We start from the raw sequence: 72,089 nt of genomic DNA, 5'->3' as shown, positions 1-72,089 counted from the left end.
TTTTCTCACCACATGCTCTCATCCCTTGCCCAGGTGTCTCTGGCTGTTTTACAGGGACATGAGCAGCACCTGGTATTTTCCATTGCAACAAGACAGAGGCACCAGAAAGAAAACAATTTGTGGAGAGGAAAGTCTCAGTTGAAAGAACCCAGCTAAAAAAGCTCACTGTGAGTTCTCACACAGGATGTGGGAAGACTTCAATGGTCACTTTCAGCTGAATCGAAGCCCAAGCTGGCTGAGCTCAGGGGTGCAGTCACAGAGCTGTCAGCTGGTACCTTCTCTCTTGGGGGCACAGAACGATGCACATGTCATCTGCAGATGTTTGCATGGATCAAGGACCTGCAAACTGTCAAATGCAAATAGAAGATGTTTGCAGTGCTGCTGCACAAACATGATTGCAGTGCTCCTCCCTCTCCAGCCCTACAAGCACTGTGCTGCTGCCATCTTATCTGAGAAGAATACTCTGCTCTGGTGCAATCACATTTCTTTTCCAGCATTTTGCAAACCCAATAAACTCATTTCCTGACAGTTTTCAGCAGACCCCCAGTCTGGAAAATATTTTTGAAGAATCCTGTAAGAAATATGGTGTGACTAAGGTGGAATCTTAGTTTAAGCAGTCTGTTGTGTGATTGTTTTCAAGCATTTTTCAGCACAAAAGCACTCACCATCTGCCTGTAAGCTCCTGCTGAGTCTCAAAGGGCTGTGCTTTGAGGTGTCCTTCAGTAAGGAGCTGCTGTGTTAAAGCAAGGGTTAACTGTTCAAAAGATCAACCTAAGCAAGACAAAAGTCAAGGTAACCTAACGATCATGCCTGGGTCAAAACCATCATGTGTAGTAGGGCTGAAGCAGCAAAAGGAAGAGCAGAGTGTATGGAGATATTTATAACTCTTCTTTTTGACTGACATTAATTAACTTGCCAACTGGACTAACTCACAATGAATCAACATCCTGCAGAATTGCAATGTTCCACCCAAAGTGGGAATATACTTTGCTACTGAGCTGTCAAACACATATTTATAAAACACCATGATGCTGGAAAGTGGTTCTGCAGTCTGAAGCAGTGCAGATATGAGCTATACATCTCAGCTGCAGTATCATATTTTTTTTACTCATTTGGTTATTTTTACATAGACCACTTTTTGCCTTTGTATTTGTCTTTCAAAAAGTAGTAAGACACAACAAAAACACATATTAGAAAAAATTGTGAGGGATGTCTTGGTATATGTTTTTGTCACAGTAATGCTATTTGGTGCTACTGAAATCTATAGAGAATAAGTAATATTACTACTCAAATATGCTGGCTTAGGATACCATACTAGGGAATTAAAAGTTAATGGTTTGACCACAACACTCATTCTACATTTTCCTATTAAAACTACAGAAATGTTTTGAAAATTTTTAACAGGTTAATTTGAAAATTAAACATAGGCATTGTTCATTCTGTACTTTGCCCATTTTTTATTACCTACCATAATCTACATACATAGTTGTTTAATTGGAATGTCTATCTTAATCACCAGTATTTTGATTCCTGAAAGATAACAGTCAATTGTGTGTTATTAAGATTCAGATTATTTTGGAAGGAGCAATATAATTACAGGTCAGGCCTGTCTTCAGTTTCCTATCATTATTTAAAACTGATTTATGTCTGATTTCCACTGATGCAATGCAGTTAAAAAAATTTTGGAGAAAATACTTCTTAAATAGGAAAGATTCTTTCAGAGCAGATATATTTTACATAAAATATTTCTGATGAAAATTATTTTCCTGATCCTGAAAAACGGATGGAGTTTGAATCTCCTACTGAGTTAATGAAAGCTGATGGAAATTTTGTGCCTCTGTGAGTCTGTGACTCCGTGGATTAGGCCTCTAGCAGAATTAGAAGGGGAACAGAGGGTGTAGGAGCTTTTGGATGCTGTTCATCTTATCTACCTTGAATATTGCCAGTTTTCAAGATTTCATAAGAGGTATGATAAAAACAGAAGGATTAGAACGATGTTTTGGCTGCCAAAGTTATTGGTGAAACTTGATAAAAGACATTTGAAACGCATAAAAACTATTGCAGGTTATCAACAAAAAAGGCAAGAAACAGATAATGTCCATGTGCCATGTTCTTCATGTCTCAAAAGCTTCTAAGTGCTCTTCTCTCCTTCTTAGGGTAGCTTTCAGCTCTCTAGAGTATAAATGAAGCATTCTCCTTCTGAGAACAGTGTACTATTTTGTCAATTAATAACATCTGTAAACACCCACATTTAATGACAACTGCAATTCATTTTCAGCTTCAAAACAGAATTTGTGATTTTCACTGTGAGAACAATGACAAGAATGTGAAGACGATGAAAAATGCAATCTATTTTGCCCATACATTTTTAATAACTGAAGCACATATTACAGTGAGCTATTTTTAAAGCTTTTTCATCTGTGATGTTATAGTGTGTAGGTACAAAATCCATCAAGATAATACATTAATGTTTAACAGTTAGCACATCAAACTCTGCTCTGAATAAACAGAGATGCTCTTTTACCAACTTGATTCTATTCTCTCCAACATTTCTTTATACTGTCAGAACTTATTTACTTCACTCTATTTTTGAAGCACTAATGTAATCTTTTTTTAATGCACTAGAAAACTCAAAAGCCTTGCCATACTTTTAAGTTATCACAGCATACAAGTTTGGGATAATTTATTGTTATATGCTCATTAAGATCTGATACAGTACTAGACACAAATATAAACATCTAAAAGTTCTCACACTAAACAAAAAAAAGTATTGAGACCAATAGAGTAGCGGGCACATTTAGAACATTTCTAAATTAACCTGTTCTGGTTGAATAGTTAGTTTTTCCCTTCTTTCCAGTAGCTGTAGAAGTTGTGGCAATGTCATTCTGAACCCTGCTAAGGCTGACTGAATCGTGACTGGATGAGGAATCCTCAATGCATTGAGCTGAAACTGCTGTCATTGCTGGATAGCCCCAGAGAGGACACTTGAGGTACTTGAGAAACTTTGTGAGGGGTTGGTAGGCAGTTCTTCTTGGTTCTGCCCCTTCTGAAGAAAAGCCAAAGAGCTCAGGGAGAAGGCCTTGCAGGAGCTAATCTTTGAGGCTGCAGAAGCTCTTGGTGAGAAATGCATCAGCTGGCTCAGCTGACTCAGCTGCTCCTCCCACCATCTGGGAAGAACGAGAATACCTCAACAGCAAAGCTCCATGGAAAGTCTGGAGAGAGTTTACCTATCCAGCTGTCTATCCATATGTCTCTCTATCCCCAGCTCGTGGATGAAGTACTTATGTGCCAGTCTAGCTGGTTTATTATGGGAGGTAGAGGTTGCAATGGCAGTCATTCAGATGCCAACAAGCAGGCATATGAAGTCCACCAGATGACATCAAGTATGTAAGGCATATGTGTAGAAATGACAGTGAAGATGAAGGAAGATCTAGAAGAGGCTGGCACCTTCTGGAGGGACAGCTGGACACCATGCAGGCTGCCTGCAGTGTCAAAAATGTCTTAGTTTAGGCAAGATTCCTACCTCCTATGACTCACAACTTTCCATGAAGTTCTGTGTCATCAGGGAGAAATGCCACAATTTGCCAGTTCTCCCAACATGTATGGAACACAGTGTTCTCATCCATTTTTTAGGCCAAAAGCAGTCAATATGTTCTCAATGAAATGCAGCTTGTTTTGCTCCAAAATATACTGCAGAAAGACACAAGATGCCATGTTTCAATGGCCTATTAAAATGCACCTACTGTGCTTCAAAAAGCTCCAGATTGGGAAACTTCAGCTACTCAAAACTGTACTAATGGTCAAGTAATACATGCCTTATTGTGTGCTATCCCTGTAGTAATTTGGTTCTGTAATATTTATCAATAAACATGCATTTAAATGAAATCTATTTTAATGAATTTATACTCCTATTTATGGAAAAATAGATTTCTATAAAAGGAGAGGGCTTCTAGTGCACTCTATAATGATATTTTAAAGCTGTCATTTTAAAATAGTACCCTGGAAATGTGATAATCAGAAATCATATTTGCTGGGCTAAGATTTCTGTTAAATAGAAATCAAACTCAAGTGTTTAGTTTAGATGATTGCAAATTTGCACTTGGTGATTAATACAGCACTAAAAAGGTAGGATTTTCTCAGCATTCCTTTTCCCTTATGCAGAGGTAAAAAGGTCATGCCACAGAAGATAAATGTACAAAACCATATGCTCCCTTCTGCTTCTCTGAGTGGAAGAGACAAGACAGCTGCATATTGTGGCAACAGGGTGGATCCCCAGTAGGGACTGACAGCTCTGTGCTGGCTTTTGGTTCCAGACAGAAACACTTCTCTTACCCTGAAAGGGCTAATTTATGTCATACTCCCTATGATGATTTGACACTCCTTTCTTCCTAAAGTTGCTCCTACTCCTGGGGCTGCTGAAGGGCACAGAAAAGGGCTGTGTTTGCTCTAAGTGGCAGAGGTCAGCCTTCACCATTGGGGGAAGAATGTGAACCTTGGATGGACTCAAACTTCTAAGAATTTATTTCAATTTTTTTTAAGAGCTGATATCTGCATTTAGAGTTTGGCATTGTAAGCCTGATTTTGACATTGACTGCTTTGCATTTAATTAAATGCAATTAATTTCCAGCTTGAGGGATGAGAATTTTAGCTGTCTCACAACCTCAGCCACTGGCTTTGCCAGTAGTAGCGTGTGTAAACTCTTGTAAGCAATGGTACTGGTGATTTGAGAGTGGATGCATCTGTAGAATGGTTGTACCTGGTCTTGCTATGAGTCACTTTTGTCCTGCCTTTGAGCCTTGTCTTGCATTCTTCAGACACAGATAGGAATCTGGATGTGATAAAAATTCAGAAACCTGAAACAACAATCAGCTTGTGATTAGAAGAAATCACATGGCCTTGTGACCTGGCCAAATTCTGTGTACACCACCTTCAGCCTAGAGCTGAAAGCTGAATACTTTACTTCTTCTCTTAAATTTTTTTTTCTGAAACAGCTGTGCACTGTTGAGTATCAATGGCATGTCCTCTTTCCTTCCCCCCTCCAGATTCCAGTGTTTGACTAATAGACAAATAGTATCACTGCAAAACACGTATGAGAGTTCATAAAGTAATTAGGACCATAGAAGGTGGAAGTCCAATACACTACAAGGTTGCAGGCAGCTACCACTATTATTTACCTTTGTTTTGAGTAATCTTATGCCTGGGAAAGTACTGCTGCCAACTTCTAATTTTGATCGAAGGCTTATTTAATTTTTGTTTGCTTTGGGGTTTTTTCTTTAATGAGTAACCAGATAGGAAAAAATGCTATTAAAAATCTTAACCAGATTGGAAAAAGTGCTATTAAAAATCTGTGGCAGTCTGTTAATAGAAAAAATAAGGGATTTTTACCCTTATCTGATGGGACTAACTCAGTTCCATATTCGAGGCATTGCTGCTTCCAAATTTTGCTTTAAAAAACAATCCTGAACTTCACACCATTCAATTCTTAGTAAAATATTAAAGAAACAGAGAAGAAGCCCTGTGATATGTACACAGCTTTCAAAAGGCATAAAAATGCTCTAGAACACCTAGGAGGGGGTCTGCTAAAATCAAAAGTCAAAACAAAAATGAGAACTCTGTAGACAATGAGCAGAAAATCAATCCTGCCAGAAGCCTTTGTCCTGTGAGAAGCAAAAGTAACCAGGCCATACTTCCCCTTTGGCAGGTGCAGCCCCGTACTAGTCAGCTTGCTCTTATTTGCCTCCCCTGCCAGAAATTTGTCTGATGCAAAGGAAATGAGTTTTTTCTGTAGCTCCCACAGACAGATTTGTATTTTACAAATCCATACATCTGTATTCTAACCATCCCCATTCACCAAAGTAAATTGCACAAAGAGGTTCAGGAGGCCATATTTTCCCTTGGCTTTCCAAAATCCACTCCACAGCAAAAATGGTGTTTTGACTGGACATAAAACTCAGAACAAAAGGATGCCATTAGTCCTACAAGCCAACTTTTCTCAAATGCTAAGCAATTTTGTGAAAGAAATTAACTGCAGGAACAAAAAATACAAATCTAGGGTCCGTTTAGACCATGCAGTACAAGTAATTAGTCTTTAAATGGAGATATTGTGTTACATTTGCCTACAGTAAATTATTATTTTAAAAGCCTGGTTTGCTGTAGTGCCCATAATTAGATTTCTTTCAAATACTTTTAGGACTTTTAGGATTGGCTCAATTTCTTGAAATTACATATTATAGTCTTACAAGCATTTGAAAATTAAAGAGGAAATGGAAGTTATGTAAGATCAATACTGGCAGAACAATTCCTGAATTGCTCTTCCCATGGTATCATATTTGTCATAAGAATTTGATCTACAAATATGGTTCTAAGTAAAATGAGTCCTTTCTAAGAAGAAAAATACCCAATCAGCAGTTATTTTCTTCTTTGTTCTCCTTTCCAATCCATGTATCGTTATTCTCTCATTCAGACAGCAAAGTGTCTTCTGATGCTGCTGTCATCTTTGCCAGACTGACCTGCGGGTTCTGTGAAATGAATTTGCTATGGCAGATAGCAGGGAACAGGCAGCAGTGCTTCCTACTGACACTGTTTATCTTCTACTAGATTTTCACTGGAGACACAATTTTTTGCTGGCATCCCACTGAGCTGGAGACATGAATAACAGTGTATTTTGTCTTGAGAAGATTTGCAGCCAAAGAGTTTGGGGAAAGAGCTGTCTTTTGAGGCCAGAGCTACAGGTGCTTTTGTAGCTACAGAGAAACAACAATTTAGGGAAGAGGACCGTTCAGTAGAAGCTGCTAATTTAAAATTAATTTCTCTATTGTAAGGAATGGTTCCTTCTGTACTCAGCTGACTATTAATTTGGCCTTGAAGCATGAGCATACAGAGCCTCTCTGGCAACACTTTGTGTAAGGAGAACACTGTTAGGAAATGAGCTGAATCTACTCATGTAGGCTGCTGAGCTGTGGCTTTTCTGATATGGTTAGGTTCACAAATGATTTGATTCCCTGGAGTTTATTTGAAGTTTTTAATTAAAATCCTCTTCATTGGTACTCTGATTTTATTGAATGCGACAAAAATTTCTTGGGATTTGATTTTTCTTTAAACTACAGTCCCTTTACAGCTATCACATAGTGTAAAATAACTTTTAAGAGTGTGTAAAATGACATCATTTTAGCAATATAAAGGAAACCTTTGGGAAAATGAGAATGTCTGTATTCTGTTTTTCTGGAATTTCATCTTCGTGTGCCTGGACTGAAGACAAGATGGTGAAATAGGAGAATTTCTACATTCTTTCAAGAAATTATTTTCAGATATGAGTGTCTTGTCAAGACATCTCATAAGCATTATTTTCATAATCTGATCATTTTTCTCTTTAACTTTGGGGGCCTCCTTTCCTGGGAATGAAGCTATGGAAAGGGAAAAAACAAAGACATTTTCTCATGGCCAAAAAAGACTCCAAGTATGTAAGCTTTCTTCCTGAACCAGAAGTGCACAGTTGGTGAGGCCAGGAGGAGAGCAAACAGTGAGGGGTATGGAACTACAGCCAGCTTATTACTGCACAGCTGGGCAGCTGTGGCTTGGATTCTGGTCCACGGTCCCAGTATAATTTAAGATTTATCATTGTATTGAATAACCCATACATACCAGAACTTTATTCACTGTAGAAATAGTTTCTGTGAACTCATTGAGTCACTGGATCATTGAGTAATTCAGATAGGAAGGGAACCCAGGGAGTCTCCAGCTCAACCTGATGGTCCAAGAAAGCACAACTGTGAGAGCACACCATGTTACTCCAGGCTTTTATCCAGCTGAGTCTTTAAAACCTCCAGGGATGGAGAATGTATGACTTATTTTGGCAAACACTTCTACTGCTTCCTGCTGTGAAACAGGTTTTGTCTACTGACTGAATTTCTCTTGGTTTCATTTTATCTACTTTTTCTTATCCTTCAGTCATGCACCACTGACTGAAGGATCCATCTCCCCAGTAACCTCCTTGCAGACCCTGCCAGACTAGTGTCATGTCCCCCTCAAAGCTATCCCTTCTCCAGACTGAACAAGCCCAGCTCCTCAGCTTCTCCTCACTGTCCAAGTGCTCCAGCCTCCAATCATCTTGGTAGCCCTCTGCTGAACTTGATTCACTTCATTCCATGTCTTTCCTGTAGTGGGGGTCCCAAAGGCCCCCAAGTGGGTGCAGTATTTAAAGGTGCAAAGATAATGGGGCAATAATATACTGACTTTCATCCTATATTTATAAAGCCTTGGTTTCTGTTGATCTTTTTTGCTGCCAGAGGACACCGCTGGCTCATGTTCAGCTTGCTGTCTACCAACATCCCCTGGGCCTTTTCAGAACAGCTGCTATCCAACCATGCAGACACATTTCCCCCAGCCTGAATCAGTGCAAAGAGTTGGTCTACCTCTGATGCAGGACTCAGCTTTTGTCCTTGCTGAATTTTATGAGGTTTGTGTTGACCCATTCCTTCAGCATGCAGAGGTCTTCCTAGAGGGCAGCCCTCCCACTCAGCATTTTAATTGTACCCCAACCTGCTCTCATGTGTAAATCCACTGAGCAACCATCACTGACATTTCCTCCAGGTCATTGTTAATGATGTGAAACAGGAAATGTTCCAGAACAGACCCTTGTGGTGGTCCACTTGTTGTTCTTGCTACTGTCCTCACGGTCCACTAACCACTGCCCCCTTGGCCTGACCATCCAATCCATCTGGTTGTGCACTCATCCAGACCGAAACCTGTGAACTTGGGTAAAAGGACATTGTCAGAGTCAGTGTCAAAAATCTTGCTGTAGTCTATCAAGGTGTTTTCTGCCTTGCTTAGGTCTCCACAAATCTGGGCATTTTACCATAGAAATGTTTCAGGCTGGTTAGACATAATTTACTCTTTGTAAATCCATGCTGACTGTTTCTGGTCACCTTTTCCATGTATTTAGAAATGTGTTCTGAGAGGACTTGCTCCAGGACTTTACCAGTTACCTAAACGAGTCCAGCCCTCCAGTAGTTTCCCAAATCTTCCAGTTGAAGTTTTCTGAAGATGGGTGCAAATTTGTCTTTTTTTTTTTTTTGGTTGTCAAGGTCCTTCTTTGATCTCTATTACTTTTCAAACATTTCAGAGAGCAGCCTTGTAAAGACACCAGCCAGCCCACTCAGCTCTTTCAGGTTCAAACCATCTGGGTTGCATGAGCTGAGTTCTTGCAAGTAATCCCCGTCATGATTTTCATCTACTGCTGGTACTTCTCTTTTTCCTTGCACAGAAGCCTGGGAGACCTTGCTAGTGAAGAATGAAGGAAAAAAGGCATTGAGCACCTAAAACAGCTGTGTCTGCCATCACTAAATCACCCCAGTTATTCAGTAACAGAACACTGTCACGGTTCAGCTCCACGGATTATTTGTGCCTATGTTCAGGAGGATACTGTAGACAGTAGATCCTTTAGTGAACTCGTTACTGAGACTCAAGGAGGAAATAAATTTATTCTTGATTCAATTTCATTTAGCTGAGCCTTCTACAGCTCATAGCCACAAATCCTAGTGAAAGAAAGGGGTTGGATATTCTTTATATAAGAAAGGTAAGCACTTTTGCATCTGTGAAGAAGTCTTGAAAAGGTCTTTATGTAAGGTCTTCTTAGGTTTTTAGACTTTTTTCATCATTTAGCACAAATTTCAAGATGGGGATGAGGTTGTGTTTTGGGGGATTTTTTCCCTGCTCTGTACAGTGTGTGGGCTGAGAGTTGAGAATACATATAGGTAGTGCACAGGGAAAAAGTATAGGTCACCTGAAAATAATTAGCACTTCCAAAATAACTCTTTGTTTTTGAGGTATAGCTCATAAAGAGAGACTTGTTTTCATAACACGGGTTTTTAAAGAATGTTGTTCTGCTGTCATGCTTCCTCCACCTTGTGAGGAAAAAACCCCACCAACTCATAAAGAGTATCACATAAAGAAATAAATTTTGCAGAAAAAATAGCTAAATATTTTCAATTGCATCTAATATAATTTCTCGGATGCACACTGATGGGAAATAAAAATACAAGTATACACACAGAACACCTACTACAATATGTTCAGGCAATTAAAGAAAATGAAGGGTACTTCCCAAACTAAATATTCAAAAAATATGTCATTTCAGCTCCTAGCTAAAAACCCATCATCATTTGGGACTACGTCTTGCTGCCTACACTGCTGCAAAGATGCAAATTCTGTAACGTTACTGACCTAATGAGAGGGAAATGTGCACTTGCAACCTGCAACAGCGTAATCAATGCGATTCCCATGTCTAGTCAGTGACAACTATCTTTGAATTGGGCAAGCAGTCACAGGTGGAGGAGCTTTTGACAGATTCCAGACAGTAATGCACTTAGGTAATCATGTTCCAGGGATTAAAAAAGAAAAAACAAACCAAGAATTATAATTATAAAACTCTGTCAGTGTAGAGAAGCAGAAGTGGCACAAAAAAAATAATGCTTTTTTTCTGTTGGGTCAAGTACAGCCTCTGTTCTTTGATAATGGCAAAAGCTTGTTGCTTTAGAAGGCTGTACCTCTGCTCCCCAATAATAACCTTGCTAATTGTATAGTGTTGTATACAGTGGAAAGATTTTTCCTGACCCCGCAGGGAGCAAGTGCTGTGAAGCATGAGATTTGATTAGCCTTATTATCTTAGCCTGCCCAGTTACCAATGTTGTAAGCTGCCATGAAATTATCCACCCCTTTTAAAAATAAAGCCATACTATTTGTCTTCATTATCTCCTTCTATGGAGTTGAATTCCACATGCATACAGACCTCAGTGATCAAAATAGCACAGGAATTACACATGTAGCCTTTTAACTCTGTAGGTACTGTTTTCTTTTATTCTTTCATACCACCTTTCCATGTAAGTCAACATTCTCCTAAATATTGTCGGTTTGATCACTTGCTCCTGAAAGAAAACTGGCTTTATTTTACCATCAATACTTGTAATTACCTATGTGATCTTTTAATGAGTTACTCTGGAGCAACTCATAGCTTGGAAAATGGTGTCATTTCTTGGAAATTTTGCTGTATTTGCTGGATATTTTTTTCAAATGTTCTATGATGTCTTGCATACAAAAATGAAAACAAACTACACACAAAAAAATGAAATTAATAATGATAATTAAAAATTCCCTAGCTCGTTTCTTTGGCACAAAAAAACTTCGTAAAAAATATTTTGGATACATAAACAAGTTATCATCATAAGAACTCCAAATTTTGTGATAAATACAGCAAAGAAACTGACACTTCATTAGCTTAATTTTTTCAGATTATGAAGACAGCATATTTTGGTGGTTATCAAATAAAGAAGTAGTCTAAAGTTAGGTCTGTCTTTAGACTGATCATTATAAATGATTATCCAAATTAGACACAACTTAACGAAAGTGTGCAGAACACTGGACTTGCTGAGAATGCCAGCAATCAGCTTAAAACCTCCTTTAAAAAAAATACACCACCCCAAAGTCCTTCACTCAACACCAGTTTGCCACAATAAGTATGGACAGGGGAATGAACTCTAGGAAGTACCTCCTTTGTGGGTACAACTGTTCATTTTGTCACCAAAATAGTCATCAGAACAGTGGTAGAGAATTTGGAATTCAAACGCAGAGCTCTGCAGAGAATAAGACAAAGAAAATTTCGGCACAGTTGACACCACCCAGCAGATAACCTCTCCACTACAGTGGCAGTGTTGTGGTAATTACAGGGTTTTGGTTTTGTGTACATCCAGAACTATAATGGGACTGAAAACCACATCCTCCTTTCCACATTCTGTGTACTGGAATGTCTGCTCATCTAACTCCTCTAACATCAGGGTGAGAGCTCTAGCAAAACCAAAAGACCCTGGAGAAAGACCTCTACCTTGCTGCTTGTAGCATCAGCAGAGAACAGTCAGAATGTTAGCCACCCTAGTCCCTGCAGTTTTACAAAAAGGAGCAGAAGATTTCAGAGTGAAAGCGCTCAAGTGAGATCTGTATCATCAAAGGCTGAGTTCAAAGCTCTGAGGAGTCATAAACTCCAGTTCTAGTGAAGGCAAATCAATCAGCCCCAAAGTGTCAGGGCTGGGGCTGCCCTGCCATACAGTCCTTACGCTGCCTGAATCCTGTGGTTAGACAGAGACTGAGATAATCCCTGGCATAAAGAAACTCGGCTTTGGCACTCTTCTAACCTATGCCTGGCTGACCATGATCACTAGCCAGAAATTGCTGGGACATAAGTCAGCCCTCGCCAGGTCCTGTCTTTGCCACAAACTGGGAACAGGGTGAGGCTTGGCTGAATTGCAGTAATTGCCCATTAAATGTACAAAAGAGATTTACGGTCGTTTTTGCACTGCGGGAATGGTTCAAAGCTCTCCGATTGAGCAGCACCAGCAGGGTCCTAAGGACCATCCTTGTACGGGGGATTTCTGCGACGAGCAGCATGCAAATGCAAGCAGCAAAAAGCCCAAAGGATATGATAATTCCTGACAGAGGGTAAACATCAATTTCTAAGTTCTTCTCCAAAACAATACATCTCTATTTCTTCCTTGACCCTAATGGATCAAATGGATTAAATAGTGGGCAAAAAATGGTGTGTGAGCATTTGGGACGCATTCCCTGGAGGGCTTTAATAGCCAAATAGCAGCTGCAGAGGCCAGAATGGAGGACGCTCAAAAGACTGTAGAGCAGTCAAAATACTTCGTGTTTAGATATTTCTGTTGCAGCCAAAAATGGGCTCTTGTATTTCACAGGTTTGGATTCAAGCTCTTAGCTGAACTGTAGGAAGAAACCTCTAAGTTTTGCAGTGAAGCAATTTTCTTTCATTGACCACGAAGGTAAAGTCAGGATATCATGAAAGATGTCAGCATAAATTGCTACAAGCCTTTCTCTTTAATAGAATAATGTTCCGTTTTCACAGATGCAGAGACTGTGAGAGAAGAAGTCAACAAGATGTTGAGTTGTGAAACACAGGATGAGATGGCATTTGTGCATTTTGTGGCCCTGGTTCAATTAGAACATCACCAAAAAAATAAATTATAGGCAAAGGAGAGAAAACGACCTAAAGTTATTTTTTGGGGAATGAGGATTTTTTTATGCCTGTCACTGTTTCCCCCGTAGCTGCAGGGGTTCAAACACCGAAAGGGTGGTATAGGTCATTATGTTGCCTAGATTCCCTCATACCATTTTAAGTTTCCTTTCAGTTTAACAAGGAAAAGATAACTGTTTGTGAAGCAATTTACCAAAAATATGTTCAATTTGGACTTTTTACTGAGAAATTGCAGGAGGGCTGTAAGCTCTTTTGACCTGGGGATGTATAATTCCACACACCTATGAAGCTCTCAGCACAGGGTAGCTACTGTAATTTGAAGAGTAAGTAAAAATAATTCCTAAAGGAATTTTACACACTGTTTTCCTAAAATGAGGTGCACAGGATCTCATTTACTTGATGCAACTTTATTGGACAATCTGAGAGAGGTTTTTCACCTGCTGGCTGCTGTTCCACAGTTTCTGCAATTATGCCCATCATAAACATCAGCTGCTTTTTTTGATGTTGTTGGTGGCATAGAAATCAGTTCAGTCGTTATCTAGCAGGAAAGCAGAAACTGAACCCATTAAGATGAAAATGGGTTACTAGTGGATTTTCTGTTAGAACTCTGCCCCCTCATAGCTCTGGCTTTCCCTTTTCTCCAATGGGTCCCAAAGAAAAAGCCAGCATGAATTGCAGACAGCTCGTTATGAAGGTTTACCTTATGTCACACCGGGCTACCGGGTATTCTTAAAACAGCATAATTATACGGATTGCAATTGAAGTGTATGCTTGGATTCAAAAGTTTCCAGGAAAGTCGGTATGAGGAGGAATTAGTGAATGAAAACAAGTTGACGAATGACAGATTGTTTTGGATATGAGCATTTTGTTTCTGGAGCAAATTTTACCCTTAGGTGAAAACCAAAAAAAGTCCAGCTTTAGTTAGCAAGAATTCTGCATGCAGGACTGACCATGTCCAACCCAAATTTTCCTGAGTCCATGAGTGTCCAAAGGTGAGAGCCTGCCCTGGGAAAAAAAAAAAAAAAAAAAAAAAAAAAGGCAAAAAAAAAAAAAAAAAGCGCGAGAGCTGCTCTGTAATCATTGCTCAAAACAAACGAAATGTTTAAACAGTGACCAGAAGTGCGGGGAAATCGCTTCCCCAGTGTTATTTCCATTTAAATGGTCTTGCAGGTTATTGGCATCAGGGGAAACTCCCCACTTTCCCTTTCCCCTCTGAAATGTGAGATTTCTCTGCTCGCATTTCTCCCACTCAGCGACTGAGCAGGCAGCGCCACGTGTCCCCTCCCGGGACTCGGGACCGGGTCCCGGACACGAACCGGGGGGAGCCCGAATCCCGTCCGGGGGTGCCGGCGGGGTCGCGGCGAGAGGACAGGGGCACGCTCGCACACGGGCACGCTCGCACACGGGCACGCTCGCACACGGGCACGCTCGCTCGCACCCTCGCTCGCACCCGCGGCGGCGCTCACACGCGCGTGCTGTGACACGGACGCGCGCGTGTCCCCACGCGGCCCCGCGCCACCCCCCACCGCCGCCTCGCACACACGCACGCACACACGCGCGCTTGCACGCGCGCTGACACGCACAGTCACGCGCGGTCCCACACACTCGCGCTCGCTCTCTCGCACTCGCCGACCCCTCTCGCCCACTCACACTCACCCACACGCGCGCTCACTCACACTCTTACTCACACTCACACTCTCACGGAGGGAAGGGGGGGGCGAGGCAAAGGCGCGCGCGCTCCCTCCGGCTGGTGCGGGGGAGGCGCTCGCGCGCCACTGCCGCGGAGGCCGCGCGCGCGCGCTCGCTCGCCAGGGGTGGGCGGGGCAGAGGAGCGGCGGCGGGAGCGCGTGCTACAGCCACGCCGGTGGCGCGCGCCGAGGCGGGCGCAGAGCGGCGGCGGCGGCACCTCCGGCTCGCGCCGTCCCTCCGGCAGCCCCGCGCGCCCGGGATCGTCCATGGGGCCGAGCGGCGCCCGCTGAGGGAGGAGAGGACGGGGAGCAGCGGGTGTCGGTGCCGGCCGGTGAGTTCCCGTACCGGCGGGGAGGTCGCGTGTGCGGGGGGGAGGGAGCCCGCCCGCCTACTCGCTTCTCCCGTCCCTCCCAGCCGGCGGGGAAATGGTGGTGGGAGGCGGGGTCCCGCTGCCATCCCGGCCGAGCCCCTCGACCCAGCGGAGGGAGCGGGGACGCCGCGTGTGCGTGTGGCGTGAGGCGGGAAGAGCCGTCCGCAGGTAGCGGGGCCGGGCGGGCCTGCAGGGGAGCGAACATGGCAGCGCCGGAGTCCGGGAAGAGGGATTTTTGCCCCTAGAGCGGGGATTAACCCTCCTCCTCCCGCCTCCGGATGCGTCCCCGGGAGACTCGCGCTTCATCTGCCGCTCCGGATTATCCACCCGCCCACCCCCCTTTCCCCCACTCCCCACCCCCTTTCCCGGTATTTTCTCTCCTCCTGGAGATTATCAGGTTTCCCGCCCCTCCCTCTCCGGGATCCTCCACCTCCCCCCTCCGAGGAGATTATCTCCCCCCTTCTCTGCCGGATTATCCCTCCAGTTCGCTGTCCCTCCCTCCGCGTTTATGCTCCTCCGCAGCCTCGCCTCTCGGGGATTATCTCCGCTCCCTTTGGGGTGATTCTTCCTCTCCTGATCTCTGCCCCGGCCTTTCCCTGCCTATTTTCTACCTGAGGAAGTCAACCCTCCCCTTCCGTCTGCCTCTGACTGGGGAAAGGGGCGAAAATGTGGTTGTGATCAGGTGGGCAGGAGTTTCCAGCAGTGCTGTCATCTCCTGGGTCGCTGTACGAGTACTACAGGCAAGTGGATGTAGGTGTAGGAGAAAAGGCAGCAGGGATGGATGTGCGGAGCTTGGACCAGAGTTCAGCCTGTGGCGTTGTGGTCTGTATGCAGGAAAATATCTGCGCCCTTCCTGCGATGTTACATCTGGTGGAGATGAAGGAGAGCCGACCTGGATCAGTGCTTTAAAAAAACGTGCATGGATACTGGGTGGTAGAGGCTGCGCAGAAAAAAACCCAGCAGCCTCTGAGTTTCTTTGAGGAAGGTGCAATGTACAGTAGTAGCATTGTAGCCGGGAAGGTGCTTGGATGACATTGCTGCTGTCAGGGGTCAAAGCTGGCTTGGATAGTTTCTGTCTTGGCTTGAAAGGCAGCTGTTGCTTGGTGTTGAGAAGGAAGCAGGCTGGTATCTTTTGCTGAAGCTCTGATGCTGTTCTTTACTGTCAACTTGCTGGCTGAGGAAAAATGTGTGTGTTCCTAAAACAGAGAGGGAAGGTTTATCCCATGTATTTGCCTCCTGCGTGGGTTCAACCAGTCTCTCTCCCAACAGCTGGTCTCCCTGTGCATGGGTTTGCTGGAAGAGACTTGCAGATCTTCTGGCCATCTTGCGGCACAAGGCCCAGGATTATATCCATTAAACTTCTCCCACTTGGCTTTGAGAGGAGAAGAGGCTGCGAGAAATTGTACAGAGACTGGGAACCTATAAATAGATGTCGGACTAGAGGAGGCTTTGAAATCTTAGCATGCTGCTTCTGAACAGATAGTGTCTGTTAAACTGGCTGGGTTGACACTAGCATCATAATGTTTTCTTTTATTTCTGCTGAGGTGGTTGGCATTTAACACTTTGACCGGACCATACAACATCTGCCAATAAATTCTTCCTGAAAAGGACATAGAGAAAATTCTCATTTAAATGGAGTGCTGACAATTGGTGTCTAGTTTGAGCTCATTTAAATGGGACTTTTAAATGACCCTTCAGAGAAATCTTTAGTTTCCTCTTCCCTCCCTTGAAATGCTTGGAATGGATGATTTTATGTCCTTAATTTTTTCTCAAAGTATTGCACTAGATAGATTACCTGAAATCTATGTTCCTGTGAAAAATCTGCAGTACTGAGGTATAGCATCACAATGCTGATAGCACTGCTAGGGTTTTATTTTGTTTTTTAGGTTTTGGAGTTTTTTGTTTATTCATTTTTTTTAATGGAATCTTTGACATCTAACCAAAAGAGTGTATATTCAGCTTCCTTGAATCCAGGGTGCTTGCATTTATTTTAGATCTTATGGATCACTGCTCTTTCAGCTTGTCTTGTTGAGAACTAATTAATATGGAAATTATTGACAAATATACTGTACTAGCTCTGTGGAATGGTATCTGTTCTGCTGCTCTATTAGTGGGCCAATTGCATCCTCTAAGTCTCTAAAATGATTGAAAAGCTGTTGCAACATATGTGCAATTGGACCTTTTTTGAACAACCTCTTTCTTGTGCCCTTTTTTCCTTTAAAAAATAGTGGAAGCTATTAAATCATTATGGTTTCTTTTTTCTTCTTTTTAATAAAAGAAAAATAAGAAAGGAAGTCATGAAAATGTGCCTGAATAATACGAAAGAGTCTTAACAAACACCAATAGGATGAATATCTGCAAGAACCCTGACTTTTAGGACATTTCTTATTTAGAGCACAAAATTTTAATCTGATCTTTTTTTTTTTTTTTTTTTTTGGTAAAAAAAGGAAAAGAAAAGGAAGGGTTTGTAAACCTCAGGGAGGCAGAAAGGAACAGAAATCTTGGCAGTATGACTTACTAGTTTTGGCATTTTTAATTGCTATTTTACCATAGTAAAAGCAGGGAAACCAAGTAATTGATCCAATAATTTGGCTTTATTTTAAGTTGTTAAGGATGTGATCAGAGCATTATCCTCAAACTCTGGTTATCTTTGGTCAGCATCAAGATCCAGCTTGCTGTTAAGTCCATGTGTTTGATATTTCTGTGTGCAGAAACAGAGGTCAGTGATCTGCAGAAAACTTTATAGTACCAAAATGACAAGCAAAAGACTCTTCAGTATGAGTCTCTTTGTACAGTGACTCAGTTCTGAATTCTTGTGTTATTCTGAAGGTATTTGTTTGTAGAAATTGTAGTTAGAATGCCATTTTCTAGAAGTTCAGTGTGCTGCTTTAAACCCATACTTTCTGCTGAGTGATTTAAAGTTCTGACTGCGTGTGACTGTTCCAGGCTTGTGAATGCCCTTTGATCCTCTGTGCAGGACACTGATCAGTGAATCTTTTCTCATGCTGAAGAAGTGGGAGGAATTTCTTTTTGCTCAAGAGACAGGTATGCGTTTAGGATTGTGACACTCTCCATGCAGATGTGGAAGGAATAATACTCTCAAGATTGGAAAGGATGAAAAGCTCATGTATGTTAAAATAAAGTGCTCCATCATGTTGTGCGCTTAAACTAAAAATGGATAAAACCTGGAAGGGTTGGCCTTGCACATGCGGTAAAAACCTGAATTTTTAGAAGCATCCTGCAACTGGAGGGGTACAGACACTATGGAATATGCTGGCAGGGTTAAGAGCCAGTCTGTGAGAGGGAAAAGTGGTTTTACTGTCCCCCACAAGAGAAGGAGCTTGTAGAGGGTGCTGGAGAAGAGCGAGTTTAGTTGGGTGTGACATGCAAGAGACAGGCTGAAATGCAGATGTGCTGCTCACACATACTGCTAACAGGGCTTGTATGATTCCGTAGTCATTATAAGCATCTGCAGTTGGATCTCAGGTTATACTACAGCAATACTGTAGTGCAACAAAGCATGGTGATGGTAATGTGCTATCCTGGGGCTTGAAATTGCTTTTTTTCAGAATAAAGCATGCCTGAATTATGTAGTTATGGCTGATGTCAGTCTTACAGGAATAATAGAGACCAAAAAAAAAAGATAGGGTAGGGCAGGGATTCTTCCATATGTAAACATTTACATTCTTATTTTGGGTTAATTAGAGTCTTTGAAGTTAGAGTAATTTCACAGCCTTTGTTAAATTATAACAATAAGAATTGAAAAATGGGATGTTGTCTGCTCTTATCATAATGTTTTAATTATTTTCAATGTCTGTGGCTTAAAAGAAAAAGGTATTTCATACAGTGCATTGTAACATAACAGTATTTCATATTAGCAACTACTATTCCATGGGTTTTACACATCAGTTATTTAAAGAACTCATTATAGTGTCCAGGTCTCATGAAGCCATGGTGGGAATTAGAAAGATACTGAAATCAAATGACATTTCAGATTTACTAGGAACAAATGCTATTGAATAAATTACCTATACATGTTTTTTAAGAGTATTGACTTGTATTGCATTCTGACAAAGAACTGTTTGAGAGCAAGGACTCAGTGAAATCCATGCTTACTGCAGATAATGACTGTGGTTTCTATAAACTTGTTTTTGGGGGAGAGCAACACAAAACATGATGACACATGACACACACAAATTCTTGGTATCTTACACAAAAACATTGCTCCTCTTGGAGCTTCTGCTTACCCAAATCCCAAAGGATCAAATTACTGTTTCAGTTAAATTCCAGTAGGTGGAGACAATTGTTGATTTGAAATAAGTTTAAGCCTTTACATTTTGATTGCAAAGTATCTTTGATTTTATCAAGATACTATTGAAATAACGAAAATTAGGATGTAAGAAAAATCTTATTTTTTTATTTTAAGATAGTTTACTTAAGCTTCTTACTGAAAGAGCTGTGGCATTCAAATATTGCTTCTGTAGTAAGAGTGGCTACTCAAATACTTTGGGTTCAATTTTCTAATTACCTCCACCCACTGGTCAAATATGCATTGATGAAAAATTTAAGTGATACCTTTTAAAATATCCAAACACAGGATGGAGGAAAGTAGATTGAGGGTAAATAGACTGAGGGTAAAAAGATTGGATAAAGTTTTTTCTTAAGGCTAGTAACACAAGGTAGGGGAACCCTCAAGTAAATCAGGAGAAGAATAAAAGAAAGATGTATCAGTCATTCTGGCTGTGTTATTCCATTCCATGATAAATTTTTTAAAAATATTTTTTCCATGTTCATTCATTCATTGTTCAGAGATCTGACTGTAGGGATCATGTCAGAGGTTTTGCATGTAAAACATGTCAACAACTTTTTATGTGACGTTGATTTATTTTTTAACAACTCAGTGGGCCAGTTGGTAAGTCAGCCTTTACATATCTTATTAAAATTCCATCCCATTCCTTTCCTGATCCTCTGTTGAAGTTTACAGAGGTCTTTTTGGCAAGATGAAACTGCTTATGCAGCAGAAGTTCTCAGACTGGGAAGACAGACTATATTCTGGCAAATGAAGTGAGAGAAAAGTTAATTTCTCCTTTCCAAGCTATTCTGGTTTACTATATTGTGAGTTGTTGTGGTGTAGCAAAGGACAGGGTTGCTGCACAGAAATTGCTTGAATGTTAATAATTTTGCTGTAGTCATACTGCTGCTTATAGCTTCTCATGCATTCTTCAGATCATTAGAAGGAGCTGTAATTAACAAGTGAAAGTTCAGTTTACGCATTCTTTGGTAAAGAGCATGCAGGCAGGGAGAAGTTGGTAAGTGAAACTTAATGTTCATGGAGTGTATGACAGTAAGGCATTCAGTCATCTGAATTCAAATCAGATAGTCAGTCTGTCTTCTCAGATCTACTGGCACAGCTCTGCTTCTTACACTACATTTGGTGCGGAACAGCAGAATGGGATGAACAGTGCTTGATTCGGTCACTTCTGACCAGTGAAGTTCCTTGAAACAGATTTAATCTTTGTAGTATTTTAACAACTTCCAGGAACTTGTTGCAGTTGGCATTTGTCTTAAATGATCTTCCCTGAGGACAAACTCTGGGTGTACATTGCTATGTGTGGTATTTAAAGCAGTGTTCAACTGCAGCTTATTTGTCAAGTGAAACACTTGGTTTCGCTGTGAATTTTCTTTTATTCTTTCGTAGCTTTATGTGGGGTGGCCCACTTGCTGCATGGATAAAATTCAACCTTGGTGTGAGCCTGTTGTCTGAGAGGAGTTGTCCATCATTAGCTCTGCAATAATCTCAACGGTGTCTTGTCACAAGAGGGATCCGATGGACACACTACCTTTAAGTCATTGTGCTTTGGGAAGCAAGATAAACTGGTAACTTGTGTTGCTGGGTTTTAATCAGCTCTTCTGTAACATTACCTGGGCACAGGGCAGTAATGACCGTGCTTGAATTGCTCCCACTGATGGTTGAGAGCCCTCACACCTGTTTTATGTTCCTGTTGCTGGAGGGGAGAAACGTTTGGGCAGTTTTGAGGACGGGCTATAAATACACAAAGAGAAAGGGGTATGGAAGCACGGAAGAGTTTAATTGTGTCTTGAGTTTCACACATAATTTGATAGGAAAAAAAATCCATCCATCCTTGTGTGTGCCACACACACACCACTGGCTCCCAACGGGTGAGTCTTAGGGATCCAGACATTGTTAGAAACCGTGCTATTGGAATGGGAGGTTAACTGGATGTGGACATTGGTGAGAATGTAAGAGGCTTTGGCTGTTAAAAAGGGGCAGAAAAGGGTTTTGTATTTAATGATTTCCAAGTTGGAGCGCGGAGCCCGAACGCGCCGGGTCGGCTCGGAAAGGTGGCTCAAGCGCGCTCTCCAGTGGCCACACCGGGACAGCGGCGCTGGCATGGGCTCGGGGCGGCCGGGCCACCGCCCCGGCTGAGTGACAGAAGCCAGCTCCTGTCGTGCGGATGGCTGCTGGCTTAGCTGAGTACACTGATAAATGAACTGGTGCTTCTTAACAAATAAGTGGCTAAATTCGTTTAAAAAAAATAAATCTGCTGTTGCCAAAAATTGATTCAGTTAGGAATCTTGCTCTTGTAGTTGGGTCAAAAAAGGACTGTCCCATCCAGCAGTCTATTAGATGGGGAGATTGCTGCAGTCTCTGCTGGGACTTTTTGTGCTGACGTCTGGAAGCAAGCAGGTTTACTGCTGAATGGAATTTATTAGCTATGAATTGAAGCGTGCACATTTAACTGTGTCAAATCTTGGCAAATGGCTCTGCAAGCAGCACAGACTAACTACACAGCAGCAGAAAGAAATGTGTAGTTCTTAACAAGTTTAGTACACAGTTCTCAGTCTTACATCAGATTCCATGCTGTTCAGGAAAGCAGCAGGGGCCTTCAGAAGGAAGAACTTCATTGGCACTAATGAATAGGAAACAGAAAAGAGAAGGGTGGACTGTTCAGCAGGTGGACTCATCATAAAGGGGAAGGTCTCAAGGCACATTGTGTAATTTGAAATTTCTGAGATAACTGTTTCATAGATGATTTCAAGTTTCTGGTATTGTTTTACTTTGTCTCTCTTTAAGTGTTCAAACCATGAACTTCTGCCTCCTGGTGGAGTTCTCTTTTGTAGACAAGACCTCAGTTAGCCCTTGTTTGACTACACACCTTGCTTCTCCAAAAACCACAATGTTTTGAGAGTTTTATATGATAGTGTGACTGTCAGAATGGTACTGTTAGATCTTGCTATTAACTGGAGTTGTTAAACTAGGACACTTGAAGTAAGTTTGAACTTGTAAGAATGTAGTGTTTGGTTGGATTTTTCATAGTAATTTTATTTGTAAGGTACTAGCAAAAAAACTACATAGGATTCTTAATGGTTTCACTGAATGTTCCTCTTTCTTTAGAATTGTAAGAATTAGTCTAATTACAAATTTGGCAAAAAATGTGTGTGTAATAAGTTTCAGAACAGTCTGCTACTTAGTTTAGAATGTACGGCCCTATATGGAAAAGTGCAACTGTGTGTCTGTTCATATGTGACATCTGGTGTGATACAATCATAAACAGTTATCTGTGTACCATTTCTGATGAACACATTACACAAAATGTGTACTTTTGTGCACAAAGCACTTTTCTCACTATGGATGTCACTATAAAGCTTTTACACATTTAAAATAATAATAAAAAAATAAAATCCCTTGGGCTTCCCTACCCCAGGCATAAATGATTTTACTTTACAAATATAATTACTGTACTTCCAGGAGGTAATCTCTCTGGACAGCCATAGACTAGTTTGAATTAGATTACTCTGTTTTTTCCTCCAGGGTGAGTTAATACATTGAGTTTTATTTTTCTGTAATTACTTCAAAATTTAGATCACTTTTAATGCTTACTATTCTTCCTATAACTAGACTGGGAAAGTTAAGAATACTTGCGTTTGAGGGGATGACATTAACTTTTTTCACCTCTAACTTGATTTCCTTCAGGTAAGTATCTGTTCTGCTCCTCAACTTCATACAGCTCATGCTGTGTTCAGTTAGTCTCAATTGTAGAGTTTCTTAATTTGGAAATACTGGAAATATTTACTTAATAAGCAGAGAGTAAGCACACTAAATCATTCAACTGTGACATTTAACCAAGTCTAGCTAGAGCAATGTTTTTGTTAAATCTGTATTTCCAGAGTTCTGGGTTTGAAATCTTTCCAGTAGTTTGGCAGTAAGCTTCATGAATAAAGCAAGTTACTACTTTTACCTCTGTTACAGAATCTTTGGACAGAAAGCCAGTCAGTGTGAAATAAACAGAGGAGCAGAGTTAGTCAGGGGAGATAGTCAGGAAATATGTTTTTCCTGTTTTTTTTATGAACTTCAGCAGGAAGGGCAAATCTCTGGATAGATGATTGCAAACCACGATTAGATGCAAATGCTTTTATATAAATGACCTGTTTGTATTTGGATTTTACTTACTTTAAGAAGCAGCAATGCACTTAAGCAGTAGATGACAGAAGACTACAGAGATTAATTTGCAAATTAACCTTCTAATAATACAGTGCTGTTTTGAAATAGAAGGAAATCTTTGGTGTTTTGAGCTCGCAAAATATAACTTCCTGTTGGGTTGATTACAGGACTAGCCAGGATATCTGTAGATGCAGATTTTAGTTTGGTAGTTGGCATCTGGTATCGAAGTGCAGGACTATTATGTACTAATGCAAAAGTCATACAATGTTAAAGAGTAAAATTTGTTACTTGTGCTGTCAGTGAGGTCCTACAGCCTAGCTAAGTAACAGGTAAGTCCATTGGAAACCTGAAAGTGCTTGGGTCCCATTGAATAGAGTAGGTTTTCAAATAATAACTACTGTCATTGGGTCAGACTGAAGTTCCATCAAACTCCTTTTTCTAACATGCAGTGCAGCATCTAAAGCCATGCAGAATCTGTCAGGAGCTCCTATTAATGCTATCTCTGAGCAGATTTTCAAGAAGACAGAAGACATGGATGTGTCTTGATGAGAAGATGCTGGTGCCAGAAGAATTAGCGGCTGGATAGCCTTAAATTCAGCTTCCAGATAGGCATAAAGAAGCAAAGCATGGTCCCCAAGTGCCTAGACATCATTATCCAAAAACCGATGAAGAACTCATTGTGCTAATGCGCAACAGCAGCAGATTCCAAAATTTAGTGCGTTGTTCATGACTAAAATAACATCTTATGTAAGTGCCCTGGGCCTGCAAATTAGCAGCTTCCAAAAAGATCTTATAGCTTTGCAGAGGGGATTGAAAACTAAGACAGCAGAATGATTGATAATGCTAAAGGCGTAAGACATGAAGGTCTCCAGGAAGTCCATCTCTGAGTAGAGAACAGATGACGTACTTGCCACTCTTTTTTTTTTCTCTGCTCTCCTGCAAGTGATGAGGGAGCTGGTATAAATGCAGGAGGATGATCTGAAATACCAGGCACTTGTTAGCAGCTGTGGATGTGGCTACCTGTAAGAAGAAGCTTTCTATGCTGAAGAAAGTTCCTGATGCAGGGTCTTTGTCTTGTTTGATGTGATCTTACTGTATGTTAGGATATTACCCATTTGAACTGGACAGGGTTGATACCAGTGATAGATTGGAAGTTGCAGTCTGTCTTTTAAAAATACATATATTTTATTTATTTTGTATGCGTGCATGCAACTGCATGCATATATGGAAACATACAGAAGAAGAAGGAATTTTATATAAAATGCAGTATTTGATATATGTGTGTGTTAAGATGTATGTGGGCGTATATATACGCATACATATGTATCTTAAAAAAAAGAACACTTGTCTGTAAACAGAAAGCCTAACATCCATAAACTGTCTAGGAAAGCATAAATATAAAGTAAGCATACATGACATTTTCTCTAGGTAATCTCCCAGAATCTGGCTAACATTTAACCTGAAGATTTTTTAAATTACATTAGGTTGTGGATTATTTATGTAATTTGGGTTGGGTGCTTTTACCATTCAAGATGCTTCAGTTTTAAAACTGGTCTCAGCTTCTCAGTGGACTAGGATTCATACATAAATTGCTAGTGTGCACTGGAGATCTGTTTGATTAAACATGAGAAACTCTTCTCCTTGGATTGGATTACTGTTTAGTTTCCTTTAATAATTGACAATGGATTTTCACTGAAGTGCTTGATAACTGAGATGTGATACGTGCAGCATTGTAGCCTTCTGTGAAGATTGAACCAGTACTAGTTCTTGTTTTGGTAACAGAGCTGGTGGCAAGTTTGCAGCAGATTAATGATTACCTATCTTTTAGTTTAGGAAGCATGTCAGACTGACCAGGATACCCATAGATTTGTCTTTGGTGGGCCATTGCTCCATTCTGCCTAATGATGTGTCCAGGTGAAACAACAGAAATGGTTGTTTAGCCTCCAAACACTGGAGCTTGTAAGCCTGTTTACATATTTACCTGCTCTCTAGAAATCTGACTGCTGCAGTGTGACATGTTTCTTCTGATACTGGCTTCCACACAGGCACCTTGAATAAGGTGAACCTAGCCTTGGCAAATATCTTGGTGTGGCTTTAAAGTTTTTCTGCCTTTAGTGTGGGGTTTTAATAAATACAGGATGATAAAGTGTGTTGGGATTAAAGGAAGAACATTTTAATAGTTTGAATGTTGGGTTGTTTGGTCACTGAGTCCTTTGAACTTACATGTGTGAGCTGATAGAAGGTGTCATCTGAAGCTAAAGGGAAGACTTCTCAATTAGCAATAGAAATGCTCTTTCAAGTTAGTCTGACAGTATGGTATCCTGTGCCTGGAATCATGTTCCACTGATCTGTGGAACTGCATAGATAATAAGGAAATATCACTGTCTCAATTGCTGTGATTAAAAAACACCCTTCCTAACATCCCCCTTCACATTGTCCTATATCGATATGCAGAATTGGGAACAAGATGAAGCATCTGGCTCATCTTTCCCTCACTCACTTCAGTCATTCTACAGGTAGCTAGCAGTTTTTTAGATTTGGTATCACTTGGAAAGCATTTCCAGTTTTACAGCAATAAGCAATGGCTTTACTTCTAGGTTCAGTCTTGTGATGTGAGTAAGAGGAATGGAGTCAGGTGTTCTAGATCATCCTGTGTTAGCAGTGAACTGGAGATGTGTTTTCAAGTGAAATCAGCTTGATATAAGATCTTAGAATCCAAGCAGTGATTTCCATACAGACTAAAGGCTTAGTGTTATAGAAGTAGTTTCTACTACCTGCTGGAAATGTGGTGCCAAGGATTCAGAGAAATGTAAAGAGCTCTTACCCCTTTACTTTCCAGTGTAGCATCTTCTCACTCATTGGTGAAAGTCACAGTTCTCATGTTTAATCCTTACGTCGTTTAAAGAGGCAATAACAAAGCAATGTCCCAACACAGTTCTCTAGAAAGGTTTTAAAAAATACTTTTTCAAGGTGCCTTTCTTATTATCTTCTAATAGGAAGTGTAATCATTGACAAGCCCCAAGTTTGGCCTGAGTGGAATGTGGAAGCTCTCAGGCTTGACAGAAATTGAGAAGCGTATAAAAATAAGAACAGTTCCATTACCAAGAACTTGATCTAGGCTTTTATAGGTGCTCGCTCTTCTTTGGAGAAGAGATTTTGATAGTGGTAGGTAAAACAAATAATTATGTGAAGTTTTTTTCATTTATTTGGTTTAGGAATAATGCAACAGAAATGGAGAAGATATAACACAACTTATGTGGAGTTCAGAAAAATTGACTGACCTTTCTTATCCCGAGTTGCACCAAGAGGGCAGATCTTCCTCTAATTATTGGTACATCTTGCTCAGAGAAATGGCAAAGGTTTATCTAACTTCTACTGTCAAAACCAGCTATAACTTGATCATCTTAATATGTTGGAAGTGAGGCTTGACCAGACTTGTGTTTTCTCTTGCTGAAAAAATAGATCCTTTGGGGAAAAAAAAAAATGAGTAAGTGCAGCATGAATATGCTTCTTGTATAGAAATAGGAGAAAAAAGGAATAAAATTTACCAGCTGTAAATTGAATATTGTCTTTCCAAGTGATGCCCAAAAATACTCTTGTGCATCTGAAGATGTTGAATGCATCATAAATCTCAGCTAATATTATCTAGAATTGCTCTACTTAGTTATCTGTGACCAAAATTAGAATCCTGTAAAGCTTCTGTTACATAGTTTTTAGAGTTCATTGGCAGCTTCTGAGTGAATTAAAAGGATGAAGAAAGGCTAAAGAAGTGAAGACTCATAAGGAGACTCTTGAGATCTTGGCCATTCTATTTTACATTGGAATTGAAAAATGTTAGAAAGATCTCTGAATGTTTATAACACAGGTTGCTTTTATTCAAGCTATTCATTCTTTTTTTTTGCACTTAAGCTGCCATTTTGGTTTTAGTATCTACTCTGATTCTTAAGCATTTGGGTATACTTAGGAAACAGGAGGGGTACTTTTTTGTGTGAACAGAAATAGGCAGTGAATAAAAAGATAGTGGAAAAATCTTGAGTCTCTATGAACCTAATGGATTAATCGAGAGTTATACTGTGTGACATTTCACAGTTTGTACTTAAGGAAATATATGCAAATACCTCTTGTCAGCCTGTTTTGAGGAGATCTGAACATATAAACCTCTGAATAAGTCTTTCATTCAAGTAGGTCACTTCTTTTTTACTCTTTTTTTTTTTTTTTTTTTTATATAATTCCCAAACCAACTTTAACTGATGCCTTAACTTGGAAGTCACTGGGGCTGGTTACCTGCTTGCAGCCAAACTTGCACTTAAATCCTTTTCAGTAATATTTTTGCAAATTCTGTTTCTCTGGAATATTGTTTAACAAACTTTTTTAAAGGCAGCAGGCTGAAAGAGGGGCACAGTGAGGCACTCAGCACTGGGAACCTCCCTCTCTTTTGCATCAATGAAGAAGCGTCGTGTCATCTTCTAGGCAGAAGTGCCAGTTTGTGTATGTGAAGACAGGTGGAGCAGGTGACAGTTCCATTTAAACACTACCCCTTCCAGTGTGGTGTAAGCACCATGTGATAGTGCTAGGTTATGTACAGAAATGACAGATGAGTTGTGGTTTCCTGGGCCATTAGCTGGAATATATGAGACATTTCACATTTTTTTTTGTTTTTCCTACTGAGCTACTCCTTTTGGTCTGTCTAGTTTTTCTAAGTTCGTGATAATGTGTTGCCTACTTTCCAGCCATTTTTTTCCCTTTTATTAGATACATTTTCAAATAATTTACTATTAAATAGGTGTTCAGGACTTTTAGCTCTCAAAAAAAATTTACTTTTGTGGGAGAGCTGACCAACTTCTCTGTGTATGGGTAGGATATTTGGCTAAATGATTTGAACTCTGATGTCGGGGTATGTGCGCAGGCCTGTGTTCTGATGGCTGGTATGATGACTGCAAAAAACCCATGAGAGACAATCTGACACTAAGATGATCTTGAATTTGTGCATCTTGGTGGTGATTAAACTCACTGAAATATATTTTCTACCCCTCCAGAAATATAATCCAACAAAAGTCTTCAGAGGATTAAAGTCAGTGAGTTTTTATAGAGGATTATTTGTACATGGTGTTGGAAGTGCTGTGTCTGTGAATATGTTCAGGATGCTGTTATGTTATGTGCGTGTCTTTTATGGAATCTTGAAAATCATAGGACACTGTGTATTGTATGGCTTTGCTGTGCTGTTAGTGCAGTAGATTCAAGTAAAAATGTTTGGTGAAGCAAGAATGACTGGGATGCAGTTGCAGTGATATTTCCATGCTTCAAATTTATGGTGGAGTCTTGCAGCTCTGCTGCACGAAGCAGATTTGTGCTGTGCTAAAATTTCTCATTTCATCAGTCTTTGCATTGTTTTTCTGTATCTGTCATACGGAAAAATCTGTATCCACCTGTTTTTGGTAAGCCTTAGAACTGAAGAGTGAGACTGATAGAATTACTATACTGATTTATTCATTTTATTAAGTCTTGAACTTAAGATAATTTAAAATGAGAGATCTGATGTGTGCACATAAAGCACTGTGTGAATGTTCCTTTCTCACAAAAAGATACAGGGTATCTCTCTGCATTAAGAACTGCCTGCAGAGTGATGGACTTTATTTAAAGAATTATGGAAACTGATGAACAGTGTAAGGCTGGTAAAAATCTTTTAGAGGAAGGATTCTGCAGTATCGTGCTGGTATTTAGCATGGATGAGAATGTTTTTCTGTTCATGTTTAAGTTTCTGGTTGGCATACAAGACCAAGAAATTGCAGGTCTTCTTGGAATCCTCTGTTTTAACTTGTTTGACATGCTAACAATTTGTTAATTAAGCACAGGAAGATCACAGTTTTGAACACGTGTTAAATTTATGTAGCTGTATAGTGAATTTTAAGTACTTAGGGTGTATATAAAAAAATTACCATGAGACTATTTAATTCTCTACTCTTTCAGCTATAATTTAATCCTATGTTGAGCCAACATAATGCATGCCTGATTGAATCTTTATCCTTCATAGCTCTTGATGTCCATTGTTCTGGACAGAGGCATGGTAATTAATTTGTGAAAAGATTTTTTCAATACAGAGACTTGGCTTCTTTTTTGAACTACTGGCAGGAGCTGATTCAAAGCAGTCTCTCTGGTATTAAAAAACAAGTGTTGATTCCTTCTGCGTGAAAGTTGGCTTGTCTGGGTCTGAAAACTTACGCTGAGAAGTGATGTGGTATTTAAATCCTGACACCGTCTTTGGAAAAACAGAATATCTGCCAGATTTTCTGCAGCTGAGAAAGCTTCTTTCATGTTTCAAATGCTTCAGTCATTGAACACAAATTCCTTCTTACAGGATCAAATGGGATTGCTATAACGATGGCAAGTTAGTGTAGAGGAACACTCAGTGCCATCAGTAAGCTTGATTTATGGAAAGGATATTAATGAAGATAGAAAAGTCCCTTTCCAAGCAATATGGTGTTAGTACTGCTGAGGTTTTTTCAAACAGTATTCCAAAGGAAGTTTTGGCCCAATGATCTGATGTTTCTAAAGGATTTCTCAATGTACAAACTAATGCCAGTAGGCTGGATCAGCAATCCAGTAAGTGCTTACCAGGCTGCTGGGCTGGTGCGTTTTTTAGTGTGCCAGTGGATCTGTCCAGGGACGGGTGTTTGGAAGTCTATCAGCATGGAGACTCCCAAACACCTGTCCCTGGACAGGTGTTTACTTTATTAGAGCTGTTTCTTCAAGCTGTTTTCCCTTCCTGACTGGACCAAAAAGCAAGCTAAAGTCCAGCATGTGTTGTTGCAGTCCAGCAGTCTTTACAGCTTTGCACACATGTGTAACTGACTCTTAGGATGCATGTAGCTGAGGAATCGGGATCTGTTGTCTTAGGGAAGTGCAAGCCTGGGCTGCTTAAAATGATCAGCTGCTTTTTGAGTAGAGACAGTCAACCAGGTTCTGTCCTGAGTCTAGGGCTTTTCTTCTACCACATGACAAGTGGAATGTGTGCAGGTCTTCTGGAGGCTAGGGTTTCTGAGAAGGTGAAACAGAATCAAAATTCCATTTGGTGTTGGGCACGTCTTCAAGAAAAGTGTAGTGAAAAGTGAAAGAAATAGAGATGATTATTCAAAAGCTAAGTAAACTGATTGATTTTCTTTCTGCAAAGAGGAATTTGTACTTCTGAATTTATACTTCTGAAAATGCATCCCTAGACTATGTTGTTTCAGACCTTTCTAAATCCTGACAAGGAATGGGGCCATTTCACTTATGTGTCAAGTTTGTAGGAGACAATGACTACTCCATCTATTTCTTGCTACCTTGTGTGCTGTATAACCTGTCTGCTGAGATAGGACTTTTTTTTTTAATAACATTCATAAGTACTGGCAACAATGCGATTTTGACCTTGTAACATGCAGAAAGTTATGTAAAAAGACATCTTAGCCCTTTCAAGTTTTCTTGGGAACTTGAAGGTAATTTCATGTTAAATTATTCCACAATCTTAAAGCTAGTTGTATCCAAAGAACCAATTTATCCATAGGAGGTTACATTGCTCTGTTTTTATATTGTTCTTAGGCCCAGTACTCTTCAGGGGAAGAGGAATTAATTGGGGAGTAAGATAATCAGAAACAACCATGGATGGGACGGACTGCTCTAAGAACTCATTTGGTGTGATGAGACAGTTCTTTCAAGTGCCATGCTGAAGGTGGCTGGCAAAGCAATTACTTTTTTCCAGGTCAGGACCTGGACGTTGTAAAACCTTCTTGGGGAAAAGCTCTGACATGGAATTATTATCTATTGCAGTGAAATTCCAAGGCGGGGGACAAAGACTCGTGATCCCTAACCTACCATTTCTGATTGTACATGGGAGGACTTCAATAGGCTGTTCTGGGAATCCTCTCATTTTCTGTGGATGGCATTAGAAGTGGTTCTGACTGCTGCTACCCAGGTGACTGGGCCTTTAAATTTGTGCAGATCTGAGAGGTTTTATAGTCAGAACCCAACAAGGGTTGTACTAGTACTTGTTTGTACCAGTACCCTTCTCTCTTCTCCCAACCCCTTTCTCTGAGACCCCTAAGAAGTGTGGGAAACAACAGAACAAAGGACTTGAGTGAAAACTAAGATAACGTGGCTTTTATTGTTTCAGCATAAAGAGGTTTGAAGAGAGTTAGTGTATGAGGATGTGTATGAACTGCTTTTAAGAAACAGCAATTGCAGTTTGAAGTCGAGAAAGACATTATCTTACAATTTCCCCCCCCACACCCCCGTAGGCTTTCTCATGGCTCAGATGCAGTCAAAAAGCCAAATTCCGTCATGGTCTTATTTTTACAAGAGAAGCCATTATAAAAGATGATGTCATATCAGTAAAAGTTGTCATTTCAAACCTTGGAGATTTACAGCAATTTGACTGTCTCAGAAAATGATGAAAAGCCTTGACAGATATTATTCTTCACTAAGTCTTGCAGCGGTATGAACTGTTCAAGAAGAAAAGTTCAGCTGTCTTTGCATTTGCCAGTGATTCTTTTGAAAACAAACAAACAAGCCTTCCCCCAAAACAAAAAAAAAAAAAACTAAACTTAAACATTTGAACTGAAAAATGTGCAAAATTTTCTTAAAGATCTTTGGTTTTGCTTCAGTTTGAGTGGTGGGCTACGTGACTGAAAATTCAGAAGTTCTTGGCAAAACTTAATGAAACCCAACTTGGTATTCTGAGGAAATGGAGTAGAAAATTTCAAACATGTCAGTATGCATCACATACAGTTTTGAAGACACCCTTTGCTGTTTCACTGCCTGTGCCCACCTTCTACAAGGCAGAACACTGTCGTTCAGGGTTTACAGCAGTAACTTTGAAATTGACTTTAAAGTGAAAGTGGCAAACATTTAAAGAGAGCATTCAAAATGGCAGTTTCCTTAAAAACATGTAATTCTTAATCCAAGCTGCCCCAAGACCACTAGAAATAACTTTTTCCTGATGTTATTGTGCCTAGATATTCTTAAATTGAAATTAGATTTCCCATTTTTCATTAGACATTTGCAATTGTGAATAAATCCTGGTAACATAACGTGGAGAAGTAGTCCAGGAGGTACACATGACTAAGGGCAGTGTGATTTACTCCATAAAGTTTTTCAGTTCCCTTCAAAAGACAAGTATCAAGCTGATCTTTTTATTCCTTTTCCAGGGTTCTTGAACACAGCCTTCAAAGGACTAAAGGAACATAACTGTTGAGGGTAATGAATAGGCAATTGTGTAAATCTTGACTGCATTGAATTGAAAGAAAGGTTTAGAATGGAGTCTTTTCGCTAGGAGTGGCAGAGATGTATTTTGAGCATTTCGGAAGGTCAAGTAAACCTTTAACATGCCATATTTTGGCATTTCTTTTTATTAAAACGTAGAGGTTTTATGTGGTATTTTTCACTATTTAGAAAGATAAGCTGTGTTATTTGGCAAACAAATTTGGAAAAGCCATTTTCTATCCACTACATCACTACTAACATTCCAACTGTGTTTTGGAAATTTTCTTTGTGGGTAAAGCTTTAGCTGTGTCCTTAAAATGAGCAGGAACTGTGTCATATGACAAAGGTAGTGAAGTAAACGGGGTTTTTTTTGTTTTTCTGTTGCAAGTGACCCTGAACTAGAGCATTATTAATTTAGTGAATTGCTTTTACTGCTTCCTAATAAGTTTGTTTGGGCAGAAATGGGGGTGTGTCCACGAGAGAGAGTAGTTTAGTGGAAGTGGGAGCATTAGAGTTTAGGGATGAACTTGAAGTGAAATTTTTGGAAAATGTACTAGGTGATCGTGTAAAATTGAAAACTGAGGTCCTGGGATAGAGATAATTTCATTGAAATGTTATAAATTTTGCACATTCGCTCCTGTTTGCAGATTTACTCCTAAATTTTTTGTCTTCAGGCTGGGATGCAGTAGAAAATTGAGTGAAATAAGTGAACACTTCCCTATGGAAGCATTTCATGGTGGTTCTTTTCCTTCTGATAGAAAAATGGACTAGATAGAATAATAGTGTAATTAAATATCTTTTTCCTTTTTTATTAAAGAATATGTTGACGTAGTCTAAATATTTTCTAAAGTGCTTTAACTTATTTTGTGCTCCAAAAAGCTGTCCTGCATTTCTGTTTTCTGCATATAATTTTATTGAGTGATTTTCAAATGCTTGTGTAGCATCCAAAGTGGAACCTCAAAAATATTTTACACCTGCACTGGTACAGCTCTAATTTAAATACTCCAGTGTATTAGCTTGGAAGGCATAATTCAATAAATACTTCAAGTAGCAGAGGCCTGAAACAGTGCATACATGAAATGATAATATGTGGGTGTGACTGGTAAAAGGGCAGAGGTGTAGTTTTTTAAGCGGCTGCATCATAATAGAGCAATCAGATTTTGAAAATACTGAGTTTGGATGCTTTAATTTAAAAAAGATTTCTGCTGTTGTTATAAAATAACTCTGAGAATGTATTATGACAGCGTTATTTTGCTTGATATCAAAACTCTTCATTATAAAATTCTTATTTGTTAGAGTTCCTGAGTGTCTCCTATGCTTGAAGCTGTAAAAGGAAGTAGTGTTAAAAGCAACAGTAGTATCTGGATGATATGTGGTTTCTGGTGCATTTCCTTGTCTAAGCATTTCACTAAAGAAAAAGTGGACCAAAAACAAAGTACCAAAAACTAATTTGAAACCTAGAGTAATAGCAGTGGGACAAAGTGTAAGTGTAGTATTTTCACTGAAGAAAGAGGACATTTTGTTCAGTTATAGTTTTTAATTTTGGAGGAGAGTGGCGTTTAAAGTGTACCTTTGTACTCTTTTGTGACAGACCAGTAGACTGAACTGTCAGTATGATGTAACTGTAAGAAGGTCAAAATAGATCTCATTATCTCTCCCTAGCACTACAGAGGGAAGTATTAATGGTGTTGTGCAAGGCACTCAGGAGACTCTTGTCCAGTATATTTTCCACACTTCTGAGTGGCTATATGGAAAAAAGGTGCAGACTGGAAAAGGTACAGGGCAGTTAATGCCAGGTTTGCTTCTTTCCCAGTTGATATAGGAGAGGAGAAGCCTTCTGAAGGAGAGAAAACTGCCCTCTTAATGTTACAGTAATGAACACCGAGACATTGTTTCCTAGATATAAAAAAAATCGGATTAGGAACAGGGAGCAGAAAGAATTGTTTGATCTAGATTTTCTATTAACCAATATTAAGGAAATGCCCAGCTATCTGAAGTGTGGGTTGTTTTTAATGATATCCTCCTGATACTCTGTTGAGTGATCAGGTGCCTTCAGACACAAGGATGCAGACACCCTTGGGACAAAAACTGCAGTGAAACCAACATCATCTCTGTTAATGAGATTCATCACAGATCTCTGGAGGTGCAGTGTTGTTACTTTGCTACACAGTGGAGTATCTAGTTTTGTTTATTTGAATACCTTGTCTTTTTTGTAGACGTGCATAAAGCACGCTACAGAACAGCTGTGTAACTGATGTTCTGAACCGTTTCATTTACACTGACAGTAGAGTACGTTGCAAGCCTTGTGAATTTTAGCTTTCTTTGAAAAATGCCTATCCAGTGTTCCTAGATGAAAGTGCAAATGGTTGGAAAAAGATGCTGATGGCCGAGCTTGGGCCCATTGCTCCTGGGGTTCCTGGTCTCAGAAGTGGGACACAGCATGCAGCTTGCCTTTTCCGCTATGACAGTGTTGATTGGAGACCAACAACAAGATGAAAGCATATTCTTGGAGTGGAAGTCTGCTATCCCTTTGGAAGGGTGTTCATTATTTTCTCTTCAGGTCTAATTTTTTTACTTGTGTGAAGAAGATATATAATTGAAGAAGAAATCTTAATTGATTTCCAGCTGTCCTTAGGCTGAATTAGTGAATGGGATAAAACAATAGATGGTTCTGCATGGCTTTCCCTCAATTGTTTCACCATGAAAAGTGGTACAGTAAACTGATTCTTACATTTGTTTGAGTTTACTTGTTTGTTTATTACACATGAGTTCTTCCTTGCTATATAACTGTCCTCTTTACTTATGTTAGCATTTTTTCAGTCCTGTTTTCTTCAGGCTCTGTCGTACTGCAACGGATAAATAATACTGAGTACTGTGGCAGAAATGCAGACACAAAGCTTTTGATGCATTTGGAAGAGTGCGCATTAGAGAAAGCAATACTTCAAAAGCTGTACTTAGGTTGTTGTATCTCTTTTGCTGGCATTTTAGACTTCATAAAAACTGGCATTAATTACCAGAGGTACTGCAGAGAATGCAGGTTTCTTCATCCAGCTACTGTTTGCAAAATACCAGGGAGAATGATGGATGTGTTCAATAAACTCAGCCTGTTGTATAACTTGAGTGGAGTGCAGGATACATTCTTAAACTTTGTTGAATTTCTCCTCTAAGTTTTGACTACAAAGTAATATCTTAGACTGCCTATCCACTGAATGTTTTGCCTTAATTTAAAAATCTGTTCAAATATATTCTCCAGTACGTCAACTACTAAGGTAGTTGAAGAACTAAGGGTAGTAAAGTCTTTCTTCACCAAAATTGAAAATTCTCCTGGGGCATGTCCTAGTACTCATTTAAAGTACAGAAGTCTTTGCGTGACATCAGTGTATACTTTCCTAATACCTGTAGAGAAAAAGTAAAAAGACACAAAAAATTTAAATTAAATCTTTTAAAAAACTTCTAGTTGACTTGCTCATACATGCTCTGGATTGTGCTGTATGGTGCTTAAAGATTTTTTTTTCTGTATTCTTGTCTGTTATGTGCATGTGTGTCCTTCCTCAGTTAATAATTTCTGTGCCTGAAGCTTGCATCATACTTCCTCTAATTAAAAAAGGTCAGAAAACTTGGTAATACCTAACACCTCTGTAGGCATATCTTCAGAGTATCGAGTTTAGTTAGCATGAAGTTAATTTTATGAAATATTTTTCTTGGCAATCCTTTAAGAAAGAGAAGTCTGACATAATTTCCTTAAAACTAGATTTTAGTGTATCTGTCCTCGATATCTTGTTGTTGGTCATGATATATGTATTTGAATAAGACTTAAGCTTTTTATTCTGCTAGTTTTGGAGTTTTGATGTTTTGTTCCCTTTTTATCTTTGCTGAGATTACTTTTAAATAGTGCTTTTATTTTTTCCAAAAGATGCAGCTGTGAGGTCCATCTGTTCGTCAGAAAATTTGTGCTTCGTCTTTTTTTAGACAATCTTCGCAGCCTGAAAGAAGTATGTATGTAGTGTTCAAGCTGGGAAAGGGTTGTTGGCTCTTCCCTATAGCTTTTGTGACCTTCACAGTCATGAAAAATAGGCATGAAAGATATAGTTGAGCCAGGTTTGATAAGGGTAGGGACTGCTTGAGCTTCTGTTTATAGGTATGTTAAAATAGCTTCATCTTGGCTTGCCAGTAGACTTGGAGAAAATGAAGTAAAAAAATGAATAAACTTTTCTAAGCACTTAGGCTATTTCTTTTCAATGTGCAGAAATTTAGTAGGCAGAATTTGAATACCCAGAGGAACATTCATTCTTATCAATTAGACTTTTCCTTCTTCCTTTAAAAATTCATTGCCATATGTGATTCTGCAGTCAGTAAAGTGTTCATGCTGCAGACAACAGCTTTCTTCATTAATCAATTTTACTGTCTTTTTAGAGGAGCTCTGCTGTGTTTGCTGCCTGAGGAAGGGGTCCTGTTTAGAAGAGGTGCCTGAGTGATGTTACAATGGAATGCTGTGCAGGAATGTCTGAGTTAAGGTGGCTGTCCAGGGCTGGCCCAGCGCTCCCTGCTTGGCAATGTCTGTCAGATAGAGGTGCAGGGTGTGTGGGTGGGTGTTTGAAGGCCGAGTGTCATTGCACCCTGCTGCAGTCAGCAGCGTGTGCGGAGCAGGGGACTGATTTGTAGAGGAGTGTGGGACACAACTGCAGAGCTCCACCACTCCTCGAGTAGCACTTGCTGCTGTGGAACTGCTGCCGAGAGTGATCCTGCTCAGTGCATGCAGCTGCTGGCTGTCAAAACACAAACATAATGTTGTATGTGCTCAGTGCACAGTGCTTCCCCAGAGACTTTTATCTGAAAATACACCTGAAACTTACTCTAGTAGTAGTAAGAGACCTTTGTCAGCCTTTCATATATTCTTGGTTAATAGTCTGTTTGTGAATGAACCCGTGAAATATTCTCAGAATGTTAACTTGTTCATAGGTACTCCTTTTCTGTCTTCTAGACTGCCAAAAAGGCTATAATGTGTGACTGGAGAGAGAAGTGGCCAAGACAGAATAACTTTTTTTTTTTCCTTTGCCTTTTGTTTAAGCATAATGATCATTATTTTAAAACCTTAAACACAAATGGAAAAAAAGTTACCGAGTTGTCATTGGTTAAGTTAAAAATGAATCTTCTTTTGTCTGAGCTTATTGTGTGCCTTGTGAAACTTCAATATCCCTCTTGAAAAGGTTTTAAATCACACAAGAAACTATTTCTGAAGTTTATGTATGTGACAAGATTTTAATCTAACTTTCTAGACTTTGTGTTGAGTACCTGCCTCTCCAGTAGTCCTTGAGGTATTTATTATAACTTTCTATCCAGATGAGTAGGCCATGTGGAAATAAATATGCATGTTTATTTAAATATATTATACATAATTTTCTTTTCATTCCTGTTATTTTGTAAGCTTGGAGACTAATAAAATGAAGCTGAGCTAAGAAAAATTGTGCAAAATATTCATTCTGAAAAGCTTTAATTTTCCCCAGTGAGTGACACATTTGTCTTCTGTCTGCAAATCTGGAAAATTTATTTAAATGTATGCTTCCTCTTTCCTCTACATAGAATTAATGTAGACAAGAATTAGGCACTGAAAGAAAGAATAAAAATCAAATTTGGTAGAAGAATCACAGCTGAGTGCTTGGTGAAAACTTGCCTTTTACTTACAATTTCAAGAAGAAAGGAGCTATCAGGGTATCTTTTAAGTCTGTTTGATCTGAACTTACTATTGTAAGGTACAATGTGTAGATTAAACCTTTGAAGCATCCTTTGGTTGTCTGAAGAACTCTGTGGGAATTAGGAAGATTTAATTCTGGTTAGTAAATTTTGCATTAGGAGGTGGGATTTCTGTATTGCCACGCCTTGGGATGCATGCTGTTTGCCACAGAGATCAATTAACATCTCTTTGCCCCCGTTCCCTTTTTGAAATGGGGTTCAAATGACAAACTAGTTTCCCTGAATTTGGGGTCATATGTATAGTGGGAATAAATTGTTCAGTGCATGTGCACAGCAGACCAGTATGTTCCTGCTGAGTCTTGCTTGAGGCTTTAAACTTGCTGCGGTTATGAAGATGTTCTTTGAAAATTGACTGTGGAAATTAATTCTGTGTGCATTCCCTGTCACGAAAGCCGGGGGCTGGAGTTGTAATCTCATTTTTCTTAGGAGTCCCAGCTCAGACTCAGTTCTGTTGTCACTCTTTCCTAAGAATCCCTGTATTTCAGCACCTCGCCTCAACTGACAGTCTGTTTCTGCTACCCAGTTCCTCCTGGTGTGTCTGGAGGCTGTTGTCAGTGGATTTCTTGTAATACGTGTGCGTTCCTAGGTGGTTTTGTTAACCATTGTAGTCAGTCATGGCTGTCTCACGGTTTCCTTACAAAAACAAATGCTTATGTGTTGTGATGAGGGTTTAAAGTTTTCCCCAGATGGGTCTTTGAATATAGAAACAGGCTTGTCTTCAGAGAGTGGGAGGTGAATGGTAGAGCTCTCAAAGTCAATATATTCTTATTATTTTCCTGTAAAAGATGGGACAAGAGAGGGAAGAGAGACCCAATTAGTTTTCCACTGAAGGAAAAGCACACATTTCCTCTTTATTTTACACCAAAGTACCCAATAATAATAAGCACTTCTGACAACCTGGTTTATGCAATTTGTTCATGCAGTCCTTAGTTCTTCAGTATGCCTGACTTGAATGTAAGTTCTACAGGGCTTTCTACCCCCCAGTGAGTAACTTCTATCAACATTTCAAGGGCAGATTCACCACAAAAGAGATGTGTGGCTCAAAAGGCAATTCTTGATGGGATATTTAGATTTGGTAGTCTCAAAACTCCTCAGTTCCATCTGTTTCTTGCTTGGTAGGAGCTGATCTTCTAAGTAAAACTTTCCTACCTAAGTACTTTCATCCTCAGCTTTCATTCCTGCTGCTCAGGGATAAGATAAGATGTGTTTTTAAAAGTGCTAAGGTGGCTTTACCCTGGAAAGAAAAAAGGGAAATTGTTTAAATGAGGGCTACTTGAAATTCCATGTGAATCTACATTATTCTGAAAGATCATTTTAATTAAGCCTGGAAACAAAGTATTTTCTGTTGTTTGTTGTCTAATAGATCCTAGAAATGAGTAAACGAAAGCCTCTTGAATAGATACAGAAGAAACAGTTCCATAATACATTTCCCAAAGTGTCTTCCCCTCCTTCCACCTCTGCCCTTAGTCTTTAGATAAACCAAATTTTTTGAAAGTACGTGTATGAATATCTAAGGCATATGTAGTCAGTATATTGCTTAGACTTTCAAAGCTATTTTCATACATGAACAAATACCAGCTTTTCACATTAAACAGGAACTATATTTGAAAGTGACCCATGGCTTGTATAATACGCATAAAACACTGAGATTAAAATGCTTTGTCTAGTCCATCAAAAAGTGTCCATGTATTTGTGGTCTATTCTTTTTAAATAAACCAGCAGACATAATTCCTGTTGGAATATGCTCTTGATGATTATTTTTGGCAAATAACATTTGATCATGTTCTGAATGTTTTGCCAGGTGAGTGTAAAGCAGTGAAACATGGTGAAGCATATAAATGTTCCTCTGCCTACTATGTGCTAGGTAACAGGTGCAAAGACTGTTGAAGCTTAACCTTTCTCTCATGCTAAAATTTTTTTGCTTAACGTTGTAACTGATTAAAATAAAGGGATACTTAAAGGTATTATTTTTTTATTCAGCTACTTAGAAAGATCTTCCCTTTAAGATGGGGAACTATATACACTGAGGCAATATTGAGCCTCATATTGTGTTCAAACACAAACAATACAGCATGAGTAAAGGTGCCTTATCCTGCCTTTTTGGTTTGGTTTCTAATATTGAGACAACACTATTTATAGCTAAGAAAACTCTTGCCATGATGACTGTGCCATGAGGCAACCAACACACAACTGTAGGAAGCTGTTTCTGAGAACAGCTGGTTTTGGTTTTGATGACCTGGAATGCAAGTCTGCCTTCGTGAATTTTTTGAACTCTGCATGTTGATAAAGCTGGTTGGTCTTTTTAAAAAATTCTGAAATATACTTCAGTAGTTCTGATGCTAGATGTTTGTGAAACCTTTATTAAATAAAATATTAATTTGAAAATACCCTGACTATTTGCATGAAGCCATTCTTCTGAAGCTTAACATTGCTCTTAACATTTTCTTTTTGATCATGAAGTTTTTATGTTGGGACTGTTTATTAAAATTTGATCTAAGGCAGAATTCTGAAAGGCTTAAGTAAGAAACAGGATAATGTCATGGAGATAATATGAACAATGTGTTTATTATAGATGTTTTTGTCACCATCAAGTGCGGGAATTGCAGCTGGTAGTTGAGATGCATACTTCGACTTCAAGGAAGCTTTGCATTTTCTCTGATTATTTGTAGGAGAAAAAGTGCTAACCTGAAATCCCTTAAAAAGAATTTACATAACTGTTAAAAATGTAAAGAAAGCTTATTATTCTAACAGTTTCATTACTATGCAGCACCTATGACGTAAATTGGCCAGAAACATCTGCCCACTTCTGCAGATAGTACAGCTTGCGTGACTACATTGAAAGTCACGAGTCTGAAACTGGGAATTGAGAAAATGTGAAGAAGGCAGTTTCATATGCAGCTGAACTAGTCAGGAGGTAGGACATACCTGATCTGGGGAAGTTGTGGACTGTTTACATGGTAATTTTGTGACTTTATGTAATATGTGACTTTATGTTGCTGACAGGACTTTGTCTGTTACAAAGTAGAAATAATGCTGCTTCAAAATCTGAAAACATAAAGTGTTATTTTCCCTCCTACTTATGGTTTCACAGAAAAATCACTTTTTTTGAAACAAAAAGTGTACTTAAAACATTTAACATAATACAGGTCTTTTGACATGCACTGCTGTTGTTAAAATGTTGCACGTGAGTTGATTTGCTTGTTGAAAAGTTATTTCCACTTAACAGAAAGAATGGCCAGAAATTTTTTTCTTCACATGGAATTTTCTAGGAAGAATTGGAATCAGAAAGTAGGTGTTGAGAAATGCAGTTTGTTCTGTTACTGTGCATTTTCATAATAGCTTTCATTATAAAGCAGTGAGGAAATTTAAGGGTAAATTCCTGTGTGGGAGAAGGGGCATATAGGCTTTTCTAATTCTCTTGATATATACTACTGTGCAACATGCAGAGCATTGCAGAACGCAGTGGTTATTTCAAGGCTTCTGGGCTTGTTGGGGATCTCAACTGGAGATTTTGTTAGTATACCTGTGTGTGTGTCTATTTGAGCATGCATGTATAGCTTGGCAGGAGTTTAAAAGAGTAAAGTTAAGAACAAGAACAAATTCTCTTAACTCACCTCGATGACTTCAGGGGATCAGACAGCTGGGATGGTGGCATTTTCTGACATTTCTTTGGGCAGCATTGTTGACTCTCAGCCAAGAGTGGTTCTCTCAGCAAGTGTGAGGGTACCGGGCAGGCGCGATGCATTTCTCATTGTAGGGTGTACTTCCCATTGCAGTGTGTTGTGGGACCAGGCTGGTGTTAGCATCTGCACTGTGTGCACTTAGTGCCAGAGTGCAGTGGGTCAGGACTGGCTGTAAAGGGCTGCTGGGGTGACACAAGCGTTCCCACAGTAAAAGCTGCCTTGGAAACAAATTTTTGGTTTAAAAAAATTGATTTGGAACTACGCGTTCACTTTTACAACAGTGAATCTGCCTCTACAAGCATTGTAAAACTTGTTCATTCCTGTATGTATGAGGGCTGAAAAGTTCTGAAAAATATGAAATAATAAGAGTACTGAAGGAGTTGATTTTATTGTATTTGGAAGATTATGCATACCTTATACATAGTTTATACTTGTTTGTTTTTTCAATCCTTAGTAGCAAATCTTGGAAGGAATGTGCTGGGCCTGGATTCAGTTGGATGCAACCTTTATTTCATTTTTCAGACACACACACACAAAAAGTTTTTTCTGTTCTGTCCCCTTCTTAGTAGATGTATTTGACTGCTTATAATCTTTAAAGTTAATGTTGTGGTGTTTCCCAGAGCTCTTGCTCCTTATGGAAGCCTGTTTTGGTCAGTATTTACTTTTTGTTTTTGTTTTGTCAGCAGCCATGCAGCAGGTCTTAGACAACCTTACTGATCTGCCGACATCAACAGGAGCTGAAGAAATAGACCTGATTTTTCTTAAAGGAATTATGGAAAACCCTATCGTAAGATCGCTTGCTAAGGTATTTAAATTTGCTGCTTTGAGTAGAATCTGGAAATGTTCTAACTCTTACATTATTTTGTGAACATTGAGTGTGGATTGAGTTATCCACAGCACACTGGTGGTTTGTCTTATTAAAAGACTTGAAGGCCAGCTTGAAGGTGAAGAGTTCATTTAATTTCTGTGCATTCTGGTTAATAGTTATATAGAAAAATCTAGAGGAAGATGAAAAATTCAGACACTACAGAAAAAATGTGGTTACATTATTTATAAAGAGAAATCATAATATTTGAAATCAGAAGCAGTTGATTTTAATGTAGTCTTGTAGCTGCTGTTGTGTGCATAACCCATATGCCTTCTGACTTTCAGTGGTTTTGCCAGAGATGTAAACTGAGAGCACTCACCTTCATTATCCCATGGCATAAAAATGTTTTCTTTTCATCTTTAGCTCAAAACTACTTTCTGATATGCCAGGAAAATAATTTCTCCATGCCCTCAGACTAATCTCAGACTAATAATTTTATCTTTGATTGCCAGCTCTCTAGAACATGGATTATTCTAAGTTTTTGTTCTTGAATTACAAAAATCTTTTATGTGTGGGTGGTAGCAATCAATTATAAATATGTAATGTGATATTTGCAAAAAAATCTTTGGACTCTTTAATTAAAATGTATCTGGTCTTACCAGTAGGAAGTGCAGTCAAATACTGCACTTCACTCACATACGTTCTTAATCTTACTTCATAAAAATAAGCTCCTTTCATGAGGAAAACCCAGTTAACTTAAATACAGCAGTCTCTTTAGTAGGAATAGACATCTGAAAGCAGTCCCCTCTGGGTAGGTATGAAATCCTCTGTAAAGCTAAAGGATTGTTGCCCAGGGATTTTGTTCAGTATAAAAATCTGGAAAGGAAGACTTTGCATGAGAATTCATATAAGAATTTACTTCTGTTTGGCTGTTCAAAAAATTGGTTTAAGTTGAAGATATGGTGCAGTAATAAACTTAAAAGTAATGGAAGTGTCTTATCTGCTGGTGATATGACTGCAGAGAGAAAGATTTGTGTACTAAATTTGCTAGAGTAAGTAAAAGCGTTTTTTTACTGACGATGGGAACAACTTTTAAGTATCTGCTGCATAAGTCATCTTTAATATTTATCAAGAAGAAAATGTTAACTGCAAAGCCTTTTTTTCTTATAAAGAATTTGTGCTTTAATGGCCAGTAACAATTAGGTGGAATTTAATGACTAGCAGATGTAAAAAAAAGTGCTTGTAACAGAAAGAGATTCTTAACTGTACACATGCTTTATCTAGAATGCTTAAAGGTTTTAATTGTGTTCACATGGTGTGACTGCACTCATATTTTCTTAGTAATTATTTTGGAAAAATCCTCAGTCTTAACGAGCAGTGCTAAATAAGGATAAGATCAAAACACATTTGGTGAAGCATATGTAATTCACATTTTTGTCCCTAAAAATACATAAACTTGCTTCTCTATTAGAAGAGCTGGTTCTCAGTTCTCAGTCATCTCAGTTCTCTGAGATGGTTACATTGTGTAAGCAGAATCATTTCAAAGCAGGCCAGAAATGCAAAAGCTTTTTCAGTTTCCTTTATTAGCCAGTTATTAAGATGAATCATTATGTAAAGTACACCAAAGACAATAAGAAACTTGGGAAAATGTGCCACAAGCTATATACAAACTTATTTTCTCCTTTTGGTCCTTAAATAAATGAAGGCAAGCAATAAGTATAGTAGTCAGTTTATAGTATTTTGCAGTGCATTTTGGCTGATCTTTTAAAACTGGTTTACATTCATTTCACAGTTTTCCTGTATAGAATGAGGGTAATAAGTTAGAAATTACAGATTTTTTTGGGCATAGTGTTCTTTTGCTGAACCTTTCCACTTTTCAGTAGGTGGTAGAGGAAAGGAGAACTGTTATCATTGTAAAATGTTTTTTCCTGTCACTGATGTTTATAGAATCATAGAGTAGTTTTGGCTGGAGGTGGCCTTTAAAGGTCACCTTGTCTAACCCCTTTGCAATGAGCAGGGACATCTTCAACTAGATCAGGTTGCTCAGGGCCCAGTCCAGCCTGACCTTAATTTTTCCAGGGATGGAGTGTTTACAACCTTTCTGGGCAACCTATTGCAGTGTTTTAACCACACCCATCCTGAAACTTTTCTTCCTTATATCTAGTCTCAATCTACCTTCTTTTAGTTTAAAATCATGATGCTCTGTCCTATTGCTAAAGGCCCTACTAAAAATTTGTTCCCATCTTTCTTGTAAGCTCCCTTTAAGTATTGAAAGACTGCTATAAGGTCTTCACAGAGTCTTCTCTTTTCCAGACTTAACAACCCCAACTCCATATCTTTCTTATGCTGATGTTTGTGTTCAGCCCTAGGTAGTTTTTAGAATTAATATGCTTTTTGGAAAATAACTGTTGAGCTTTGAACAAGCATGAATTCTCCTCAGTTTTGCTACTGAACTATGGTATGAAAATTCTCTTCTCCTAGATTGTTAACTATTCTCTCAAACCTCAAAACTTTATTTTCTTTCTGCTGTTACACTACTGCTTTTAGCATTGTATCACAGCATACAGCGGACCAATGAATGCCCAGCCAGGCCAAGGAAACATCTTGGGAGTAATCTATAAGCATTAGTCCAGTATTTAAGATGTCAGATTGTTGGAGGTAAATGCCTTACTATTTGAGCATTTGGCGGGTATGATATATACTGAATGCACAGAAAGGCTCAATTCAGTATAAAGATTTCTGAAATGTTCTATTAAAATGAAAAAAAAATTGCAATATCCAAGTTAGATATTCCTATTTGTTTGTTTTTTAACTTACTCATACGATTCCATATCCTGTTACTCCTCAACATATTACAGGATCAGAGATTGTTTACTGATGAAACTTTGTTCCCCAATATATACATGGCCTTGATTTTGGAGTGAAGGGTGAGAATATTTGTATTTAGATTATATCACTCAGTGGTGTTTTTTTGAAAACAATGAGTGAGAAAAAAGGTAATTCATATTCTATAATCTTACAAAGGTTTTGGTGTTGGGTTATGTTTAAAAATCACTAGATTTGTGTTTTTACTTGCTGTAAAAGAACTAAAATTGTAAAAGAAGGATATTGTTTACTGTATGTGTTCTGTACAAAATAGCATTCCCTTATAAAGGAGAATGTGTGTAGGTGCCGAGCTTCCTATAACTTTGTAGTCACAGTTGTTTGGTTTGTGTGTGTTGGTGTTGGAGAATGTTTGAAATGCCTTTCTGTTAAGTTAACCTTTCCAGAGTTTGGCCATCAGGCCTGAAGAAATAGCATTTTATAGATATGAAGTACAATTTAATACTCATATTATTTCAGGAAGCAAAGTTCTCTGCTTTTAGCAAAATTTTATTTTATTGTCTGTATTAAAACAATAATAAGAGAGCAGAAGTGCTCACATACCTTCAAATTATATCTGTGGGAAGTATATATAGGTGACACTGAATTATTTCTATTATGTATTTGTTTTTTATATGCCAAAGTAATTGCTCCTTTGTAAATTTCTTGTTGCTGTAGTGTTGGAAATAACTTTAAATTGAGAATCTGAGTTATTTTTGGCCTCCTCTTATTCCCTAGTTCTATGATAGAGCACTGTCTGTAATAAATAAATTAAACATTCGGAGATGCTTCTCTTCCTGCTCAAAGCACCTACCTTTCAATGGATTTCAGTATCTGCAGAGTTCAGGAAATGATTATGTCTGCAGGAATAGCTCTAGAATTAGATGAAAGGTTATCAAAGAATCACAAGATGGTTGAGGCTGCAAGGGACCTCTGGAAGGCATTTGGTCCAACTCTCCCTACTCAAGCAGGGCCACCTGGAGATGTTGCCCAGGACCACATCCAGCTTTTGAGTATCCCCAAGGACGGCAACTGCCATCTTCTCTGGGCAACCTGTGCTAGTGCTCAGTCTCCCTTATGCTGGAAAAAGTGTTTCCTGATGTTCAGACAGAGCTTCTTGAGTTTCATTTTATGCCCACTGTCTGCTGTCCTGTCACCAGTCACCACTGGAAACAGGCTGTCCCTGTCCTCTTTGCATAGTATACTTCTTTTACACATTGATGAGATTTCCCTGAGCCTTCTCTTTTCCAGGCAGAACAGTACCAGTTTGATCAGCCTTTCCTCAAATGTGAGGTGCTCCATATCCTTCATCATCTTTGTGGCCCTTTACAGAATGTCCAGAGTGTTCCAGGTGTGGCCTCACTAGTAACACTTTTAATGCAGCCCAGGATACTGCTGGCTGCCTTTGACTCCAACTTTTCTTCAGCATTTCCTTCAGTTAGGCAGATTTTAGCAGATAGAATGTGCTGTTCAGAAGGTGTTTGAATGGGAGGAGTCTGAGGTAAATGTTTTTCATGCAGACTCTGGAAAGATCCCATAGTTTCTTTTCTGCCCTTCTTCTAGAAGGTGTACTTGTCCAGGATTCCAAAGCAGGAAAGGTCCTGAGGTGCTGTACTGTTGATAGAGCAGTACTTGGTGTGTATAGCATATAGGAGATATGCACTTAAAAGCCTCTCTGGTATGTGCTGCTTATAAAATTTATTGGGTCCTGCAGTTGAGCATGCAAAATCCTTCAGCAGTTGAATCAGGTTATCCTATATATAATTTTTCTGGCTTTTCTGCTGAAGATTGCACTGAGAAATTACTTGAAAACTTTATAGATTTGAACCACTCAAAACTTATTTACATTATAGTCTCATGTATTTAATCTTACAGGCTCACGAACGACTGGAAGATTCTAAACTTGAGGCTGTCAGTGACAACAACCTGGAGCTGGTGAATGAAATTCTTGAAGACATCAGTCCCTTAGTAAATAAGGATGAAAATGTTGCAGAATTGGTTGGAATACTCAAGGAGCCTCATTTTCAGGTGCCACTTTTTTACTGTATGTTACCAACTTAATGTATCAGTGTCCACATACAGATCTAGGAATAGCAATGAAACAAAACCTGAACTATAACAAAATGTAATATGTAGGATTTTACTCCAAATAAAAGGTAAATCAGAAGCCATGTTAAAAATAAACATGATTTTATTCTTTGATATAATTTCAAAAAGACCCTTACTTACTGTATTAGATTCTACTGGAGTGTCTGTCATAAATCTTGGACATGCTTTTACTTCATGCGTGACTGGAGTTTCCATAAAAATTCCCTGAAGGTTTGCTTCATCCATAACATTTCCATGTGATCTCAGTTCCTGATCATGAGCATTGTCCATTTCAGTTCAACTGTTTGCACTCATACACGTGTAGGACGTACAGTTTGCAGAGTGAATGAACGTGATTCTTCTGTGAGCTGATCTGCACTGCAGCTGAAGCTGAGACTCTGCATCGCTCTCACTGTTGCTCTGCTTAAGTGAAGTGTTGACATATGCTTGTCAAAAGCAGATGTTTTTCCATTTTGCTGTTTCTATGACTAGCTTCTGTTCTGAGCCTCAAAGATCAAGGTTTGAAAATCCTTTGTAGATTCTGGCCTTTCTAGGTTGGATTCAGTGGACTTGCTACTTCAGTGGACTGCTACTAAGCTAAAGGTATTCTGTAGAATAACATAAACAACTTTTTGCCATACTATAAGTGGGTTTCTTTTTGCACACAGCTATGAAGTCATAGGCATTTTTGGTATAGATGAGTTTAAACACACTTCTCCCCCAGGTTTTTCATTACATGTTTTACAAACATGTAATATAGCGTAGCAGTGAGATATATTACTGTTTAACATGGATAAACACTGAACATGCTTTTGGTTATATTGTGTTCTATTGGGAAAGAAATCGCCTCAAGAACTCAGCTTTTGGGGCAGTAGCTTTTCTGAGTACTGACAATTCCTCTGCCTCTCCTGTGTTGGCCTCCTTTGTGCTCTTAGTTGTCCAGAAAGGCATCATAGCAGAGTGATGAAAAACTATGATTTGGAGACTTACTGGTGCATAAACCTGCAAATCAGTCTTTGATCCTGTAGAAGAAATTGGTACTTGAAAAGGACTGGATGAGTTTGGAGGAATTGATAGTTAAAATGCACAGGGATTAGGATTGAGGGCCAACTGTGCATTGACAGACCTGACAATGATCCATTGTGTTAGACAGAGAAAATAAAGTTTGAAAGTCAAAGAGGATGATGAATCAAAAGATGAAAAGGGCATAACAATTGAAGTGCTGCACTTTGAAAGACTCAGTAGCAATGATCTCTGGAGAGAGATGGCAAAGGCCAGAGACAAGCTTGGGAAAAGGATCTTTGGGGTGGAAACTGAAGATGGCCTGTAGGAGACAGATCAAATAAGAATTTTTGGGTGACTAAGAATCAAATAAGAATTACTGGATGAATAGCCAACACTAAGGCAAACCCAGCATTTATTCCTGCTTTGTGGTCAGATCTACAGAGAGGTAGAAGGTGATGTTGGTGTCAGGTACTTCATTAGTTCAGGCTTGAGCAACTTAAACATGTAATGTAAAGGTTCCAAAATAACTGGTGAACTGGAATGTCAGTATTTATGCTCTTTCTTGTACCTTTTTTGTTTCTTGATATATAAGGAGCAGACATGAAACTGCATATATGCTATCTTAACTTTACAGTTTTGTTCAGTTTTAGTACTACCTAATTGTATGTTAAAGGTCCATTTAGCAAACATCTCTTCTGTTTTCCTTCCCTGTCCCTGGAGTAGGTGTCTAGTGAAGGCTGTAAGGCTGGAACAAGCCAACAATGTTACCTTCCAAAATGTGTTGTGAAGATTTAGCGATTTGTTGCTAAGACTTCTGAGTGAGAAGTTCTGTCATCCACCTGTGGTGCTCTTCCATGGGCTTATTCAGTTGTTTGTTCAACCCATGTGAAAATCTGTCATTCACAGCATCCCCCATCTGAGTGGAGACTGTGCTCTTTTGGGTTTGAGACTGTCCCCTGTCAATTTCACTTAATATTCCCATTCTCTTGTGTAGGAAGAAAGTGAACAGTTTTTCTTAATCAGCTTTTCCATGTTACTTGCGGTTTGAGAGACCTCATTGTGTCTCTGTGTCAAATAAATAAAATGAAGGCAAGCAAAGCTGTATACAGGCATGGATTTCTAAAGTAGTGTCATAATTTACATTGTATTTCCTACTCATGGCCTAAAAGTTCCTAGTATTTGGTTTGCCTGTTTAACAGCTGATGAATAGATCAAAGCTCAGTTGGAAGGGACTTAAAATGATCATCTACACCAGCTGCCTTACCAATTCAGAGCTGACTGAAAATGAAAGCCTGCTATTAAGGGTATTGTCCAAATGCCTGTTAAACACTGACATACATGGGACATCAACCACCTCTTTAGGAGCCTGTTCCAGTGTTTGACCAGCCTGTCAGTAAGGAAGAGGTAGGTACCTCTAGGCTCAGGGAGAGTAGAGGTGGATTGCGTCTTAGGCTCAGTTTGGTTTTGTATTGTTTACATCTTTGAGATACCATTTCTGAGTCTGTCATTTCATACATTAAAGTAGGATTGTGTTTTCCCTTGTAGTCTGTGTTGAATTTAATTTGCCTTGTTCTCAGTCTGTTGCTCATGAGGTGCCTCTGCAGGTTACAGTCAGTTGTTTCAGTCCTTGAGTAGTTCATCAGCATCAGCAAACTGTCATTTCACTTCTCATCCCCATTTCCTAGGTCATTTATTTGACATGTCAGTATATTGGCAGGTGTAGAACTGAGCCCAGATGCCTGTGGAAATCACATGATGACATGAATTCTGAAAACTAAAAATATTATATTCCTGGCACAAATTTTTCTGTCTTCTAACCAATATTTTCTTCCACTTGAAAGCCTTACTGCTTATCCTGTTATAGTTTTGTTTTTCTGAAAGCCTTCTGCTAAAGGGCTGTGGTAGTTGTTCTACATTAACAACTCTAACTGCCTGGTTGCCATGCTTGGTGACTCTTACAAGGAATCCGACTAGATTTGAGAAACATAACTTCCTTTATTAAGCATGTCGATGCTTTCCCATGATCCATTTTGTCCAGTCATTGTGGGTTTTTTGGAAACTTCTGATTTGTTTAGTATCAGCGTCACACCGTTTTGCAGTTTGTTAACTCTTTCTTGGAACCTATTTTAAATATTCATGTCATGGTTATTGCTTATATGCTGCTTCTTTCCCTATAGTGTTGGGTGAGTCATGGACGTGTAAGAAAAATGCAGTGCAACTTTGTTTGCTGCAAAACCTGGATTGTACAAAAAGGACAAAAAAGTGTGAAAGGAAGAGAAAATAGGTGGTTAAGATAGTTAAATGCTGCCCTGGAGAACTGGCCTATTCATCACTCTGTCAGAATTGGAATTAATTTTCAAAAAAAGTCTGAAGAGGTTTTAATTTGTATTTTTAAATTTATTTTCTGTGTGCCTGTTGTGAGGCATTCAGTCTCATTTGCAGAAACAATGAGCAGTTTGGGCTGCTGTGTATAGGCAAAAGCACCTAGCTACTTACTTCTTCAAAGTATATCTGCTGTGACTCAATTCAGAAGCCGAAAATTAGGGATAATTTTCAGCCCTTAATTTTGTACTTCCATTACGCATGTGAAGGCAAGCAACAAAATCAGCTGAGGTCAAAGTACTATTTTTTATTGAACTGATATCATAGTTATGACCACTCTAGAAGTACTTCTAGGACAAATTGCAGACCAAAATGTAGATATAGTATCTTTTTTTAAGGTTTGAGAAAGCTATGTGTCTCCTTCTGCAAAAAGGAAACAGAAAATTACCTAAATACTCAATAAATAAGTGCTATCATTTCTGCCTCATTTGGTGCAAGTAGGCATATTCCAAATTCTGCATGAAGGGAAAGAGGAAAAATACTATGTCAATTGCATTTATAGAAAAAGTCTTGCATCCTTTCTCCAGCTCAGTAAAAGTGCTAGCAACCCAACCTGACTCTTTCAAAGTTCCATGGACACTACTGTGTAATTGGTTTAGAGGCTGACTGTATTTTACAAATGAATGGTTCCACTTTATCACAGCCTCACCTTACAGTTGTGACCTGCCTTGGCATACAAGTATAAAACGTGATATACAAGGCATCAGTGCAGTGGTTTGTTTGTATGTATCATTTAGAAATACCAAATTACAGGACTTCATTTTTTCTACACATCTTTGTAGAAGAGCATTTGGGCAGGACTGACTCTGGAGTACAGGTGCATGCCTGGCTGTATTATTATTCCCTCTCTTTTCTCCTTTCGTTTCCTTGTTTTTTCATCCCTTCCGCTCTTTACCCTTTTTAGTTTTGACTGAACTTTTCAGAGGTCAAAGTGTGAAAGTTCTAATGAGTTTCACAGTATTGATGGCTGGCCAGTAGGTCAGTATGTGTTGGAGAGCCAGCTGGCACATCCTGCACATGGAAAAGGCTGTAGCAAATCTTACCAGACAGTAGCTGGAGAGTAGAAGATAGGAGTGGCAAGAGAGGTTGCCTTGAGGAAAGAAGCAGCAGTTAAAAATTTTCACACTGTTGGAGTGGTTAAACATACAGAAGAATCACTTCTACTTTCTCTTGGAAGAGCTTGTTCTGTTACTTTCACCCTTCAAGAATTAGCTAAACCATTCATCCAAAATAGATTCTGCTGGCAATAAAATACTTAATCTGAAAAGCAGCCAGTATTTTCTTCTTCTAGTTAGGTTTGTAAGGGCTGATCATACCTTTAAAATGTTTTATTTAGAAAAAGTAATCTTAAATTGTCTCCTAGACAGGTATTAATATATAGGATTATTTTCCCTACATATTCTTGTGTTCTTACCATCCCTTCTGATTTTTCTAAGGTCATGATTCCCTCACTTTTCCAGGAGAGCCTTTAAAGTGTGTTCTTTTCACATGAACATTAGGGCTCTCTAGTCTATTTATTAAGTTCTAATATTTAAACAAGGTTATCAGGGAAGACTAGCACACATTTAGTGTATAAAAGAGGAAAGGAACTATTTAGATACTTCTAGGCCTAAAGTGTTAGGAAAGGAGGCCTGAATTCAAGACTATAGAGTCATTCTACTCTTGTGTATTCCCTCCTACCACAGCCCCCAGTTTGTAATTTAATCATTCTTTTGGATCAGAATTTGAGAAATAGTTATTCTGTTATTTAGGGCAGTGCTTCATAACATGTTTGGATTGTGTTGAGAATTATTTTAATTAAAAACAAATGTTGAGGTTGAACTTCGCTTCAGTGCTGTAGAGAGCCTTGCATGTTTAATGGTTCTCTGTTTACTGAATTTTCATTTACTTTTTAAAATATTTTTTTGCCTGTCAAATATATGCAGCCCCAGAAAACTACTGTAAAGAGATCAATATCTTCTAAGTTTATGGATTGTTTTTTGACAACGTCTTGCATAAAGAGACCATACTGTCTGTCACAGGACTGTGTATCCACAGGACTATGTGTTACTTCTTGTGATTTGTAGCAGTTCTTCTAAATGCCCTTTTCTGACAATACTGGCATTTTTTCATGAGAACCTTTCTACAGCTATCCAGTCTTGGATAATCAGCTGATCCTGTCTACAGGAGGAGATTTTGTATGGATGAAACTTTGAACCATATTATGGTTGTTGATCAGTCCATGTTGTTTGCAGACTTTGGCAGTGGTTTTATAAGTGTTCCAGCACCAGTATGGAAAGGTCAGATTCCAGTGGAGCTCTGGAGTTGCAGGAACACAGGATATCACTTTTTTGGGTATCACAAGAAAGAAACAAGAGAAGTTCATGTAACTGTATTTCTCAGTTTCCTCAGCCGTGTTCCTGAAATAAGAAAGTAACTTAGCGACAGAAAATGTTGGCAAGTAGTCCGGCAGTGGTACAGACGCAAGGCCCCATTGCCAGGTGCCTGTACTTAAGTGTTCTTCAGGACTGTAGGTTATGACCTGGCTGGCTGGAAACAGGCTCATAAAACTGCTACAGATTCTTGAGTTTCAGAACTGAGAGTTAGGTGTGGGACAGTAATAAGTTAACTGTGCCTTCAGGAAACCAATGAACTACTTTTCTTAAAGAAAGCACTTTAGAGTTGTGGGCAGTCCCTGATGGTCCTTCTGTGACTCAGGCATTGTGTAAACAGTAGGGAAAAGATCCTTTGACTGAGAGATGGTTAAGTAGCAGTTGTATGAATTCATGCTTATCCATAAAACTGAGTGGTTAAAAAGGATCAGAATGTGAAATGGGATCAGATTTAAGAACTGAAGAATTTTACGAAGCTTTTTAATTTGAAAAGGACGACACAGACTGTTATTTCAGTAGGCTTTTTGGACTGTGGATCAGATTATAATCTATAAATTGCATTACCATTAAAGGGCAGAGACCTGTCCAGACAGCTGTGTGAGGCTTTATGAGAAGTAATAGTGGGTTGTGGTCAGAAACTTCAGAGAAAATTTGTTCTAGCATACAACCAGAAGAAAACTGGAAGTTTTCTTAGTTTCATTTTGGAAATGCATAAACATCCAAAAATATGTTGTTTGCAAACATTGCCAGAGAGATCTATTCTCCTGGTTTCTGGATTGGATGTGTCTTGGATAGTGAAGAATTAGAAATTGCTACCATCTGACAGCTGCTTGATTTAAATAAATGATTGTTTTTCCTATTTAATTTGATTTGGTTTGTGTCCACAGTATCAGAGCAGCCACAATAAGCAGCTGTCTTTACAGTCTTATTGGAAGGGGCAAAATCGGTGAATTAATACTCCTTCTAACCTCAAGCTGAAATATCAGCAGGTTCATCGTGTAATGGGCAGATTAAAATGACTGTTCAGGTTTGTGACACTCTGAGGGCTTGCATGCTGAGCTTAGCACTAAACCTAAATGTGGTTGCACAGCCTTTAGCTTAGAGGTGGCTTACAGAAGGATGGAGCAGACTGCATAGCAAATCATTACTCTTACCTGCTCGCCTGCTCTGCTTTCTGATAGTTTGCTGTCTTCCTCTGGCATGTGCATGTCAGTATCAGTGATAGTCCCATGGTGTCTTCTTTTTTTAGCTACTTCTGTGACACAGTCAGTAACCTGCCTTAAGACTAAATCTGACCAGTCACTGTTGAAAACAAAGCTGTGTAGTTGGAGGCCCAGTAGGCATTTCTTCTGCTTGCTGCTTCTCTCTGTGTATCTGTCAGTGCGACTCCCTGTGCTGTAGGATGTTTTACCTTGGACTACTGTGTATGATGGTTATTGGGTGTCCCTTCTCCTCTCATAGAATCACAGAATGGTTTGGGTTGGAAGGGACCTTTAAGATCTTCTTGTTCCAGATCCCCCACCATGGGCAGGGACACCTTAAACTAGAAGGTGACAGAAAGACAGAAACTCTGAAAGTCTCCACTGTCTTAGTGCACAAGTTTGATCTTGGTTTACCTGTATGTATTGTCTTATACATTTTTCTTTATCCTAAGATATCTTTTATGAAAAAATCATGCCTAAATTACATTGTCTTCCAAACATGATTACATTCATTTGGATCTCCTCCTTCTAACTTGTATTTATGTGTGTGGACTGGAGAAAACACTGTTAACTCTAAGGTCTGAGCTCCTGTCTTCCAGAAAGTAAACTCTGTAAGCTTGGCTTCATTTGTTACTAGAATTCTGCCTTGGCTTTATTCAAGCAGGAAGCTCTCATTCTGCAGATAGCTGGAAATCCTTGCATACTTGTCATTATCCAAATTACTGTGGAGGAAAATTTTATTGAATTAAACACAACTATCTAATTATGAGTTATCTTCATTTTTTTGCAGTGAGTTGTTCATTTACTGTAACCATTTGCTCAGATACTGTCTCATTAGGTGGAAGACTATTTTAGGTACTCCTTTTTCTGTCTTCTTCCCTTTTAACATTAAACATTCCTCCCCAGTTTAGTTACATTTCTCCTATATTTCCTTAAAAAGCAGCATTTTTATGTACAAGATAGGATATTTGCCAAGGCAATAGGCTTATCAGTTCATGTGAGCACTTACCATTTTTGCTTTATTTCATGTGAAGTAAGAGTATTATGACCTGATCCCAAAAGGACAGATTCAGTGGTTATTCAGCGCTAAATCCTTTCACAAACAGTTATTTCATGACTTTAAAAAAGATTTTTTTCTGTTCCTTTGCAGTCACTCTTGGAAGCACATGATATTGTGGCTTCAAAATGTTATGATTCCCCTCCTTCTAGCCCAGAAGTCAATAATTCTTCAGTGAACAACCAGGTTGTTCCAGTAGATGCTATTCGTATCCTTGGAATTCACAAAAGAGCAGGAGAGCCACTGGTAAGTAATTGAGGGTGAGTGTGCCTTTAAAGTGCTAGCGAAAATGTTTGCACGTACCTGATTTCTTTCATTATGTTTTAATTATTGTCATTATGTTGTGTAATTTAATGGGTGATAAGCTCAGTATTGAGAGGTTGAAATGGGAAGATACTTTCATGTACTCTATCCCATTCTCTCCAAGAAGTAATGGGATAGTAATTAGGCAGTCACTGGGCTGAATGACTGCTGGCATAACTGACTAACCAACATCTTGATATGAGATGACGGGATTGCATGCCATCAAGAACAACAGTAATTTTTCTGTCATATGAAAACCTTGTGTGAAAGCACTTCTGTGTCACCTGACGCCTCTCTGTATCAGGAGCTCTAACACTATAGTAGCTGTAACTGTTTTCATTGGAGTGTGTGCAATATCCCACAGCTGTGTATTTGTGCTTGAGGTAATGGCAAAATGAAACTGAAATTCAGACTGTGGTAAACTGGGTGTCATGTACCTCTTTCAGGGAGTCACGTTCAGAGTGGAGAACAACGATCTGGTAATAGCCCGAATTCTTCATGGAGGAATGATAGATCGGCAAGGTCTTCTGCATGTAGGGGACATTATTAAAGAGGTGAACGGCCATGAAGTTGGAAACAATCCAAAAGAATTGCAAGAACTGCTGAAAAATATCAGTGGAAGTGTCACCTTGAAAATTCTCCCCAGCTACAGAGACGCTGTCATTCCTCAACAGGTCAGCAGCACATTTCTGATGATTCTGTGAAAAGAACTTCTGCTTAGTACTTTATTGTGTAAGATTCCCTAAGATTCTGGATTGCACATATTTTGATTATTTTGTGAATATAATGCTTGGAGAAAGAGTAAAATGTAGATACATGTATTTACCTTTAATTACATTTTAGAAATGAGTTTATTCACCTAATATGACTACCTAAAAAACTCGAAGTGTCTAAAATTGTTAGGCTTTTGTATGCTACATATAAAGCACTTTTTTTTAACCTTAAGTGACCTCTGATGACCTGACCACAATCACACTTCATGCAGTGAAGTGTGTGTGTGTTTATAACGTGGTTAGTGTCAAAATAATCAGTTTATTATGAATTCAGAAATGTATTTAATTCAACAGACAAGCTTTTGAACTCTCTGACTTTGGTGGGAACTTGGATGGTGGCTGTTCCTTGTCTTTTTGTTGTTTCTGTAGGCTGTCAATTTCTCCATGGCAGAAGTGACTTCCTGAACTAAATCAGAGCCTTTGAAACACCCTGTAAGATGCTCCTTCAAGTAGTGTGTCTTAATGCCTGTGACTAACAGGCTGTGCTTCCACTGAGTAGAGGCTGAGGGAATGTACTCTATTGAGGCAGGTGCAGGGCTTCCTTTGCTCCCCAGCCTGGTACAAAGAGAGTCAAAGATGTTTTCAGTTCAGTCAGCAACCTACTGTTTCTTCCCCTGCATCAAATTTGAGTCTTAAGCAGCTGCGTCTCCTGTTATTTTTGCCATGAACTCAGTGTTTTAAAAGCAATTCTTAAGATTCTACGAGCCTAAATACAGTGCTCACATTCCAATAATTTGTTTGTATTTTTAAATAATTAAAAGTCAGAATTCTAATTGAGTTGTATACACTGAAATGCAAGAAGGAGCATTTTGTAATACCATGTCCAAATGGAACAGATTTTTTTATTTTTATCATGAAGCTACTTCAGCCAAGGTTTGCACCATTGATTATTCTGTCCCAGTTGGTGAATAACTTTTTCCCCCTAGATTGTATTTTACGTGCCAAATGCAACTTGGATCATGTCAAGGTTTTTATGCTGTAGGTAAAGACATTATTTCAGTTTGACAGATAGATTAGTCAGAATGTATTTTATAATGCTTGTTACCTTTTACACATTACAGGTTTTTGTGAAATGTCATTTTGATTATAATCCGTATAATGACAACCTCATCCCATGCAAAGAAGCAGGTTTGAAATTTTCTAAAGGAGAAATTCTTCAGATTGTAAACCGGGAAGATCCAAATTGGTGGCAGGTTGGTAAAAAGATTAAACTAATTAAAATAACAAACTGAAAACCATCAGTATGTGCCTTAAACTCTTTAAATTTATGATCTACTTCCATTTAACAATAGATATATGAAAAAAATATTTACACTGCAATCCAATTTCAAGCTAATATAAAGATATGAAGTTGAAATACTAAAGGAAAAGGAATATTTTAAATTGTATATGTAACATTCATTTTACTGTTAGTTGTGTTTATTTGTCTTTGTTCTTGTAGCATAAGCCTGGACGTTCCTACATATAAATTTAAGGTGGACAATTTTTAGAAAAAAAGTCTTAGTTTGACTATAATTATGGTAAGCCTTCCCTGACAGCAACTATGGGAGACATGGACCCCTTCCTGAGTGCTCAGAGATACAAAGAGAGAAATTAATCATGTGGGTTTGAAGGGGTGAGAATAGCTGTTTGGAGAGGCTGTATGTTTTATTTCTACAGTGGTGGTCAGTGTCTGTGAGCTGGGTATCATGCATGCTCATAGTCACAGTGTTTGGCACTATTTCAAATATTAACAGTTCATCCTGCTTTAAGGTGGTATTTCTACATTCAGTCCTTCAGTAGAAATGTAATCCAGTGCTTATGCTATGTTTATTTTTTCCAAGACATGATGCACAGAATTAAACGTTATTAGTGCGTCTGAAAATGGGACAAGTGAACTTCTAAGACCCTTTTCTCAACCGAGATCCTCAAAACTGGCAAAGAGTGTAGCTTTATTAATTTCCCCTTCGACCCCTACATTGCTCACCCTTTGCAAGGTAACAAGCAGAAGAGAGCCAGACACTACCTGAGAACAAGATATATGACTTCTTTAAAAGCAACAGAAATATTCCAATATACCTAAGCAGCTGCTGAATTTTGTTGCTTCTCAGTGACAGTAATAACAGAAAGACAATAAAAAGTGAGGAAAGGCTGAAAATTTATTGCTGCCAGTTTAATTAGTTTCAGAAGTAGACACTCCAAAATTCTGGAGGAATTTGATGTTTAGCTCTCATGCTGACTTCTGTATTGCCTTTCAAACTCTCCAGTTGTAACTTGTGGGAGTCCAGGAGAAATAAATCTTCAACACTCAATCTGGCAAAATTGAAATGTGTTAAATCAGTATAGCATATTGCTATGCACATCATGCCCCAGGAAAAAGAAGTTTAGTTTTTCCTCATGCTTTCTAGAAATGCTAGACTCTTAATGAAACCTTCATACTGTAAAAAATCAGTTACTCATAGATAAAAGCATACAAGTTGAAAAGCAAACATCTCCTGTCAGCAGAAGAAGGATTTATTGTAAGCAAAAAATTTATGGAGAATTAAACACTTCATAACTGTGTTTGTGTATGTTAAGCTTGCTGAGAATTGAGCTTGCCATGAAATTATTTTATAGAGAATTTTAGCCAGTTCATTACTGGGAATACTTAGCTTACGAAGATTTTAAATCTGTAGATGCTTAGTGCAAAAAGCTTGAAGGCATGATTAGGGATGTGTTACTGGCATTCACTGGGAAATGACAGTTAATAAACTGCACTGAAACCTATTTGGAGCAGCTCAAGAATATAAAATAAATATACTGTATACTAGAAAATCTTGAGTTTTGTCACCTTAGACTTCAGTGTCTGGAGCCAGAGAATTCTACTTGGGAATTTTATGCCAAAGTTTTATGGCTGGAGGAGCTTACTACGTAATGGGAACCAGTAATGACACTTGGATTTATTTTACTTAAGTTTTCTGAATTTTTATACTCAATAGCAGGACACCATTCCTGTAAAGGAGAATTTTAATATTTACATCTGATTCTGAATTTTTTAGTCTCAGTAGTAAATGTATCAACACTCACCACTGAGAAACTAGCAGTGAGGAAGTCAGTCAACACCATGTTGATGAGATAAATGCTTCTTGCCAGTTAAATATAATCATTTGTTTGTTTGTTTTTCCCCAGGCTAGTCATGTCAAAGAAGGAGGAAGTGCAGGTCTAATTCCTAGCCAGTTCCTAGAAGAGAAGAGAAAGGCTTTTGTTAGGAGGGACTGGGACAACTCAGGTGAGATTTAGTACATTTCAGGAGTAGATTTTGCTCCGACTCCATTTGTTTTGCTTTTCCTGCCTTCATAAATAATAGAAAAACTGCTGTGTGAGATTGCACAGATTATTGTGAAATGCTGAATTTTATATTTTGGCTTTTGATGAAGGACAAAGGGTGAAGTCTCTGTTTAGTGTTCAAAGATACATTAATCAGTTTTGCCACCTGGTGCTGAAAAGCTGAATGAGGTGGGACAGGCAGTGTGCACTTTTTAAAAATTTTTCTTATGGTATGCACTGAAAGTTAATAAGCTAAACATGAATTTTTCAACTGCTTTCTTTTCTGGGAAAATAATTTTTTCTGTGTTCAGTTCTTCCTGTACCATTTTGTAAATAGATGTAATTTCTTGCCCTAGGATATATACAATTCTACAGTAATCCTTATAAATGTATTGATCTAAAATTTCATTTAGTCATATAAATAAGCTTTGGAAATTAACGGAAATTGTGAGTTCATCTAGTTTTTTTATTTCTAGGGCCTTTCTGTGGAACAATAAGCAGCAAAAAAAAGAAAAAGATGATGTATCTCACTACAAGAAATGCAGGTATCTCTTAATACTACGTGAAAGTCAAAGTTCTTTAGGCGTCAAAACTTGCAGAGTGTAGTGTATCCAAAGCTAAAGATTTGCAGTAAAATATTTGATTATAAGTTTGATAGATCAGATAGTTTTTATGGTTCAAAAACAATAGTGACCAGTGCAGACATGGCTGTGCTGAGTACATCATTTGGTGAGTGGAAATCAGAGAAAAACTGGGTGTTAAGAAAATAAAGTGAAATGTTTATTGCCAGTGGGCTGAGAGGATGTGATTTTTCATTTCTGTTCAGCACTGGTGAGGCCACTCCTAAGAATACTGGGCACCTCCCCAGTGCAAGGGAGATGTGGACATACAAAGGTGTTGAAGGGACTGGAGCATCTCACCCATGAGAAAAAGTTGTGACAGCTGGGAATGTTCAATCTGGAGAGGAGGAGGCTCAGGGCAGGTCTCAGCAATGTGTACAAATACTTGAAGGGAAGGGAGCTGGGTGGGCTTTTTGCAGAGTAGCCCAGTGACAGGGCAAGAGCCAACAAGCAACACAGGCTCTGAACATCAGAAAACACCTTTTCCACTGTGAGGGTGACTGAGCACTGGCACAGGTTATCCACAGAGGTTGTGGAGTTGGCTCCCCTAGAAATACTCAACAAGTGTCTGAATGTGGTCCTGGGCGTTGGGGTGGACCAGAGGTCTTCCAGAGGTACCTTCCAACCTCAACCATCCCATGATTCTGTGGAAGTAAACACAGACTTTCTGCTTGTAAGTAAAAGAGAGAACCTGACTTTATGCTGTCCATGGAGAAATAACTATTTTATTCCCAAACCAATTTAAAGCTAGAAGTCTTGTGTCAAACTTACTGCCCTCTGAGTACTGTTTATATTCACATATATTCACATTTATCTGTTGATAAATAGCAGGACTACTTAAGTTTTTTTTTTCTTACAGCCCCGAGTGTGTATTAAAGTTTTTTGTACATTTCTCAATGTAGAATTTGATCGCCATGAAATCCAGATATATGAGGAAGTAGCCAAAATGCCTCCTTTTCAGAGGAAAACCCTGGTCTTGATTGGGGCCCAAGGAGTGGGGCGAAGGAGTTTGAAGAACAGGTTTATTGTGCTGAATCCTACTAGATTTGGAACTACAGTGCCATGTAAGTTGTCAGCATTCCTTTTATAATATACTTTGATTAACTGGAAAGTATGGGATGTTTATCCTTGTGATTCAGTGTAGGAGTGATTTTGTCAGAGCATAAAAATTGTATAGAGTGGGAAAACAAAAGGCTCTTCCTGTTTTCAGAAAACTGAACTAACATATGACCATGAAGACATTTGTAACTAGCACTTAAATGGTACTGATGCTGCAGAGTACCGGTTTTTGTCTGTGCAGTATTTCAGTCTGGGTTTCCTCAGTGTCAGCCACCATCCATTACTGAGGTGATTCCATGAGTTCCCAGTAGCCTTCTGAAATGAACGGCCAGTGGAGTTCCTCAGGTCTGCCTTTTAGTTTTCCTCATGTGGACTAGGCATTATAAATTGTTGCTTTAGTTTAGAAATGTAGGGAAAAGCAGCAAACTTCCAATAAAACTGAAGTAAGTGTTTACGATCTCCAAGATTTGTATGACTGTATTTTAATATATTTAGCCTTAAGCACATGATCTTTCATTTTCCCCCCTATAAATAGCAGGAAAAAACCCTTATTTTACCTGAAGCATGTTTTCTTGCCTTTCTTTCAGATACTTTGCTCATTAACCTTTTTTTTTTAACTCCTCCCTCTTGTTTGGCTGGTGACCAGAGAAGCCCACTCTAGCTACATTATTATTCTCCTGACATGTGCTTTTCAGGATTTCAAAAACTGTCTGTTCCCTTCTCTTTCCAGTGGGCAAGAAATAGATCTGATAATAATAGGAGGAGGGACGGGTCTGAAAGATTAATTGTGTGAGATGAGAGAGCCAGTCTCGCTCATTTGCTGAATCTCTAGCATCAGAACTGGCCAGGGCACTTAAAATTGGTTGGTGGACCTGATAATATGGTTGACTTCTCAGTGTTACTTTTTAAAAGAAATCTTCTCTTGGGAATTCTATTATTTTATATTGATGAAATAGTAAGAGGCTTTTTATGGCTTCTAAAATTCTTGTTCTATTTCAAAAAAGCCTTCAGAATTACTTATTTCTCTATAATGCTATATAGATGCTTGAATATATGTAAGTAATGCGGGACAGTTGTTGAACATTCTTCAAAGGCATAACAGTAAACTTTTCCCAATCTAATAATCTAATCATGCACATGCAATACCCATTTTATTGTATACAGAACATCTTCTCGGCTTTGGATTTTAAGTGGGATAATTAGTAAACTTTGTTGGTCTTCTATTAGAAGAAAATTCTCCAGGTTATTAATAAACAGATTTATTAGGATGTGTTTTGGGAGGTGGTAAATGGATGAAGTTGATCCACTGCTCTACAGGGAGAATCATGTTCTTGGTGTTGAGTTTTAATCCAGCATGTGGTGCTGTGGTTTTTCTTCAGTATAGATAACTGAACTGTTAAATCATCTCCTAGCTCTAAGATGTTAAAGTTTACTCTCCAAAATTAATTGGAAACTGATATGTGATTCTTTTTAATGTGTTGTATTAACCACTATAGTTTTAATCTTTCCATAGAATCTTGACTAAAACTAGATGTTGTAGTAATATATTTATTCTTAACAGCTTCAGAGGATCATTTTTCCTGGCACTTGTGTTTTCTATAAGATTGAAGTGGATAGGAATTACTGAAAGGGAAAGATTGCTTTCCACTTGTCTCAAGAAGTTGCACCAAGTGATGATAGAAGAATTACCAAAGAATGCACTGACTGTTAGGTTTAATATGTTCTAGAGTTCAAATCTAATTAAGTAAAAGTAGCAGGTAGTTAATATGGTGATAGGGCAGCAAAGCCAGTAATAATATGATGTTATATTTTATTTTGCTTTTTTTAAAATTTTATTTTTACTCTTTAGCTTAAGTAATGTCTGTACTGCACAGTGGTGTAGCCAATACCCAAGACAATTGATAGTGATTTACTCAAATACTGGCTTTGATCTTTCTGCAAGGAATTTACCTTGCTTTAAAAGGGAAGTTGTCCTGGAAAGCAGCATTAGCTGGCCTCCACTAAGATTCTGCTGTGGTGGCTGGCCTGCTTCTGATATTTAAGCTAACTTTTTTTATAGCTAGGTCAGATAATTCCACCCTGAACAACAGGACAGAGAGCAAAGCTTTTGGGGGTGCGATTGGGCAGATCTTGTTGTGCTCAGCTGTTTTCAGAAGTACATTTGGCATTTGAGAGTTAAACTTCCATTTGATTTCCAAGTCACTTAAATAAGTATTTTATTCAGTGAATACTTAAAAAGATTACATGAATAAGTATTGTATATGGTGTGAAGGAGTAGACAAAGGAAACAGGCAAATGGGTGGGTAAGCACCATATAGGAAGTAGTATAAATAAAGGGAACAGGAGGGGCTGTGCTCAGTTCTAAAATTGATGTAGAATGAAGAATAAAGCTGTACATGGAGCAATTACACCTGTATAACAATGTGTATTATAGTCTCCCTACTTAACAGACAGTCCAGCTTCATATTTATATTTCAAATATAAAATGAAAACATTCAATTTATGTTTTTAATTTTTTGTTTAGTTACTTCACGGAAGCCAAGGGATGATGAAAAAGATGGGCAAGCATACAGATTTGTGTCACGAGCTGAAATGGAGACGGATATTAAAGCTGGTAGATACTTAGAGCATGGAGAATATGAAGGAAATCTTTATGGCACCAAAATTGATTCCATCCTTGAAGTTGTTCAGACAGGAAGGACCTGCATCTTGGATGTAAATCCACAGGTATATGATTTATAATGTTTTTATTATAACAAGTGTGGGATTATAATGTTGAAGAGGTGAAGAGAGATGCCTTCAAATTTAAAGGCTTCTTATCTGGTTTCAAGGTTACAATTATCAATTGGATTCTTGTTTGTGGCACTTACTTAGAATGGCTTAGAAAGATGGAAAAAACCCAACTTAAATTCTATGTGAAAGAGGAGTCTTGCAGAGTAATAAATAATCTTTTTAGCCAAGAAAAGAATGATGCTGAGCATTTCAAAAGGTAGTGTAGGAATTTCCAAAATAGAAATAAGAATCTTCACTTATGTATTGATGCCCATCCTAACAGATGAGTTTTGTGTTGTCCCTTAAGTAATGGGGAGATATGGTGAGTCACTCTCAAACTTTGGTGGTGGTGTTTTTTTTTTCCTTTGCTTTTAGGCTCTAAAAATACTGAGGACTTCAGAATTCATGCCCTATGTGGTGTTTATTGCTGCTCCAGAGTTGGAGACTTTGCGAGCTATGCACAAGGCTGTGGTAGATGCTGGAATTACAACCAAACTTCTCACTGTAAGCGGATGATTTCCTATTTAGTTTTCTTTGAACAAAATGTTCTTAGATTTTTTTGAAATTCTTTGCCATTCATTTTAGGTGGAATTTGTTCTGAAACTAATGTCTCTAAGAAAAGTTAGACAAGACTTTTGCTGATTACTTAGTAGAAGTTAATCAAATACTATGTATAAGGAAGATTGTTTCTTTCTTAAAAATAGACCTCTTATGGAGGAGTGTTGATTACAAAAATTACTTGTAATGTGCACTTTGATTATTTGCAGCAGATGGTAGATATTTCATGGTGACAATTGTTCTTTTATGCAGATGTCTTTCCTTAACTTTCCCATCTCCCTCCCCACCCAAATTTTTGTTCCTGTTTGTCTTAATAATATGTGTGTGCTTGAAAAATGGAATCTATAATGCTTGGGAAAGATATTGCAGCTTGTGTCAAAAAAGGTAAAAGCAAAAACCTCACTAACCACCAAACCATCCAAAACCCCCCCAAAACAAAACACAAAAAAACCCAAGAATGCAGGCTGTCCTTGTTTTCACTGCAGCAGCAGCATGTGCTGCACTGGGAGTGGCTGACAGCTGCTGGAATAAGAAGCATTGAACAACTTTCTCTGAAGTTGCTTGGATTTGTCATATAAAGTGAAGTGGCATTAGATCTTCCCTCCTTTTCTTAGACTATGTGTAGCAGAGGGAAGTAAGACGATTCCTCTAGTGCAACAAAGTATAAATATTCTGTGTGGGCATGAACTTTCCCAGCTTCAGGAGAAAAGCAAAAAAAGCCAGATTGAGCAGTTCAACTTCCCCAACAGAGAAAAGCTGTGTTTTGCTGATGGCTCATAATGATAGTGCTGCAGCTTCATAGGAGTATCTTGAATAAATGCTGACAGGGCATTCAAAGCTATAAAATGGGGGGGAGGGGTTGGTTAGTATTTCCACTAAATGACTGTATAATTTTTAGTCATGAGTTCTGGTTATTATGCATTCTAGTATCTCTGTGGATGCCTAGTCATCCCTCTTTCCTGCCCAAAATGAACCCTGAATTTTATGGTGCATAAACAAGAAGGCAAGGTTAAAACTGTCCAGACAAGTATAAAAATAATTTCCTGCACTTCCTAATATTTGATTCCCTAAGGGACATCTTTGCCTCTGTATTACTTCGTACGAATAATAAAGAGGTTCGTTAAATTTCAGATATGCATTCATGTGTCTTTACAGATTCTGCATTGCATCCCTGCACATGTATATGGAGTATGATTTGCTATTTCATATTTTGTGCTTCCTGAACAAATGAAAAACAAATGTCATTTAAAGTATTACAGTTTGCTTGTTAGTAGACCTGGTTGTATGTATTTCTAGCATCCTAACCCATTCCATTACAAAAAGTCTGGCTCTTGGGGTCGTACATTTACTTGTTTCCTTCATTCACTGTGAAGGAAAGGCTATTGACAAACTTAGTTTTTCATTTTGGCTTTTATATTGACAGCTGTATCAGGACTTGTAAATATTGAAATAATTCTTGCAAAGGGAGACAAATCTCATAACTACTTCCAAAAAAATTGATGTTGTGCAAAAATTGAGAGGAGCTTTTAAAGAATGTAGCACTAGCAAAACATGAAAACGTGCTCAAAAGGCACTTTATAAAGGCTTCATCATGTAGGAATATAAATTTCCTGCATATTTTGCAGCTCATGTCAGGACTACAGTAATGTATCAGTACTTCAAAAACGAGAGACTAATGACAGGTGAGCTAGGCTGAAATGTTGTTTCTAAAAGCCATAAGGTATTCTAGAGCTTTATTCTTCTAGAAATTGTCTTTCATTTCATCCTAATTTAAAATCTTAGATTTTTGGTGTCTTCTGTGGAAATAAAAGGGACACAAATATATTTGCAAAACTGATTGACTCAGTCATTCCTAAAGCATTAATTTTATTCTGGTTGGATCATCAGTTGCCCTTACAAAGTGTTTAACTGCTCCTGGTACACACCAGCCCAAGTTCACGTGCTTCTATTGATTCTCTTCAAAATTGCAAGATTGGCAAACATTTGCTTGCCATATTTAACATTATTGACACCTCTCAGAACTTTTTCAGCCCTTTCAACGTATTTTAGCTCAATCTCTGTGTGAATTTATGATAAATGAAAGCTTCCTTTATTTTTGAAATGTATGCGGTGTCTAGCTTTAAATAGTTGCAGTATGTACTGAAGGGATCTTCTTCTGCATCTAAAAGGGTTTGCCAAGTCCTATCTTTAAATCTTTAGTGAGATTTAGATTCACTGATCCTTAAAAATCTCTTGCCCAGGACACTGATCTGAAAAAAACAGTGGATGAGAGCGCCCGGATCCAGCGAGCCTACAACCACTACTTTGACCTGACCATTGTAAATGACAACCTGGACAAAGCCTTCGAGAAGCTGCAGACGGCCATCGAGAGACTGAGGCTGGAGCCCCAGTGGGTCCCCATCAGCTGGGTCTATTGAGTGTTCCAGAGGGAGCTTCAGTAACAAATAAAGTCAGCTGCAGCAAATGTGACGTGTAGATACTGATGATAACCTACAGCACCTGTGCATTTTTACTCTGTGTATATTCAAAAGTACACTGTTCTGAATTTTTATAAAAATGTTGAAGAGAAAGTGTACTTAAATATGTAATTTATTTTAATTTTTCTAACTTTTTACAGATAACCTTTCTATTCATATCACATGAAGGAAATGCGTTTAAGCATTTTTCTATGTTTTGATTTAGTATCTTTGCCTTTTTCATCTAAGAAACTTTCATTCACTTTAACATTTACATCTTGGTCTTACATTTTCACTGTGATTAAAAAAAGGATACTTGAAACAATTTTTGTAAAATTTGTTAATGTCAGTGTTTAACTGATCAAAAGTCTATAGCTCTTATTAGGAAAGAACACTAATTTCTTCGAGTTTTTTTTCTTCTTCAAAAAAATAATAATTTCATGGGAGCAGAATTTTAAATATTAAAAGCAGTAACAAAAACACAGGTCCATTGCTCCAGCTGCTTTCAGCTTAATGTTGGTGCATTCCTGATGATTCAAAAGTTCTGGATATCTCTTGATTTAGATAACTTTTGTGTAGATTCCCTTATATCTGTCTCCTAAAATAACATAGAGCAATACCTTGCAAGCTGCTTATTATGCTTTCTTGGGAGCCAACCTGTTCGCCCATTACAGTTGAAGTACTGACATTAGAAAGTCATACGCAAGGTAATTCAGTGCAATTTGAATAATGGTGAAGTAGCTTGAGAGAGAACCTGATAATGTGGAGCCTTGTAGGTGACACTTAATGTTTAGGACTATTTATTCACCCTTGTGAAAACACATTGCTTTAAAAAAAAGTTTAAAAAAAAGACATTTTTTTTCCTTAGGACATCGTTCTGTATTTGTGTAGTGATCTGTGGCTTCATTTCCTGTGATGTCTAGATGGGTTCTAAATTATCTTTTAAATATTTGTGTGTGATCAACTGCTGTATTTTGAGTGTTGTGTAATGGCATTTCTGTGCTTTTTCTTACATCGTTTTTAATTGCATTTTTCATTAGATAGCTTGTGAATTGGAAGCTTACTGCTAAAAAGCAATGTTGTTTATAGCTTTTTTTGTTTACAGTGTATTTCCTTTTTAGTGACAATTCTCCCCTCAGTACGCTCATTGATATAATTCATATTAGGTTAGGTTCAGGTTCATTGATCAAAACTTAAGCTGATGTAAATTAATGAGAACAGAAGGAAAATACAGCTTGTTGCTCAGATGAGCTCTTTTTGTGACCATGTTTTATATGACACTGTCAGCTGTTGTATATAGTCACATTCACCATCATATACTGGGTTAGGTGTCTAAACTGAAGTCATCTGTTTAATTCCTCTTCCATCTGGTGACAGGCACCTGGCTTCTGGATTCCTTTTCAACACCAAAGTGTGACCTGGAATGCTATCAAAAGGCATCTTCCTCAGAACTATTTCTGGAGGAAGACAGGCTTAGGCGCTGTAAAACAGCATTGATTCCTGTGGCTCTCAAAAGACTTTTATGTGCACAAGGAAAAGAAAAAATTGAGTGGATGTAGTAGGGGAAAACTGTTTAAAAAAACCTCAAAACACCTGTATGCAACAGATGGTTTTTACACAGCCTGTGAAGTTGGTTGTTGTGGGGGAAGAGGGACAGAGGAGACTTGAAATCCCAGTGTGTGTGTGTGTGTGGAAAATGTTAGTTAAACTTGCGTGCAGCACAGGAGATCTTCTTGGCTCTTAATACTGAGATTTCAAAGTGTCTTTCAGAGGGAATATGAAATTCTCGAAGGAAAATTTGTACCACTGCTTTTTTATTGTTATGCTTTCCAGGATGTGTTTTCTCTGTTTTTTTTTAAGTTTGGCAGAGCTCTCAGTTGTGGCACCAGCATGGGACTTGTAGTTTTCTTTCCCAGGAGACATGTTCTGTGATCCTGTTGCTCAGAGGCTGCTTTGAGAAGTGGATGGAGTGTGGTGTGTAGCAGCAAATGATAGCAGGGCTGTTGCTTGGCTATTTCAGTGGTTTGCTTCTGGCACTCTGTGCTGAATATGGCTGAACTGTGTTTGTGTATTTTGTCATGGGAGACCTCCATATGGTGTAAATAAGATATGCTGTCTGGACAGATAAGATGCCTTTTCATTATGAGTTAGAAATATACCCTTATTTCTGATGCCAAAAGTGGGCTGAGTTCACTCTTCCCCAATGAATGGAATGAGAAGATTCTTCAGTTTACACACCTCAGTACTTCATATTGCATACATCACTAATTTTCATCTTTTTTCTGTAAATTTACTGAACCAAACACATGAAACACAGCCACCGAGGTATAGTCAGGAAAGCTTCTCTCTGCTCATTGTTTCCATCCCAGGGAGAATACTGTCAAGAGAGTCTCCCTAGTTAGCAATCTCTAGAATAGTCATGTATTTACTAAAGCCTAGAACTTTAATATTTGCTCAGGTTCACGGTGTGGGTTTAAGTCAGGAGGTGGAATGTTGTGGCTGAGCTTTGGGTGGTGGCGGTGTAGATGGCAGTGAGCAATTCTGCAGTTCAGTTCTGGAGCAGTAAGAGAAGGTAGGTGACTCTTGGGTTGGCACAAAGATCGTGTGGAAATAACTGCAGGTCTGATTTGGTTTTCTGTGTGCCAGGCTGGTGGGGGGAAAACAACCCAAACCCAAACACCACACCCCTTGCATCTGTTTGTTAAATCTTGAGTGTTCCCACTGGATTGTTTAATGGTGAGAGGGGGAGAGAGATTGCTTTGTTTCTTCCTGGTAGTTTTGGGTTTTGGCACAGTCAGATTTTCATCAGATACTTTGCTTAGTTTGTCACCACCTGTTAGAATGACTGGAATGAGAATAACAGGTACTATTTTTTAAAAAGAATGTTCTTGGAAGTTCTTGAAACGTTGGTGTTTCAGTCACATCCACAGCAGTGACGGTCCCTACCTGCCAGGGTGTGCTGCATCAGCTGTCGGGCAGGGGCCTGTACATTGTGCAATTAGGGAAGACACTATGAGAGGCTTATTTTGAGCACGAAAAACATTTCATAAAGCACCTACTTGGAGTATTTTGGAGGAGTTAAAATAACTGGGATTTCATGTTATTCTGTACTAAACATTCATTTTCCAGATACTAACAGGAAAACTTTACATTGACTGTTAAAGAGTACAATAGGTGTGTCTGAGCGAGGTGAAGATGCTGCTAAATGTTTAAGATATGTGGTATGTATCACAAGATAAATATTTAAGTAGTTTAGAAAAGTAAATTATCAAATAGTTGTCTGTGTATATGTATGTGGATGGTAAAACAAAAAATGCTCATGTTGGTTATCACACTACTAAGCTACCACGACTTAATCCAGAAAATGTTACCTGCATGTGAGACTTTAGAACTGGTACACTTCTCTACCTGGTTTATTGTGTTTACTAATGTATATTTTTCTAAATATACAGATATTTCAATCTAAAAAAAAAAAATCTATATTTATCTGTAATTTTTATCTGTTTTGGACAGTGCATGAGGTGCTGTAAAATTCTGTACATATAGAGACTTATAGAAGAAACACTGTAGTTGCCCCGTGAATGAAAAGTTATACGTAGAAGTACAGTCAGTATGCCAAGACATGTAAGTTATTTCCCTGAATTCACCAAAAATTCACTTAAGCGTGCACCAATCTCAACTCTCCTGTAAATACTGTGGTGCATTGTGTACCCAGGTGATGACCTTGCTGTCTCTAAGTGTTATAGCAGGTCTGCTTTAGGTTCTGCATCAAGATGCAGTCCAAGTTTAGTGGGATAATTATAATGGAATACATCATCTTGCATAGATTTATAAAGGTCCTTCAAAATGTTCTGCAAACCTTTGCAACTAAGGTAAACATGGAGCAGAAGCACAGATCTTTGTAGGCAAGAAAAATCAAGTTCATAACCAACGCAGTATCTGTGGCTTGGGCTGTGTTCTCAGCTCAGGGCAGCTCTTTGTACTTAGTTGTACAAAAGCTTTGTGGAGCAGGATGGCAGATCAGCTCATCGCTTTTGAATTTGTGTTTATATAAACTGTCACATCTTGGCTGAGCTCAAATTGTGACATTTGTTCCTTCATCCTCTCTACTTGCTGCATTTTCTAAAATCATACCTAAGTGACTTGCTTACAAATTGCCTGCAGCTCAGTGCTCAGGAAGTCACCTGGGTTTGGTTTTGTTTTTTCAAGAGGGTGATTCACATAAGAAATAGGAAACTTCTTTCTCTTTATAACACA

The 72,089-nt window shown here is 38.7% G+C and overlaps 1 protein-coding gene across 2 annotated transcripts; it reads left to right on the top strand.

Annotated features, from left to right (window-relative positions):
• The first annotated feature begins 14,929 nt into the window (after window positions 1–14,929).
• On the top strand, window positions 14,930–67,800 carry PALS2 (protein associated with LIN7 2, MAGUK p55 family member). 2 transcript variants are annotated; one of them, XM_084206591.1, is made up of 12 exons: window positions 14,930–15,059; window positions 42,914–43,035; window positions 47,776–47,928; window positions 56,100–56,252; window positions 56,756–56,983; window positions 58,144–58,275; window positions 60,230–60,329; window positions 60,844–60,912; window positions 61,890–62,051; window positions 64,571–64,773; window positions 65,194–65,322; window positions 67,617–67,800. In XM_084206591.1, exons 2-12 carry the CDS (start codon window positions 42,919–42,921, stop codon window positions 67,791–67,793), a joined length of 1,623 nt encoding a protein of 540 aa, XP_084062717.1. In that variant the 5' UTR covers window positions 14,930–15,059; window positions 42,914–42,918; the 3' UTR covers window positions 67,794–67,800. The 2 variants fall into 2 exon arrangements, with proteins under 2 accessions (XP_084062717.1, XP_084062718.1); XM_084206592.1 differs by having other exon boundaries at window positions 14,943–15,059; window positions 42,917–43,035.
• Window positions 67,801–72,089: the final 4,289 nt, after the last annotated feature.

The sequence above is a fragment of the Fringilla coelebs genome (assembly GCF_963513975.1).
Source record: "Fringilla coelebs genome assembly, chromosome: 1".
NCBI classification, from domain to species: domain Eukaryota; kingdom Metazoa; phylum Chordata; class Aves; order Passeriformes; family Fringillidae; genus Fringilla; species Fringilla coelebs.
Note: the sequence above shows the minus strand (reverse complement) of the source record. Positions and strands in the feature narration are given on the sequence as shown.

Bases quoted from the DNA above. Each gene is read 5' to 3' on its own strand.
- PALS2 (XM_084206591.1), top strand. From the start codon at position 42,919: ATGCAGCAGGTCTTAGACAACCTTACTGATCTGCCGACATCAACAGGA. The intron at 56,984-58,143 runs GTCAGCAGCACA...TACACATTACAG, and splicing joins ACGCTGTCATTCCTCAACAG to GTTTTTGTGAAATGTCATTT. The intron at 58,276-60,229 runs GTTGGTAAAAAG...GTTTTTCCCCAG, and splicing joins AAGATCCAAATTGGTGGCAG to GCTAGTCATGTCAAAGAAGG.